The 72089-nt window shown below is 37.7% G+C and overlaps 2 protein-coding genes and 1 long non-coding RNA gene across 5 annotated transcripts; 2 read left to right on the top strand and 1 right to left on the bottom strand.

The window, feature by feature from the left end:
• Positions 1-9721: 9721 nt before the first annotated feature.
• CCNJ (cyclin J) lies at positions 9722-19940 on the top strand. Its single transcript, XM_075107722.1, has 6 exons — positions 9722-9834; positions 10128-10227; positions 12026-12236; positions 14656-14955; positions 15047-15206; positions 16817-19940. The coding sequence occupies exons 2-6, from the start codon at positions 10159-10161 to the stop codon at positions 17226-17228; spliced, it is 1152 nt and encodes a 383-aa protein (XP_074963823.1). The 5' UTR covers positions 9722-9834; positions 10128-10158; the 3' UTR covers positions 17229-19940.
• A 24338-nt stretch (positions 19941-44278) lies between these two features.
• On the bottom strand, positions 44279-45590 carry LOC142063703 (uncharacterized). The gene is made up of 2 exons (XR_012662836.1): positions 45004-45590; positions 44279-44358 (listed from the first exon to the last, which is right to left on the bottom strand). It is a non-coding gene; the product is annotated as an uncharacterized LOC142063703 (long non-coding RNA).
• Positions 45591-45748: 158 nt separating this feature from the next.
• On the top strand, positions 45749-71217 carry LOC142063702 (uncharacterized). 3 transcript variants are annotated; one of them, XM_075107721.1, is made up of 14 exons: positions 45820-45899; positions 46366-46559; positions 46767-46843; positions 56295-56370; positions 59173-59357; positions 60016-60147; positions 61009-61132; positions 63673-63733; positions 63837-63883; positions 64329-64404; positions 65292-65393; positions 65922-66845; positions 67633-67743; positions 68890-71217. In XM_075107721.1, exons 6-14 carry the CDS (start codon positions 60076-60078, stop codon positions 69200-69202), a joined length of 1830 nt encoding a protein of 609 aa, XP_074963822.1. In that variant the 5' UTR covers positions 45820-45899; positions 46366-46559; positions 46767-46843; positions 56295-56370; positions 59173-59357; positions 60016-60075; the 3' UTR covers positions 69203-71217. The 3 variants fall into 3 exon arrangements, with proteins under 3 accessions (XP_074963819.1, XP_074963822.1, XP_074963821.1); XM_075107720.1 differs by lacking the exon at positions 59173-59357 and having other exon boundaries at positions 45834-45899; XM_075107718.1 differs by lacking the exons at positions 46366-46559; positions 59173-59357 and having other exon boundaries at positions 45749-45899.
• Positions 71218-72089: the final 872 nt, after the last annotated feature.

Here is a 72089-nt window from a genome sequence, read left to right as displayed (position 1 = left end):
CTTGGCGATTATATGCTTATGACATGTTTCAATTATGTTAATACAGCCTTTGAATGTTTTATTAATTCCACTGAGCAACCTGGCTGTTTCCCAGCCAGTTGAATGCAGGTCAACGTTAGGCAATGCTTCCAGGGCGGGCCCCTGACACATATGAGTAATTACCCTGGAACTTTACTCCTGAGAACTCTTTCTAAATGACTTGAAAGATAATCCACTTTACACTGAGTTTTCCTCTCCATATCAGGCTCTTAGATAAATAAGTAGTCTAGGTGTTCATGAGAAAATCCTGATTGAAATTATGCCATTTATTCCTCTATTTAAGGAAGAAGCTAAAAATAGGATGGCAGGACAAACGAGCTCTGAATTCAGTCAATCTGTATTACAGTTTCACAAAGTTAAGCAAGAGAGATGCCATTCTACCTTTTTAAAATAATTTCAGCTTTCAATCTCTTCCACTGATGGTAAAAAAAAAAAATCAAAGCCTTCATTATCTCTTTGTTTCCAGTAACTACATTAATAGTTCCTCCATCTTACATACTCTTTAAGACAAAGCCTGCCACCTCATCTCGTTACCCATTTGATTTCAATGGAAGCATTTAGATGACTTAGATTTGCAGGATTATTTGCATCCAGTGATTATATAGCATGACCGTCACTCAAGTTACTTGGGCCACAGCTAACTTCTTTACAGAACGAGGAAGCGAAACACAGAACTGGAGAGGATGCAAATGTTCTTATCCAGAGGTAAAAACCAGGATTCCACAGGAACTATTACCAGATCTATGTGCTGTTGGATGAGCCAGCAGTAGAAATTTTATCTATATCTGGATGCATACAGATCACATTTTGATGTGATTAAAATCATAATAGTATAAACTACAGAGCTTATACTGGCTTTACAATTTTATGTGAGCTTTATATTGGCTTCAAAGGACGGGTGATTCCTGTTCTTGAATAAAGTAACTGTAGCACTGAGACAACTGTTGATATAAACAGTGCAAGCATAATCCAATAAGTGTTTTAAACAAAGCTGAACTATCAGAGAAACTCTATGCAAGATCAAAGCTTTGGGTCATGCAGCAACACGTTTTTAAACCACTTGTAGGAGTCCGAAAGTTGAACTTAATATTTTGTTAAACCACAATCCAAATTGGTTCCAGCATCAGTGGCTCTGTGTGTGCAGCATTATGCCTCTGATTTTCATACCAAAATTAATAATTTAAATCTGAGTAAAATGTGGGTTGGTTTTTTCTTTGTTTTTTCGGTTTGGGTTTTTTTTTCTTTTTTTTTCATTGCACTTCTAGATTATCAGTGTGGGAATGCTTATCTGAAATCTTTAATAAGCACAGCCAGGCAGTAAAAACCTAACCATTGGAAAAGTCAGTCTAATATGACATGATTTTTTTCCATATTTAGCCCCTGTGATCTGTGAATACATGTTGATCTAGCAGTGAACATCTGATGTTGTCTGAAGAGCCAACTTTTCCATGGTGACCCCAACCAAGCATAGCACTGTTTGAGCATTGCTCTGAACATCAGCCTCTAAGGACTTACCAGTTTGATAGAGTTTATAGGCATCAAATTCATGGTCACTCCTATTGATCACCTGCTTCTGCTCTTCTCCAACTCCATCCCACCATATGCTCCCCTCTCTGATCAATCACCTGCAGCTACCTATTCACCCCAACATTACTGACAGGCATTTCCCTTCACCTTCTGCAGTCCAGAGCTCCTGCTCCCCTACAGCACTGTGCAGACACAGAACGCCAGTTTTGAGCATATAAACACGCTGACACATACAATGGGATAACTTCAAATGGCACTGTTTATGTTAGTAAAACTTTTAAAAGAGGTTCAGAACTCAGTTCAAATCAATTCTGGTGATTATTTACAAAAAACAACCAGGAACCAACAAAAATACCACTTGACTTTTATAGCTAAGTAACAAAGTAAATTGCAGACTGCAGATGATAAACTCAAAAGAATTCTACAAGCATTTTCAAGCAAAGAGTAATTTACAAAATGTGACAAACTTCCACAAAACAAACACCCAGCAGTATCTATCAAATTATTTCTTACAAGGAATACCTACTCTAGTCACAGTCACATACTAAGCAAAGCAGTGGCTCAAACACAAAGATTGACTTTTGCCATCTGTTTTGAAATTGTTAGACCACCACATAAAGAAAAGAAAACAGTCTGGCATTTCTTAAGACTGAGGCCATTAGCGAGAGGAGAAACATGAAGTGATAGTTTGTTTTCTTGCCAAAAAGAATCTTGTACAAATTTAAAGTATGGTAATATATCAGCGTTTCACAGATACTGTTTATTTACCATATTGCTATCTCTTAATTTCAGTCTAAGATTTATATCTTTTTTCACATGCAGTGTTTCTCACTCAACATGCTAAGCAAATATGACTCCATTTTGCCAACAGTGCAAAGATCTGGTTTTTACACATTGTCCTCAAAGTAATTCTGAATGGGACAGAAAAAACAACATATGACTTTATTAGAAATGGTGCACACGATCACAGCAATGCAATGTGCAAAGCAACTAAATAGAGCCCAGTCACAGATGCACACTGACTCTTGACAGCACTTTTCCTCCAAGTCTGAGGTTGGTTAAGGTGCAGAATGAGCAACATCTCACCAATTCCTGTCATTTCTTACACAGTGGTGGTGGTAGGGATTGCCTTTTTCTTCCTGGAGCAGAACTTATCTTAATACTGTCTGTTTCCTCATTGTTAGAGAAACAGTCATTACTGATTAACTTAAACATAAAAAGACTTACCTCTGAGCCCTTTGTCCCACGAGGTGTTAACTACCTGTTCCAGGCAGAGCCTGTATACCAATCTGCATAGATGTTCATCAAACAGTCCCACATGGAGACCCTGACAGTTTCAGATGGGAGTACCACTGGCAATAAGCTGTGAAACCAAACAGTTTGAGTTCATTTTACCCTTCCATCCATATATTCTTTCAACTGGATTGTTCATTTAACACACTTCTTAAACCAGCTATCACAGTGCTTTTAACGATATCCAAATGGATGTATGTTTCTGCATTTGTAATAATGTAGAGGGTATAATGAGTCATAATGCAGTGAGTGAAAATAAAGAGTACTGACTCATGTCTTAACACGTCTCAACTAGATGTGTTGTGACTAGATAATTATGCACTGAATAGCATAAGATTAATTTAGGAAGCAGAAGTGAAGGGTCTATTTGTCCATAAACCTTGAGAAAGGTACATCCACACACTAACCAAATATGATATAGTTAATCAGCTCCTTCAGTAAAATGTGTCCCAAACATAAAAAACTCCAATCTTTCAGCACAGTGAGACACAAAGGTTACATTACGTTACAGAGCCCCTGGACTCTGACTATCGGATGCAGAATTGGCCACATCCATCAGACACTGTTGCAGAACCAGGACACAGATCTCATTGTGATCTATGATCAGATTAGGGCACATTATTCCTATATACTGCAACACCAAACCACAAGTTCATCACTACCAACACAAGCAAATAAGGTGCAGCACTTCTAAATAACAGATCAAGGAGCACAGTGCTTGAAACACACATAAAGCCTGTGGGGTGTGGCAGGATTTACCCCAGGCCCAAGTTCGCTGAAATTTATCATTCTTCATGTTTGCTTTTTTGCCTCGTGGACACAGAGTAAACTATGCTATGACTTTGGCAAACATTCTGGAAGAGAGTGCAACATAGACCAGTCAGCGCTACAGGGAAGCTGAAGACTCCCGCAGTAGCAAGGTGAACATGGGCCAACAGTATGCTCTAGCATGGAAGAAGGCAAACAGCATCTGGCCTGCATTAACAGGGCCATAGCAAGTAAATAAAAAGTGATTATTACTCTCTACTTAGCAGTCATTGGACCACACCCAGAATACTGCATCCAGCTTTGGGACCCCCTCTTCCCCCCAGTACAGCAAATACATTGACTAACTGGAGCAAATTCATCAATGGCCACCAAGATGGTTGGGGACTGGAGCACTTATCCTTTGAAAAAAGGCTGAGTGATCTGGGTTTCTTCAGCCCAAAGACAGCTCCTGAAGGACCTAATAGCAGCCTTCCCTTACCTAAAAGGAAGTACAGTGCTCTACATATCCCTGCCGTACCCCTGTGCCTGTCAATCAGGACAGGCTCAAAACACGCTCAGTAAGACCTCTGAATAAACAGGATATTGATGGTTACTTTCAGTACGAGCAGTTGGGTTTTCATTAGCCAGAACCTGGAATTGTGAAGTTTTCTCCTTGTGCCTGGCTACAGAGCTGAAAACCTACTAGTCAAGTACTTCAATAAGAAGCACTGCAAAGACCAAATGCCCTGTGGATGTCAGCCCACATCTAAATGCAGCTCTCCTCCATGGCAACCACTAGCAGACAAAAGCATTAACTTTGTGGTACTCTGCCTGGGCCGGCTCCTAATTTGGCAGCCCTGAATATTATATATAAAAAAAGTCCTCTTTATTGGAACTTAAGTTTGAAATTAAAAGGAACAGGTCACTTTGCCCACTTAAATTCTTTGGATGTAACTAAAAATCAAAATATGTTTGACAGGAACAATACCATATCACTAACTGCTCTACCCCTCCATTCCTGGGCTAACTGCACAAGTAACCTTCCTTAACTTCCAGTCAAATAAGCTGAAGCCTTCCAAGCAGGAAGTACATCTGCTTTAGATGCAACATTCCTCTGATCCTTTTAGTTACTGACAAAGTTATTTCCTAAACGGAGAGTATGACTTACAGAAAAGAACCACCCCTTGGTACAAATTACATCCACCAATACTCTTCCACTTATATGAACACTTCCTTCATCCAGCAAGAAAAAACAAGTCAAAAACATATCCAGGTATCCAAATGCCAAATAAAACATTCATGGGCACACATTTTTATAACAGCTTCCCAGAGGATGGGGAAACACTTAAAGCCAAACTGTTTATTAAAATGCTTAGTGAGAACCACGTATCATACAGGCCAGAGCATTCTCAGATGCTTTCTCTCTTCATAGCCATATTAACAACTACAGTCAACAGTTCCAAAGGATATTTACCAGCTAAGTTCAAATCTAATAATCACATTTTAGCAGCTATTCTGGGAATCCAAATCCCCAGACACCTTTGAAAATCTTACCCACAGGATATCTTTAACATCCAGTACAGGCATTTATAAATAAAACCCTGGAGTACTTTCAGTAGGAGACCGCCCTCACTAATGCTTCTGAAGTGTTATAACTCTTTCTACCAACATGCCACATTTCATCTACCACCATGCTGCAAAAGAGCTGCGAGCAGTTATGGTCCCGTCTTTAGAGTGATTCATTCCCTTTAATTAAATGCCCTTGAAATATTACTGCTGTGAGTGTCATCAGATGCAGCCTTTGTCTGAAAATAAGATCAACAAGCACAGTAAAAAAAAAGCAGAGCTAGCTTTCCCAGCCCTGAGAAACACAGAAACTAAGTTCAAATGATTTTTTTAAAATAATGTTCAGTTCTACAAAACTGAGATTCTCTTACATTCCAACTCCAAAAGTGCCGTTCTTCAAAAATACCTTTTACAGAATTATCATCTCTTTAATCAGATGAGAACAACCAAGGAGCATCAACACAAAAGCAATACCAATAAACAAAACAACAATTAACACAGTGATTGAGCCATTATTTAAATATTTGTCTCAGTGCTATGTCTCCCCAGAATTCAGTTTCTGTCCTGGACTCTGCTTATGTCGCTGAAGTGACTGATTCATCTAATTCTGCCAGTCAAGACAAATCCAAACTTCAAAGACTTATTTTATGACAACAGGCACACAAGTAAAACAATGCGTCAGCATTCAGGAACTGTTGTACTCTGTGGTCAATGCACCATTAACACTAAAACAATATACCAAAGATGGTGGCTCTCAAGATCAGAGTATTTGCTGTACTTGGCAGTTACCTGCAAGTTCTTCATTGCTATTTTAAAAGCCACATTTCTTCTTCCACAGGCCAAGAAGAACCACCAAAAAATTAGGAGAGGAAAAAGCAGCTTAAACACATAAACACATGCATCAACACCTGAGATACAGATCTGGCCACCCAGGCACTACAAAGAGAAATCAGCTCACCCGCTATGTCTGAAATTGTGTTAGGACTATAACCTGTGAGTTACAGGTCCATAAATTTTAAGATTTCAGCAGCATTCTCTTTAGAAGATTCCACAAAAAAATGTTACAAACGTTTTAGTCCAGATTTCACAGGTTACCTTCTAGCCTGTTTTGGATGTAGTTCAGGGTCATAATTTTTCTTGGGGAATTCCAAGAATAACGGTGCTTCTTGCTATCTGACACCTTTTCAAAGCACAGCCAGCAGCTCTCACAGCCAATCTCATTTCCCCCTTAAGCAAATATGTGTGTCTTAGGTGATTCACGGCCATTCACAGAAAGAGGATACCCATTTCAAAATGGTTTCATAACATCTAGCTCTGTTTCCTATTCTCCCAGGTTCCATATACCACACATACGTAAAAAACTCCACACTGCCAGTTTCTTACTAATGAAAACCTAACTACTGCCACTGAAAGTAATCTTTAATATCCTGCATTTATTCCAAGGACTGACTATGTTTTGATTCTACCCTGACTTACACACAGGGGACGAAGGTGGAAATACTTAAGAGTACCGTGCACAGCCTTGACTACCAAAAGTAGATAAAATCTGCACCATTTTAAAAAAATACCACTGGTTATTACTTTTGGGACTGATTACAAGACATGCAAAGCAGCTGTATTAACCTATTCTTATTACAGCTTCACTACTCACACTCCCATTTAAACCCCTAAACTCTGATCTTGGAAACTCCAGGCTCTGAAAGCAAACAGCCTCAGTTTGTAGGCTCAAAGACTGTTCTCAATTTTTCCAGTTGGGGCTGTGGCGTAAGCAGAGATGTATGCTTCCTGCAGATAACAACATGGCTGTACAGAAGTGCTTTGGCTTTTTTAATAGGATGATTTTCTGGATGTCTCCAAGATCATAAAGTGTACATTAGAAGCAATCCTGGCCTTAAGCAGGATGACGAGGCTCTTTCCAAACCTATCTTTTGATTGCATGAAAAGCAGACATACACATTACTGTTCACAAGATTAATAACTAAATTAAAATAGGTGGTAACAGGCACGTAGCAACTTGGAAAGAGGCAATGTGGAAGCATTACAAGGATCTGAAATAGGTAGTTCCACAGCTCGGTCATCTTTGTTGCGTTGCAAGTAACTATGGCGTAGTTGTTTCATCTGATTACTATATATAAATAAAATAGTTCTCAGAATACATAGCTTTGTCAGGATTATGTTTCCTATCCATGTCAGACAAGCGCATATGAGAAATAAACCAGCAAGTATGTGCTCTTCCCCCCCCCCCCCCCACTCAACAGTTCAGCAACAGACTAATCCTCATGGTGGTTAAAAAGCTCTAAGGGGAGGTAGCAGTACTAATAGTGAATTCTCCCAATACATAGGAGTAGAAACATCTCTTCCCTGTTTGGGCCCATTGTAACAGGTTTTTGACACATTGGTATTTATTAGCTTCCTCCTCTTCAAGCAGGCAACATATGTTTGAAGGCCATAAAGGTGTTGTGAATGACTGTGTCTCCATCAGGAATCCATTTTTGAGATTTATCATGCCCTTGAAAAATAATATTTGGTGTTACCTTTCTTCAGGAAAAATAATTTTAAAACAGTGTACCTGCAAATATCAAAATTAGCTTGAGCATGCACTTGTCTATCAACATATAGAAATGAGACTAAAAGACACTAGAACAGGAAAATGCTGCATTGTCAATAGCCCACAGATCTCAGATAGCTAATCTAAATAGTATTTTGAAGCATTTTCTCAATTATGTATGCATGCACAAAAATTAGAAGCATTTTTCCTCTCATTTTCTTCAGAAAACTACATTAATTACATAATGAAATCTGTCATAAATGGAAACTGCCCAAGAACCGTGGCCTCAAAAACAAGGGCTTCCACATATGAGCACACTTCCTCAGATAAAATGGATCACTGAAGTCCATAGGACTACCTATTAGACATGCATGTTGACAGGTACATGCTTTTACAGTCATTAAACTGGTTATGTCAAAAAGTTGGTTTCCATTTTCTTAATTTAAAAAAAAAATGTCTGACCATGGGTACAAAAAAAATTAAATATACTCCCTCGATACTTCTTCTCCATCACTTTGCATTGTTCACTGCACTAAGTTTTACATTCTCATTAGCTGGTTGGTTGGATATTTAGGAATTCAAATATGTAAACTCCTATAAAGCACCAAGCATTATTTCATAAGATCTCCATAGCGGGGGTTTACCAACAAGTGGAAAGCATCTAGAAAAAGGTCTTCTGAATACAGAACAGGTGCACAGCACCTACTGCTAAACCAGAAGCACAAGTGGGAGCTCCTTTTAGTAATCACCCACCAGAACACAGAGGCCTCTTCACTCAGGTGAAGGGCACAGACTGTTTAAAAGGAGGAAGCACACTAATTACAAACCTCCCTGGCATTTAGCTAGCAGTGAACAGGAGCACATCCACAAGATAAAGCTAATACTTGAGCCTCACAGCTTTTGCAGCCCAAGAGGTGCACATCCTTCACTGCTAAAGGGAAAATGTGTCAGAAGCGTAAGAGAATCGTAGAATCGTTAAGGTTGGAAAAGACCTCTAAGATCATCAAGTCCAACCAACAACCCAATACCACCATGCCTCCTAAACCATACCCTAAAGTGCCACATCTACACATCTTTTGAATACCCCCATGGACAGTGACTCCACCACCTCTCTGGGCAGCCTGTTCCAATGCCTGACCACTCTTTCAGTGAAGAAAATGTTCCTAATATCCAATCTAAACCTCCCCTGATGCAGCTTGAAGCCATTTCCTCTCATACTGTCACTAGTAACTTGGGAGAAGGGACCAACACCCACCTCACTACAACCTCCTTTCAGGTAGTTGCAGAGCGATAAGGTCTCCTCTCAGCCTCCTCCAGACTGAACACCCCCAGCTCCCTCAGCCACTCCTCATCAGACCTGCTCTCCAGACCCTTCCTCAGCTCTGTTGCCCTTCTCTGGACACGCTCCAGCACCTCGATGTTCTTCTTGTAGTGAGGGGCCCCAAACTGAACACAGTATTTGAGGTGCGGCCTCACCAGTGCCAAGTACAGGGCCACAATCACTGCCCTAAATGAGATACAGCTCCTGACACAATCACCCCACGTGTTAAAAACCTCACAGTTTAATTAAGAGGGAAAGAGCATCAGAAGGAAAGGAGAGGGGTGCTGTCAGGTGCTCGGGGGGGTGAGCACCTGTATGCTCCAGCCAGGGAAAGACCTGCTAACCCGGCTCTCCCGAGACACCTGGCGGGAAGTCCTCGCAGCCCCCGGTACGGGTTACACCGTGCCTGGGGTCCCCGTGGAAGGGCGAAAGCGAGGCCCCGGAGGACCGCTCCCAGCGGCGCGCCCACCCCCTTCTACTTTCTCCTCATCCTCCTCCCCGGGCCTTTACCGGGGCGGCTACGGCAGCCGCGCGGGCCCGTCGCGCCCCATGAGCGTCGCGTCCTGATTGGCGCCTGGCGGGCGGGCCGTGCTGTAAGGCGCCAGGCGATTGGCGGCCGGCCCGGCCGCGTGCGGGCGCTGCCTGCCTTTGTACACAGGCCGCCCCGCTCGTCCCTTTAACAATGGGCGCGGCGGGCGGCGCCGCCTGATGGCGGCGGGGGAGGCCTCGGGACGCCGCACCGCGCTCAGGTGCCCCGGGCCAGGCCCCGCCGCCGCCCGCGCCGCTGCGTAGGGTGAGTGGCGGCTTCGGGGAGGGGGGAAGCGCCGCCGGCCTTTGTCGGGGCGCCATCGCCCTCTCCTGGGGCTGTCCGCTCCTCCGCCCCCCCGTCTCACCCCAGCTGTGCCCTTACGGCGGGAGGGGGTGGCCTAACGAGCCTCACTTGTGCCCGGCATGGCGGGCGGGGGGCGGCGGGCCCGCGGCGCGGGCGGCAGCTGATCGCGTTTAACGGGTGGGCGAGTGAGGAGGGGGCGAGGGTGGTGTTGCCCGCCCGCCCTCAGCCAGCGCCGCTTTTCCCCTCTGCCCCAGGCCCCGGCGGCCGTGCCGCGCCGCCCCGCCGATGGAGCTGGAGGCGCAGTGGTGGACAGGACAGCTGGCTACCGACATCCACCAAGCCCTTCGCTATAAGGTAGCCCGGCGCGGGGGAGCGGAGGGTCGGCGGCCCCGGTGCCTTTGTGGGGGCTGCGATCGGGGCCGGCCCTCCGGAGGGAGCGGGCGGGGAGCGCTGGGGGGCGGCCGGCGGGGCTGCGGCGGAGTTGGCTCCTCCAAACCGTGAACAGGGTGCCTCGTCCCCTCAGTCCGTGCTGGGGCTGTCCGTCCTCAGCCCTGACAGGTTATCTGTCTGACGAGGCTGTTCTCTCTCTCTCTACGCGGTTTTAAAAAAAAAAAAGCAAAGGGGTGGCGGTGCGCTGGGTTCGCCTGTTGGGATGTGTAGGTGGGTCCGAGTTTAGACTCTGCAGAAAGCGTTGTGATCCAGCCTTCACAACCCTCCCCCCCGCCCCAAACAAACCAAGGCACCAAACACTAGGTGCAGTGAGAACAGAGGAGGGTTTAGGCGATACTGCTTTGAAGTTGCTTGGACTGACCCAAAGCCGCTCTTTGGGGCTGCTTTCATAATAGAGCACATCTTGCGCACAGAGCTGAAAATCCGTTTACAATGACTGAACCTACTAAAAATGTCCTTTTACTGCCCGATAGTTCCTGATGAGTGGATTATCTTTCTTGAAGGTGTGACTGCTAAAGCGACTTTTTTTTTTTGTTTGCAGGGGCAGGGGGGGAAACACAAAAGAAGGAAAGGATAATTTATTTGTTACCAGAATTACCACTGTTAAAGCTAAGTTAGTGTTGTGAGAGGTGAATTTTAAAGCTTAGTAGGTATGGGTGAGGGTTTTGTTGGTTTGTGTGGTTTTGTTTTTTTCCCCACTTCAACAGCATGTTTCAGAACTTTGAATTGACCTTAAGACTTTGAAAATTTTGGGTGATTCCATTCCAGCTTGATGTCATCAGACTGTCCCACTGGAAATTTAAGTGTACTCAAAATCCTACTTAATCTGGGTTGCACAATCTAACTCATAAATTTATTCATGATAACAGAAGACGGCACTGCTGTTCTGCTGTATACAAGAGGAGATACTAACTACTAGGCAGGAGCCTGGGAGTGTTCTTTCTACCAGTCCAAATTTTATATTCGAAAGAGATCATGTTTTTCTCATCTGTGGTTTTGACAGGGCTTTTGTTTTGTGGGGTGTCCCCCTCAAATCTGAGGCTGTGTGAGGTTTATGTACGCTTAACTAAATGCCTGAGAGCACCCTGTAATCAGTGTCAGTGCAACATCAATCAGATCAGATTAAGTCAGGGTTTAAACATATGCATGTATTAAAGGTTTACACATGCACACCCTATTCCTCTTCCTAACGTTGTTGCTACCTCCAGCTAGCTCTTAGTGCCCTTGTCCTCCTGGAGGCACCTGCAGGAGAACTGGCAGCATTGGAACATGTTAGACGCTTCAGTGCAAATTCTAATTGCTCAGATTGAGCTGTAGCAAGAGGGGGTTGAGTTAAGCTGCTGAGAAGTACTCATGTACCCTTGCTATTTCCCTGCTGGGAGATGCACCCTTTGCAGTAGAGGTAATGCATAGAATCGGTAAAAGCTAAAGACAGTTTAGCTAATTGCCCAATGAAGAGATGTTAAACTTTAAATTATGATGTTAATGTTATGCAGAACTAAATTATTTCTTGGGTCTTCTGTAATAGAACAAATAGATTTTGTTCTGCAAAAAGGGACACTGAAATGATGGGAGCAGGAGGAAGAGGGGAGAAATCCTTTGAAAATTCCATGATAAATTTGAGAATATCAGCTATATTAATCTGATACCAATTCAAACAAGATGGTGGTTTTAATAAAGTTACATACTGCTGTCCATCTAGGAGCTGAAGCTGCCCTCCTACAAAGGCCAATCTCCCCAGTTACATCTGAGAAGATACTTTGCAGATCTGATTGCCATTGTGAGCAATCGGTTCAGACTCTGTCCTGCTGCACGACATCTAGCTGTGTATCTGTTGGACCTCTTTATGGATCGTTATGACATATCTATCCAGCAGCTGCATGTGGTCGCTCTTTCCTGTTTACTTTTAGCAAGTAAGTATGTAGCTCCAAATAGAGCAATTTAAGTAGAGCAATACAGGTTCTACTGCGAAATACAAGCTGTGTCTTGATGGGATATAACAGATGGGGAAAAAAGTGGTTATAAAGGACAGGTAGATCACTGTATATCAGTTTGGCCTAATTGGTAGAGCCTTTCTTTAGACTCTTGTTTTGACTTCTCTTGGCACTTGGTGAAACTGAGGGGAGAAAAAACAAACTGCAATTAAAAATCAGTGTTTATGTTTGGAGGCAAATTATTCTAAGGTGAACTTTTTCAGAGCTGTATCGTAGGAACAGAAAGATTGTGTTTCTGAGGACATCTCAAAATAGGCAGATCCAGTGCTGGAAATGAGAAATTTGCATACTTGTGATAAAGGAAGAAATTAAATAAACCATGTGTATACTGTACTGCACCCTGCTGATGGTGCTGTGTGGTTCTGGAATACTTTAGATTTCATAAATGGCAACATTCTTTAAGCAAGCTAAGGCTAACATACATCCTGCATGGTCACCTATGAAATGTAATGTTGGTGAATGCACAGTACTCTGGAGACAAAATTAATTACAAACACTCATTATGAACAGTGCTGCTTATATTGCCGTTGGCTAGATTCTTGTGGTGTGTGTGTATCTTTTGACGTTTGTGGACCCCTTTCAGATGTCCCCAAAGAGATACGGGTGTAGTTTGCTGGGATACCTGCTGGCACTTGTTCTTAAACCAGTAGGTGCTGAGAAACATGTCCTGGCAGCAGAACTAACTGATGGTTCAGTTTCTGCTGATCTCTGAATCTATTTTTATTTTCTCAAATAAGATATATAATGTAGCTCAAGGCCTTCTTCGCTAGAAAACCAGAGCGCTGAGGTGTTGGCTATTTTTGGTATACTGCTTCCTTTTGTTGCATCCCGTCTCCACCAACACAGCTATTCAGCAGAACAGTTAAATAAGAAGGGTTATTTTAGATTCTTCAGGAGGTAAACTGACTGGATGCCACCAGCCAGCAATCTTGTCCTGGCAAAGAGGTGCTGAATATGAAAACCATACTTGCCTCAGAAACCAGTGTAATCCATTTAGGAAGATGGATTGGCTCTGAACTAATGCCAGATTTTCAAATTAAATTCATGTTCTGAAAAGCATTACACTTCTTTAAAAAAAAAGAATAAATCACCTCTGCCGTCTTTCATAACAAGCTGCAAATAGAGCTCCAAGAGTGTGGAGTACTTGCTCTTTGGAGAAGCAGTGTCTGAATTGGTTCAGAAAGCACCTACCAGAATGCTATTTTAAACTATTGCCCTGTGTGGCTTAAACAAGCAGTTAAATTAGTGGTGCAATAAGTTGGACAAATTACACTGTGATATATCTGATAAGGTCATAGAAGTGATAAGAGAAATTGTTATGTGACTCCTGGAGATTTTATTTCTGTAATTACTAGAGTATGGGAAACAAAAACCAACAGACTGGGACTGGTGTTGGATTAAGTTCTGTATAAGTACCTCCACTGTTGAAAAATAGCAAACATTCAGTATGTTCAGTCCTGCAAAACTCTCTAAAAATGTGCATTTACAACATACCGTGTAGTACTGAATAGAGAGTGTAAGATGGAAAGAATTTGCAATGAAATTGAAATAGCACAACCATATGGCAAACTGTATGGAAATGTGACACTTGTTTCTCTTAATGGGTTTTCTACATATACAATTTCGCTTCAGGCTCAAAACATACAGGCCTGACAAGTTGAAGTCCAAGGAAAGCTGAAGCCACTAGCAGTGTTAAAGTTGAAACAGTATATATGGCAGTGTGGGTTTTCAGGTGTACATTGCTGAAATCCGCTTGTTTGAAATGCTGGAGCAGCGTATCAGCTATCAAATGTAAAAACATACCTACCATAACAGGCTTTAAAAGCAGCCACGTTGGCTAGAGCTGTAGCTATACTCTAATTAGAGTTTTAGAAACAAAAAGGGTGTGTGGGGGCGGGAGGGTGATTAAAGCCAAATGCTGTAGTGTTGTGCGTGCCGAGTCACATCACGGTGGTGTTTCACTGATGATGGGGGTGCAGTATACAATAATTTGGTGGCAAAAACTTGTGTGCGCAGTGCCAGTGATGTCCTAATACAGCTTCTGTTCCTGGCAACCAGCTTCTGTGTGCTAGGGCGGGAAACCCAACAGGAAACATGGCACTGCACAATATCCTACACAGTGCCTGACGTTATCTGCTAAAATTCAGCCCTTTATAGTACATACCCCTTTTTGTCTCTGATGGCATCTTCCATTTGAGCTTTGCATCTGCAGGAAAGCGTCTGGCTTGTTTGACATAGTAAAATTGAAAAATGACCAACACTGACATTAGATACAATCTGTTTTATAGTTCACTTGTGCTGAACCTTTTTTTTCCCTCCTCTTTCTGTTCACCTGAAGGTAAATTTGAAGAAAAGGAAGACAGTGTTCCCAAACTTGAACAGTTGAACAGCTTGGGTTGTATGACTAACATGAATTTGGTACTAACAAAACAGAATTTACTTCATATGGAGTTGTTGTTGTTAGAAACATTTCAGTGGAATTTGTGCCTCCCAACTGCTGCTCATTTCATCGACTATTATCTTTCTATTGCTGTCCATGAGACTGATCTTCATGATGGCTGGCCAATGGTTTGCTTAGAGAAGACTAAGTTATATATGGCAAAATATGCTGATTACTTTCTGGAAGTATCGCTGCAAGGTGAGTTACGTATTTCAGGTAATGACTTCTTTGTTGTCTTGACATACAATGTCCGATTTAAATGAATCTTTTTCTTATTCCCTCTTTCTAGATCATGCATTTTTAAATTATGCCCCTTCTTTAGTTGCTACTGCGTGTGTAGCTTCTTCAAGGATTATCTTGCGTCTCTCACCAACATGGCCTACCCGGCTGCATCATCTTACCGCCTACTCCTGGGATTTCCTAGTGCCATGTATTGAACGACTATTAATGTAAGTTAACAACAGCAGGGATTTTTTTAAGCCCATTTGCACATCTGTTGGTATGTTTAATTGCTGTTAGCACTGAAAGTAAATTGCTTTTTGAATTTCAGTTTTTCTATTCTAAAAATATTTGAGTTAGGTAATATTATTAGGTAATGAATGTTTTTTTCTTTCCAAAAAAGAAAAACTTACCAGATCTAACCTTTTTCTTGTTCTTTCAACAAATCAGCCTCAGCCTTCCAGTTCCACTGAACATCTTTTGGCATGCTTTGAGAATCTGTTAAATAACTGATTCCTGATCTCTGTAGTCTGCTCAGAGAGGAAAAGAGATAGTGAAGAGTATCGAAGGCATAGGAGCTCCTACTTACTCTGAAGACTCAATGCCTTGGAAGTTCAAGGGATGCTCCAAACAGATTATGAATCAAACACACAGACTGTTTGAGTGTCCAACTCTGTGGGGAGAAAAGGGCCAGGGGGTTGTATCCGTTTTTGCACTGCAGTGGAGAGATGCAGCTGACATGAGATAACAATGCCAATGAATACCAAGGGAACCTTACTGGGAAGGGATGTTACACAATCAGTTCTTTTATTCTAAACCTTAAGATCAACACCTATAACATAACTGCTTTCCTCCTACAGAAGTCTGCTCTTGCACAGATCTCAATACAGTTGTGCTCAGTAGATGCACAGAACAGCTGTATCTGGAACAATCGCATCTTCCTCATAAGCATGACATTATCAGCCCTGAAGGCCTCTTTTGGCTTCACTGAGATGTGTGCTTTACGTACTACCCCTTTCATGACACAAGTGCTGTGGCAGAACTGTTTTCAGTATTGCTCTGGAACGGTTGCGGGGGGTGAAGTCTTTCAGTCATCTTTGCAGTGCACCATAAAAAGTTAGCAGTTTTTTAGGAAAAACTGGTGAGGGGTTGATCCCCAGCTGTCTTTGAGAGATCTACCCCATATAGGCAGTACCAAAACACTAAGATATTTAGGCTTGACTGAAGTGCATAGGGGTGGCACCTGCTTAACCTCAGCATAAGAGCAAGAGAAGGAGTGTGTCTAAATATATTTGAGATGGGTGTAAATCAGAGGGAATTCAGATGAGCTAAACTGTCTAGCTTAAACTACTGGGTGGGCTCAAAGAAAGGGGCGGGGGAGTATTTCCACTCCCCAAAGCGGTTTCCAATATAAATATACATATGATCTTTAAGTACTGAAATGCAGATCTTTAAAAACCCTCTACTCTGTTACCCAATTTAAATGAGGTAGAAGCAGCAATTAAGTTTCAATTCCAGGTTCTAGTAATCTGGCACTTTATTGTAGTACACTAACTGACTTTATTGCACTGGTAATTTTAGATATCGCTCTATTATTTATTGTACTTGGCTTTTATCAGCATTTTGTATTGCTGTGAAGTGAAATGCTGAAAAGAAACTTTATCCTAAGGAAAGAAATTTTATAACCTTAGATTATTTTATCTTTTTTAAAAAAAAAAAGCTTTGGAAGCATTCAGATAATTGTACCATTTGTTAGAGAGCTCTTAAAAGTTTACCCAAAAGAATTTAAATTATTTTAATATCTATTTTCATGTATTCTGTCTTTTTCAATTTGTTTTAGCGCACATGATAATGATGTGAAGGAAGCAAACAAGCAAAAAGGACAACATGCTCAGTCTGCCCAACAGAGTGTGTTTCAGACCCCAGCTCCAACTCCGCAGCAGGCTAACTCTCAACAGCATATACCACAGTACCTCCAAGCTCATCAGTCTTCATTACTGTATCACCATCAGACATCACAGCAGCAAAACTGTCAACAGATATTATCATCTAATCATACAGCTTCTTATGCACTTCAGACTTGCCCTGCTGCCTTACAGTCTAGTGTTCAGGCTCGAGGCCACGTACAGACTGGTGCTGCAATGTCACTAGCTGTTCCGCTAGAAGTGAAGCCATGTATAAGTGTCTCCTACAACCGGAGTTATCAAGTGAATGGACGATATTCCTGTATTACTCCCTGCTTTGAGAGGTGATAAGTACAAAATGGTTTTGTGCTTGTTTGTTTGGGGTGGGAATTTGTGTTGAGGAGAATTTTTGTTTTTTATTTTACCTCAAGTAAGTTTGAGGGCAACAAATAGAATTAAAAAACTGTCTTTCCAGAAAAAAAGCAACTGGATTGGCAACCAGTACCGTAGCTGAAATACAGACTGCAAAAAAAAGCACACAGAACACTCTATAAAAAGAATGTGTATACCTGGGGTAATAATTTCTTACTCTGGCACCTGGAATACTCTGTGCTTCTAACGCACACCTTTGAAATACTAGTCAAAAGGTAGCTGTGGACTAACTACAGACTTACCTTTTAATGAAGGAGATGTGCAGTATTATTTTGAAGGCATTTGTGTAATACCACCATACAGTATTAACACTTACTTTCAATTTACTGAAACTTAAGAATCCATTGAATGCCAGACTTCTCCAGATACATGGGGACCACGGGAAGAAATGAATCTCATCTGGCTAACTCCCTCTTTCAGCACTTGTGTTGGATATTTGCTTTAGGCCGAGGCATTTGAGTTATCTGGTATTTTGGCTAGTTTTTGTTTTGTACCTCACAGGATAGACACTATGTTTTTTGCTTCTTTTCTCCTCCCTATACTTTTTTATGTTTAAAGTAACTCTTTCGTACTAACTCAGGGAATTTTCTACTCATTACTCTGTGCTGCTGGCTTGTACATTTAATTGGGTATAACTTGAGGGAGGAAGGTAGAGAAGGGAGGGACTAGAGCAAGTGGCTGTTCTTCAGGGCATCTATATGCGGAGTACCAAAGGGATATGTTAGAGTTCACAGAATGTAGATGTGAACTACTGTGCAGCAGTGGGGTATTGAGTAATTGAAGAAAAGAGCAAGTTTCAGCTGAACTTGTGCTGTACCAGAACTACTACAGCGGCTGTGATTTCTCTGTGTACACACACACACAGAGGTATTATTAACCAACAGAAAGCATCCTCCAATTGTACTGACAGTATCACTCATACAAAAAAAGTACGGTTAAATGCTTATAGAAACCCAGTTCTGTGAGCTTTATAATGGAGGGACATTCTCAGGTAATAGTGGGGCGACTTTTTCTTCTACTATTTGGGAGTTCCAGAAGAAAATGCAGAGATTTGCTCTTTTAAACGGGTGGATCAAAAATATATTGCAGAGTAAACTGCTTTATCACAACTAAGGTGCCATTAAATAACTTTATGGAATTACAATGTCTCCTGTGGAGTGGATAGTCTGAGGGTAGAAAGCTTCACTTATCCAACTCTTGGATGAAAATGGTGGTAGAGATATCTCTTAATGGAGGATTTTTTTTTTTCTTAAATACAAGAAGATACCTGACTTTCTCCTGTGGTAGAATATGGGAGGAAGAGATACGGATGACAGGATTCTTAGTACTTTAAAATATCTTTATAGTATGTGGGCTTAAGGTTTTTTTGTTTGTTCTTTTACCACCTTCTCCCCTGTCTTAGTGGCAGCACTTAAAAGGTGTACCACTTAGACACTGAAGTATTGTGAACCTTACATAGACTGTTTTGAAAGTAGGGGCAATTAAGATGCATTATCAATATTAAGATGAAGGCTTTATCACAGGAGAAAGGGGCCTTAGCATAACGCTCAGGAGGGCAGCTGTGTTCATTCTTTCTGGGGCTGAATGATAACATGCTACAAAAACCTGTTTATTGTTGAGGAGAAGAAATCCTGTTTCTGTTGGTTTGGTTTTTTGCATAAATCCCAATTCTTTTTTTCTGTGGGCTTTTGTAGCATATATGTGCAAGTCAAGGGGGGATAGGAGGGTGAATGAAACAGAGAGACCCTCTCTGTTTTATGCTAAATAATCTATTTCCAAATAGGCATAGTGTGGTCAATTCATGGTTAAGTGCAAGTTGGTCTGATTTTGGTTTTTTTTCCCCCTCCTCTCTCCATCTCTCAATGAATATTTCCCCCATGTCTGAGAGTAGTGTTAAGTAGAGACTTTCGACCTCATAAGACGCCATGGTTTTTATTCAGCATTGTTACCCATTTAAGAGGGAAACAGACTTCCATCTGCCGGTTTCATTTTGTTGCAATGCTATATCCAAGTACTCGGTGCTCTAACTACCTCTGATGCTATGAATGTACAGTCTTCAAATAGACCGTGACTTGAAATAACAGCAGATGCCTGTAGCAATTTTTTCTGTAAAATCTTTAAATCAGCAAACTTGTCATCTTTATTTGTGACACATCACTATAGGCTCTTCTTTTTTGGGGTATTAGTAAATTTATCCCATAGGCATTTGATATAAAAAATGTAACTAATACTTAACACTGGAATTATAATGGGTGGGGGCTTATTCAGCTAGTTAATACTGCAAATTTACATTTAATAGGGTATTTTTTTATTTGATTATGACACTAGGTCAACTGTAAAAAGATCCACTACATGCTGTTTGTTTTTAATTTATTACCTAGTCTGTTTTCTGACACTACAGCTGCATAATGACTACAGAAAATGTACACTGAACAGTTTCAATATATTATTTAAAAGGGCTTTACTAGTGTACATTAAAAATACACTGTACTTACTATTAGAACCAAAATGTGTTTTTTATGGCATAAATAAGAATGGTGCTCCTAAATGCAAAATGTCCAAAACAATGGAATGTGTGTGAGTGCTATGCATTCAACTTATTTTTAAAAATAAAAACTAGTTTTGAGTAAGAAGGCTCCACTGTGTATTCTGCTTTTGTGTGTGTGGCTTTTTCAAAATATGTAAACTCACCCTAATCTGTCTTTGCATCATCCTTGGGTATGGGCTGAAGATGTAGGGACTTTATTCTTTCTCCCCCACCCCTTTCTGTGACACTATAATAAGCTTCAGGAACACTCTGACTTTACAATTAAAAAAAAAAAGGAAGGAAATCACGCAGGAAGAGGCTTTAAAACTAATTGCACCCACAGCACATGTTAAACATTGTACACTTAACAGCAGGTCTAGTGTGCAACTGTAACAAAGAAATCAAGAACAAAAGAACTGGAGTAGTTCAAGACCAGGGGGGTGAATTCATTTTGTTCTCATGTTAAAAAAAAAAAAAAAATCAGTGATACCGGCAATATTGTACTTCTAGTACTAGAAATCATTTAGGAAAAGATGTGAGAATAACCTTTTGGCATGAGTGACACGAGCTTACGTTATTTACAATAGCTATGAAGGCCCAATTGGGCCAAAGGCAGCATAAAATCATGTGATGCATCCTAGCAGAAATATTTTTGGATGCTTATAGTTTCTGATAACTGGTCCTTACTAAAAGAAATTCTAGTTCTTCCTAATAATGTGCATGTTTTACTTTTGTAAGAAGGCACTGCGATTATGGCTAGAGCTCCAAAATTAAGTAGGTTACATAGAATTTAATTATTCTAAAGTTAGAAAAGGAAATTGTGAGGTCTCTGTTAGCTTGCATGCATCCGTTTAGGAATAAACTCTGATTGTGCAAACCCTTCTAGAGGGCCTAGAGACAGAGAAGGAGCAGGCTCTGCTCTGTCCTGCTAAGGAACAAGGGCAATGTTCCAGTATGGTGGGGGCATGTCTATTACATGGAAAGTTTTGTCCTCACCCTTAGGGCAGCAAAAGTCAAGCCTGTCTAGACTGTCTCCTTGAACCTCCAATTTTTATATTTTTTTACTGTAATTACAAAATAGGAACTACCCATGAACCTTTGTCTCTAACAACTTAAAAGGACTGCCAGCTACTTTCCAGTTCAATATTTCAGTAGAAGCCTCAACTTCAGATTTAAATTGCAAGCCTGAGACTTTCTGTGTTTATACATAACAAAAAAGCTTTATCTCTTCTTCCCATGACCCAGGTTCATTATCTACATTAAATATGAGGATATTTATATTCTTCCAGCATTCCAAATTCAGTTTACAAGATGAAATTTAAAGTTAACATTTTAGTGTTTGGCACATCACCAGAAATAAAGTGGTTTTTTTGTTACTATAATACTGCTAAGAATATATAAGCCAGAAAGTAATGTAGCATCCTCCTTTAATAATTTATTAGCTCTAGATTCTGCATGTTGACAGGAACAAAAGTCTCTTGTGTAGATAAGGCCTTATCTGACTGAAAACAAGTGTCCAGTTAGTCTTACTTTGTTACAAGGTTATCAACAGCAATTTTTTAAAATGCAGAGTAAAGCCGCAATGACAAAATAGTTATTTTTAGTCCCCATTACAATGATATTTTAGAAGTTATGGCATGAGCACATTACACATTTTGCTCTTTCCCTGTAATTAAATGTTACATAATAAGTGTCTGTAATTTCAATAAACAAGACATGCATTCTGACAAAGGAAAGCATTTGCTACTGACCATTCAAAAAAAAGCACCAATAACTTATAACTGAATAATTAAAGAGTCACTGTACAGAAAGTAGCTCCAGGTTTTAAAAATTCTCAGTGCAACCAAGGATGAGGGCTTCTGCTGCCAGTGCTACCAAGAAAAGGGAGAGGTAAGGAGGACTTACAGATGTTAAAACTATATAGTGAATCTCAGGTTTGCAGTGTTAATATTCCCCAGTGCAAGTCAGTTAAATTGTTATCACACCTATTAGCTCGTATATGCATTCTAACACTGTTCAGAAATACTACTTGCTTTTCTTTAAACATCTGAATTTACTCCCCTGGAACAGGAAGATAAAAGAACACTTCCACAGAACCCATTAAATCTCTTAAAAAAATAAAAAGTATGCATTCTCCATATTCTATGAATCATTTAAAAGACCACTCTAAGGCTATGTATTCTGTAGGATTCTTTAAATGCTAATCAGTCATTAATTACTGGGAGATTTGCAGCCATTAGAATGCCAGTTTATAGTTTATTCCACAGATAACCTACAGTTAAGAGAAAAGGCATGTTACGGTCTTGCTACATCTTGCAACCAAAAACCTTCATTTCCTAGTTCTAATTTCTTGTGTAGATGATTGTTGTAGTCTCTTCCAACTGAAGTATTCTAATATATTGTCTTATTCCATGAGAGGTAAGCAACAGGAACTTTGTTTTCAAACATTATCATTTAACTAAAGGATACTTATTCATGATTGATTCCAGAAACTAAGTAGACCCACAAAACCAAAATATTATTTGGATGTGGATGAAAACACACATCAAAAGAAAATTATTTGCTGGGAATTTCTGATAAATGAATGCCAGTTTGATATACAGCTTCAATTACTAACTGCAAATGCACTTATGGCATCGGGATATGGTATCTGATAACTGGGGAAAAAATATTACAGCTGTAACTGCAACTTGGAAGGATTATTTAAGAAAAAAATTGTTAGATGTCTTTGTCAATAACAGCTCTCTAGTTAAAACTTTTTGATATAAAAAAGCTGCTCTGCTATATGTGCAATGCTTGTAGTTTAAATGAAGCGTTTTACAATTACCTTTTATGGATTCAATCAGTTTATCTGGTAACCAAGATCTTACTTGCCAAGAATTATTTCCTCCTTAAACACCTTTTTCTAGGCATCTTCAGGTATCTAGGTATCTTTATCATATTTAAGAAAACAAAGGAAGATATGTAAAGATATGTAAAAAAACTTCAGAAAATTAAACTAGACAATTGAGTAGAAGTAACTGAAAATTATTCTACGTGTATTGACACATTGGATGTTCCAATACTCAAGCCCCTCAGACTGAGTACTTCTAAGCCTTACCCTCCTTTCAGTTTGACCTACAGATTTATTAATGGGACTCCACAGGAGAAGAGAGAGCAGACTGTGAATCTACTGATTGTCAGCACTACGTTGTGAAAGATTTTGCCAAACGGTGTTCTGCCTTACCTTTTTCTACAGAGGTCAACTATAAGCACGTTTGCATTCCAGCCACCTATCGACTATGTTACTTAGAGTTTTCTAGTTGTTCTGTTTGTTTTGAAAACACTGACAACAGTAATGTTTTGCTAAGCGTTGCAATATGTTTAGATGTATAGATTTTGCAGGAGGGTACGTGGCACTCCAGATGGCATTGCTGCAAGTCTCCAGAGATGGAGAAAGTCTTCAGGAATGCCACAGAGGCTCAGCTTCCAGGCAAAGTGCCTGTATTTTGGAGAGCTGTTCTATGCTTCTGGCCCTACATCGTACCTCAGTGCTTGTATCTTATCTTAGTGCGTGTTCACTGTGGCGCGAAGAGGACAATCTCCAAGGACCTGGACATTCCGTACCCTTCTAGCAGAGATTATGAATACCTAGAAGACTATCTTCATTGACAGATGGAGGAGTGGGTGCGTGCCCATGCATCCAAAAGACTCTTGAATGACAGATGTGAAAATAGGATAAGATCCTGCTGGGAAACAGGTTCTCTACTAGTGGAAAAGTCCCTATCAGGCTTCTGTACCTGGGTTCAGATTTTGTGCTCTAAGGGGAGCCTCCCTCAACGTGGAGACAGTTTTAAGTCTGTTTTGAGAATTTCTTGTAAAATCTCCTGAGATGCAGGAGAACTAGTTGTTAAAAAGGCAGCAAGCATGCAACACTACCCCTAGGAGAGACCACAACGGCTAAGATACCCCAAGAATTTTTTCGACTTCCTCGATCAACTAGATTGTGAGAACACAGAAGTAACTTGGAAGCACTTCCATCACCACTTTCCCCTTGAGAATGCTGCCTGGTTTGTTTGTTTCCATAAGCCATTCCTTGTTTATAGATTTCTGTTTATACTTATGTTAGTTACATGCATTGGTTTATATTTAACAGGAAACCATTCTATCTCCCTGCTGATTTAACTGCACATTCTTACATTGTCCCTGTTGACAAAGCAGTCAACATTCTGGAGGGGATAAAAATGTATCAACTGCTTGTAATGTTTCCCCCTGCAATACAGCCCCACGAAGGTATTCCAAAAGCATTTCCTCAGAGTTAGTACAAATGCCATTTTCCCCCTAGATCAACACAAAATAGGTATCAGCACTCATGTACACTTCCAGTGGAAAAGAAAGTAAAAAGGCTATTAGGCTTTCTTACATACTTGCAGTAAGGCTATAAAACATAAATTTAAGGCAGCGCTTTCTTCTACAACCTTTTACAAATTGTTCTCTTTCCTTTGAAAAAGGTGCAAGACAACTCGGAATAGATCAAAGTCTTTATTATGTCAAAAGAATAATTACAGCACAAATTACAGCTGCCTCAAATACTACTGTATGTTGAAAAAACAGGATGAAAGGCACCAACTTCCGTAAGTATTTCATTTTACCCCACATAACAATTGCAGTGACTGCACTGACAAACTGAAAAAATTTGGTATTGCTTAAAGAAGAATCTAGTAAGAGCAAAGAGCAGAGAGGTGCAAAATAATAAGACAGATGGGGTAAAATTGGTGGTCTTATTCAGCTCTCATTTAAGAAAAGAAAAGCAAGGAATATTTAGTGGAACTGAAAGGCAATGTATTTAAATATAAAATTAATGAGCAAATTATGACAGCTTTCAATGAGTGCAGGAGCTTAGCAGGATTTTCAAGAGATTAAGCATTTATATAGCTAATGAAATCATTCAGGATTTAAGCCAAATACTAATGGAGGTAAGGAAGAAATATCTCTTAATCCAAAGTAGTCAATAAGTGTCGATGACAGGATTTCTTGCACCTTCCACTTAGCGGATCTGACTAAATGCAGAAAGCAGAGGACTTTCCTAGACTTGTTACAGTAAAGCAGTTACTTTTCAATAATTTTTTGTGGTATAATAAATGTATATTTGATTCTGTTAAGCACTTCATATGCTGTATGCTTTTCTCAGGCACAAAAGCAAAAATGTGCAAGCATTTATTGAATTAAAGACTTTTCCCCCAAAAAAATACAGACAATATTTAAACAAGAGTACTGCATGTTGTTCTGATTTCCCACAGCCAAACTGATACAATACTACATGCAAACATTTAAGGAATAAACTGTTTACCAGAAATTCTGTCCCCTCTCTGTAACAGTTTCTCTCCTAGATAAAAACACAAATTTTTTGTAAGAGAATCCCTTTCCTTCCTCTGCCCCACAGACTTCCTCTAGAGCTCTTTGAAGAAAGAGGTGCCAGACTTTGCATAATTCAGCTTGAAAACTCTCCTGGAACTGTATTATTATAGGGTTATTTCCATACACAGGTTTGACTGTCAGAGCAAGTCAAATAGGCTGTGTTTAGCTAGCAATTAAAGATTTTACTTTTTTTCCGTCTCTGTAAAGCATATTATTCTGCATGCAAGAATTTAAGTGAACTTAAAACAGATTGTTTTGGTAATCTCCCACCTCATTTACATTTATTATGCAATTTTTGCTTCTGATGTCCTCTAAATACCAACATCATTTTCATCCAGTGTGTTTGATCCATAAGGTATTAAAGATACAAGTCAAGAAAAAAGGAACTACAGGAATTAATATATGTAAAGAGGGTATGCACATAATAACTAGTAGTGAACAAACCACAATCCACATTATTTAAAAATCATCTATACTAATTATAAAAATTACACACCACCGGATTAGCTTCCATAGCCACTAGCAGCAAGTTATCAATTACAGTATTAAACTGAGTCAAAAACTAACTTAACAAGTTCTGTTTTTTTACGGGATGCTAAAAAATAAGCTTACTCTTAAGCTAGGATGAACATCCAATAGCTCTTGTGGCAGATTCAGCACCTTTAATACAGTTCATTACTAAAACTCTTCTTACTTCATTGTTAAAACCACAAGTTATTATTTCTTCTGTTTGGAAATTGTGCTTCACATTGCTTTTAAAAATACATGCTCTTTGAAGAACTGTTTCTTTTTAGTGTCCTATAAACTAGAACATAGAAATTACTTTGATTTGTAACTTCAAAGCCTGACTACAGAGGAAAATCACGTAGGTAAATATCATCATGTGCTGCAAGGCATTAATCCATCCTATTTTGCAATTCTTTGTGAATAAACTCACCTACTAAATTGATATTAGATTTAAATTATTTTGAATGGTTTTCAGTGGGTGATAGTTGAGGTTTGATTGTTGCAACAATGGTTAAAAATTATGTTATATTTAAAATCCTGTCCATCACACACTCCTGGAGGAAATAAATGTCTATTCAAGGTGTATCCAGGTAAAACTTGTTGTATAGTCACGTGAAATGCACTACAACCATATATTTTTGCTCACAGGTCTGCATTACATAAAATCACTTTAATACAGCATAAGACAGTATTTAATGCATTCAATCCATTTGATTCAAATTGTATCATATTAAATAAAAGGATATAGTAATTGTTTACATCTTCCTCAAAGGATTCTACTCACTACATTCTGGAAAAGGACACTGACACTTGAAGAGAACAGCAGTGGACTTCTCCTAGGAAGACACATCCTGCGACAAATTCTCTTGGGAAACAGTCTTTTGAGAGTCTGCAAGTCTTCTAGCCTCAGAGAAGTAGAAAAGAAATCTTGGAATGATTAACTTAAACAAGGAACTTGTAATACGGGATTTACTTAGCAGTGTTAGATTTACAGTTGAAGTCGATCTTAAATGATTCTATGATTCTATTCTATGACATTAAGAACTTCAGTATTCTGCAATTCACTTTCCATGATCCTATTCAAATTGACAAAGGTAATTTAAATAAAAGGAATCTGTAAAATAGCCAATTTTATTGCAAGCACAGCTATATTCTAAATACCCTTTAATTCACTCTTTTCTCCCAAAATCCCTACTGCGCGTGTTCTCACGACAGCCATCAGCTATGGCTGAATGCAGAGCCTGGAGCTTGAATAGAATAATCCAAATATTGTGACTGAACTTTCTATTCTTCTCTGAATTCTTTGTGTTACTCAAACTTCGTTTCAGTTCCTCCTCCAGGCAGGCCTTCATGCTCTCTTCATCATGAGGGAAATATGCCCCCACCTTTCACTGTAGTCAGAAATCGGACAAAAGGGGCAATTCCTTAAAAGGTTTTGGGAAAAGGCTATTTTGAAATCATGGTAGCGAAGTGAGCGGCTGTCTTCACATCAGTTGTAAGATGTAGAGAGACACAAAGAGTACTCACAAACAATAATACCCACTCCAGTTGTCATTATAATATGTACTACTGGACATTGTAGAATATAATCACTCTGAAAATTTTAAAAAACTTGTCACCTAGGAATATTTTATATTTAATTTTATACTATTTTCAATTGCTCCAGAGGAGCTGAGAACAGAACTGTAACTGAATAAAGCCCGTTCTTTCTCATATGAGTGGCCATTGCAAAACTTATGACACATCCTATCAAAATGCAAAGATGACATAATTGAGAACACAAAGCTGAGACTTTGGCAGATTAAACAAGTAACAACCAACAGTGCTGCAGCGATAGATACCAGAACTGGTTCCTTGTATGCTAGCTTGGATCTAGTCGGTTTTCATAGCTCAACATGCAGCATAGTGTTGATGCAGTCATGTAATTTCCAAAGGCCATGGAAGTCAGATACATCATTTTCATACAGCACTGTGCTTTGGACTAATAAGCACTGCTGGATGCAAAACGATGTTGTGTAGATCAAAGACTCAAGAGTCCCATGCTCAGAGTTCACGTTTTCAAACTGATACAAACATGACCTCTAGCAAAAATCCCCACAGAACAGCAAAATAGCTATTCCAAATTATAGGTGCAGTATCCTAGAGGAACTCCTGTACCAGATGAAGGGCTCTCACAGTGTTGTGAAGACGCTCTCATTTCACCAGCTCTCAATCTTTCCTGAGCATCATGGAAAGAGAAGCAGTCTACTTTGCATCAAAGCATCTGAAGTTGCCTCTGATGGCAGACTTTAAACAGGAGAACAGTAATATGGCAGTATAGGAAAAGGTTGTTGTCAAGGCAGAAAACATCAAGACCGAAGTCTTGACAAGGGCTCTAAAGCTCAAAGAAAAGAAGATTAAAACTTTATAATATTATAAAGGCAAACATGTCAGGTTCTGGTTACACAGGTAAAACAACACTTTTTTTCATTATGATACTAGCATTTTTCTGCCACTTACTCATATCTTTCAGCTCCTCCTTTTACCTGGCAGTTTACTCATAAGATATTCAATAGATGAGTAGGCAACTCAGCTAGCTGCTGCTGCTTCTGGCATCTGCACATGTAGTTATACATTTTTTTGAAATGACTAGAACAGTAAAAATCAACGGCTCTTCAAGTAAATATCCAACAAACAGCCCTGTGCACAGCTGTCACTGATAGCACCACACATATGTTGATACATATGCTTACAAGAAAGGTCTAAAATAATTTCATAATGCTAATAATGATAATAACTGGGAGTAGTTACTCAGGAAATGATTTTTCAAAAGGTCACCGTGCTATTCAAGGTTTTGAGAACTGGGATAGGAGATACCTCATGTTATGAATATATTTTATGTCAGTTGTTTATAACTCATTATCAATATTTGTGTCAGTTGATTATACCAATTGTTATCACATGCTTTATTTCCATATACGTTCACTGTATGACTCAGGAGTCCACACAATTTTTTTCTGACCCTAAGGGCAACAATAAAGAAAAACAAACACTGACAGGAAACGCTACAGAAAATCTCCATTAAAATGGACCTCAAAAGCTAATAACTCCCAGAATATACCCATTCTTTGAATGAAAGAGTTTAAGAACCAAGAACTTCATTGCTAATCTTGGCATAAAGACAGAGTGCTATGAAAATATTTATTACAAAATATAAATCCCTAATTTATTAATTTAATGAATGGGAAAGCTTCAGAAAGAATTGTAAGAATAATTTACAAGAAAACTTGCATTCTAGAGACAAACTGAACTCAATTTAACATTACAAGTACAGAGAGAGTTACCAACAGCTTATCAGTGTCTGCACAACAGGAACATATCTAGTATGGGGTCCTAAACTAGCAGATACGGGAATCCCAAAAAATGATTCCAGGAAGTTGAATCTTGATAAATTTAAACTGGATGTACATGGCAGAAATAAAACATTGTGACTAACTAATTATTAGGACAACTCTTCTAGGGGTGTGACAGATAGTCCATCATGATATCCAGTTCTTAAAATGACTAACTGAAAGAGGAGCCCTAAGACTTTTTAACAAAGGAAGAAGACAAATGTTCGCATCAGTTGGCTTGTTGAAGAAAGTCAACCCAGAATTTCAACAGCAAAAGCATTTAAGAGAATGTCAGGTTTCTTATGAAATTTCTAATTGTAGCTGAAAAGTCAAACACTTTAAAGAACCCAGAATTTTTCCCAAACCAGAAACATTTTAATGGAATAATGCCTGTAAGTCGTTAGTACCCTTGCCTTTGCTGACTCTGTCTTCCTCAGAACTTCATCTCATGATAAATTGTGGCAGCTCAGTGTGAGGGCTCACAATGTCTCATGGGATAAACAGTTCCAATCATAACAAATGTGTAAGAAGTCTTCCAGTCGACAAAAATGAGCATGCTAGATGTAGTATTTAATAAAAATGTTAAGTTTTCAACTAAATTTTGAAGTTTTTCCCCAAAGCTTCACTTTGAGGACATTTAAGTTGAGGGAAAAATCTTTTTTTTTTTTTTTTTTTTTTAAAAAAAAAGCATCAAAATCTCTAGCCCTTATAGCTCTAAGTTAAATTTTGAATTGATAATAAATTTCTTACTGGATTTGGATCACATAGTTTGTACTGTTAACTAATTTCTAATATGCTTCTAATTACAGTTAATCCAGGTGTTGAAAGTAGGAGATAAAGGAGCTAACATACATAGAAATGAAGCAGCACCTAAGCTGATAAACTAAATTCTCTGTTACATAAACATATGAAGGAACAGGAAAGCTGAATTCAGATAATATTAAAAAAAGTCAGAGATTAAAGTTAATAAAATTCGTTACATACAAGTTAAAACAAAGGCTGTATCTGAAATACTAAATTCCTGAAATATTTTATGTGGTATAACCCTACACACCGAGGTACTTGTTGAAAATAGCAGTTTAAGTAGTTAAAAGTTATAAATTGCAACAGCTGGAAGCATTTACACTTTTTAATCTCTCCTTCAGTAACAAAGTTAAATTTTTCTTGCAGCTGTTCAAGACAAAAGTAATTTGGAATGGTTTGTTCCTTCGATGCTGCACACTATGAGAAAATGCAAGGGCAAGGATAGAGGATTTTACATGTCATCCTGATTTCAAAATTACTTTTTTTTTAATTAACCTGTATAGCCTTTACACAAATTTCCTCAAGATTTCTGATAGCATACCTTTCTGGCTGGCACGAATAGCATAAGCATGTGCAAGTTTGTGGCTTATCTGAGCAGAAATTACTTGACAGGCCAAATTGCAACAGCTTTTAGTTGTGAACAAATCCCTACTTTTTTGACTGGAGTGAATTTTTAAAAGTAAAGGGATACATTAATGCTTGTTCTACTTCCTTTGTCGTTGTAGTTTTACTTTTAGAAGTACATATTTTTTCTGCATCACAAAAATCATCCAAGAAGTGACCAGCTGCCCTCTTCTAATCACTGTACTGTAAATTAAAGATGTTTCTTGCAAAATAATATCACTTATTTTTTGCCTTTTCCATGGATTATCAGACACCTGCTATCCCCATTAGAGTTACTAGATGCATCAGACGTACGAAGCACAATTATATGACCAAACAGGATATGCAGTGTAGATCCAACACAATGCTCGCACACCAGAATTACAGCCTGTATTATCTGGAGTTAATCTGCGTATTCGCAATAAATCCAATGCGTCCAGAACATCCCAGAGTTACTGAGCATGCACAAGACATCTGTGCATCCCGGAAAGGACAGAACCTTTATCCCAGTCATAGAAGCGACCTTTATGTAACTGCCGCAAAAAATACAGCTTTCTCAATTTGGTTTTATTATTATGGTACAAAACCTAATCTCATGCAACAGTTCTGCGCTGCGGTTTTAAATAACTATGATAACTACTTACGTTTGTTCCCATGCTTTGCTCTTATCTATTAAACTTCTTAAAAACATAATTAGCCTTAACTCAGTCCCTGTTATTTGTAATCTTGAAACCAAAGAACTTGCATGAAAAATATTAATAGTATCTACAAGTAACCTGTCTCCTAACACAATACAGACAATATGTATTTTCTTCTAAAAACGTGTAAAAATGTGCTATTAAAATCTGCTGAACATTACCATAATCGATTCCATCATACATGAATTCTCAGGATATTTGGGATCAAGCTCAACTGTTTTGGCCCATTCAGAAGTTTGTGTATTATCGAGCCATCAAATTCCAGTACCTATTTCTGCATTTATATTTCATGGCACATTAACATAAAACCATCTAACATTAATTGCAGAACATTTAAAGGAGCAAATGTTTATTGCATCAGAAATACAATGTGTACAATTTTTAGAACACATATCCAATTATGACAGATTAATTGGGTTATCTAATTTAATGTTATAGCTATTTAAAAAACAGCTAGGAAGCACTAAGAAACTGTAAACCATCATACAAACACTTCCCACAGTTCTGACCCTGAAATCCTAACAGATGAGAATCCTGATAAATCTTTAAAATATACAATTCGTTATCACTTACATCAAGCAGAGTTTATCAGCTGAAAAACAGGTGCTACAGGAAAGCACTTTCTTTATCAGCTGTCCATGATAAAGCATACATGAGTTTGCCTGACATCAAAGGATGTAGTTTCTCTTTTTCATCTAGAAAGGTACATCTAAGTCAAGACAGAAGAAAAAAAGCCATTCAATAAAACTGTGCGTGTATATGTATTTTTATAAATATATTTGAAAGGTCACCCTCCCCCAAATGAAGGGAGACTTCCACTTAATTTTAATTGAGCATAGCAACTATATTGCTCTCAAACAAAATTTACACTTCACTACCTCACAGGCATAGCACCTCACCTGTCTTTTAACATTTGAATAGCTAATAAGCACATGCTTAAGTATTTTTCTGAAGGAGGATACTTTCTTGAATTTAGAGTTAATGGAGGGGAAAAACTCAATTCTCTAAAACCTCCAGAAAACATATAATTCACAAAAAACTACTTAACAAGTAGAGGTCAGTATTGGCAGCCTGCGGGCATCAGAGTTCAGAGAGGATTTTTTTTTTTGTAGGAAAAAGACATACCCTTGGTGTCTCCTTTCAGGATAAAGAGAGTGGTGTTCAGAACCCAGCGCAGACTTCATCTGCTTCTTTTAAGCTATCACCTACTACCATGTAACAAAACTTACTACAGGAATGGTACTGTCATGGCCTTAGACACTTCTACTACAAAGCATGTTTCCTTCGCTTCAAATAATTTTCTTTAAAACTTGAAGAAAATCAGCAATCTCCACAATCCTTACAGTTATCTGTAAGAATCCCTAGGGGGAAAAGCAGTCTTAACAACCACAGACTACTACAGGACTCTGCGAGCCAAGGGAAATGACTTGGACTGAAATCTGCTATAAAAATCTTGAAACAACTTCTCATAGATGAAAGCTTTCATAAAAACATTGTGCTGGAGGAGATCCCCAGGCCATTAAATCCAATTCCTTATTATCATAAGCAAATATGTCATATAAACCCTTTCATCAAATTGCTGTGAAACCTTGGTCTGACAAGGTTTAAAGCTCACAAGTCATGTCTATGAGTTTAAACATATTAACGAACACTCGTTCTTACACCAATGCTGTCTTTTATTTCAAATCACTCTTTCCTTTTCTGCGTTTCTCTTCCTGCTCCACTTAAATAAAGCAACTACAGAAGAGTTGCATAGCTGTTCCCCCCATTGCATCTCTAGGAGCTAGGAGCATGTGCTTCAATAAGCAATGCTACAGATGGAAGAGGAATTTGCAGCCACCTCAACCTCCTCAGTAAATCCTTTTCTGATCACAACTGCTCCCAGATCTTAGTTCCTGCTCAGAAGAGCTGTCTGTTCTCACAATCAGCAACTCCCAGAGTTCTGGTGCACCATTTCTGCTCTGTGCTCATCTTTAACACAGGCAACTGGAATTGTACACATTATTCCAGAGGGGTTATCAAATGGTGTCACTCTCTCATAACGGAGACAAAAGGGGGGGGGGGGGGGGGGGGGAAGCCTTAGCTCACCCTGTTACAATATAAGAAACTCAGAGAAAAATCTATGGGCTGAACAAAGAAGTCTGCAATTCTGATAGACTGAGCTAAAGAAAAGGAGTTTCAAAGCAAATGAGAGATTAGTGGTCTAACAATCTAACCGTTCCTAACACAGGGCTGGATAACGTTTAATATTCCCTTGGATTTGATTCAGATATTTATAAATAGTAAATCAAAGAAGGTTACACACACATTAGAAATTAGTCCATCGAGTCTTTCCAGGCTACAAAGCAACCCAAAGCTGTGAAGTAATTTGTAGGAATACAGGTAAGCTAATGTAACATTATTCCATTGGATACTTACAAAAGCCTAGCCATATTAATTTAGGCTTCAGCATGATCTCTAAAAGGATAGTCACCTACTAAATACTAAAGTAGATAACATCCATGGAATTCTATACTGCAAAGGGTCTTGCTTTCAAATCTGGGACTATGAAGTTCAAAATTAGTTTAATAGGCCTAACTAAGCTGCAGATCTTACCTTTAAATTACAACATAAGCAAACACAATTAATTTACACAGCATGCTTATTAGTAACTTAATACTTCCTCTGTCTCAATTTGTAGGTTTAACTTACAGATAAACTCTTGCCTGTTTCAATACGTCTTGGCTTTTAACATTATTATTGGTAAGGGCTAAGAATTTTGGCCCACCTTGCTATGAAAATTGTCACCACACATCTGGGCACTTCACAACTTTACATATGATTATTCCAGTAATCCCTTGTAAATTAATAAAGTACTACTGAGCCATTTCAGTACAAAAGAGCAGAAAGACATACCCATAACAGCATTAGCCACTTTTACTCTGGCACCGCAGTTATTTGACCTCTAAATTCTTTTCAAAGCTGCTGTCCAGAACACAGTTATCTTCTGTAGATATAGCCCCATTCTTTAAGCATTAATGACTTTTTAATGGCTGCAAATGCACGTTTTCATAACTGAGTCATGGAAAGGTCTGCACCATTATGTACAAGTGCCATTATCCAGCTGCAGATTTTTCTCACCAATGACTTCAGATCACTTCCAGATGACTAAGGAAAAAAAAAACCCTGAAATTTCAGATTACTGAAAAATATTCAGGTTTATTATTGATTTCACTAGGAGAAATTGTGCAACAAAGTACAGGAATGCCTTGCCATGATATTTCTTTTTGCCCACGAATCTCTGAATCACACAAGCCACACACTTTAGGATTGTTCTGGAATGGATCCAAACATTCCTTTTGCTATTCATTCATAATTTGATGGATAAATTAACCCCTTCTATAACAAAAGTTATAGCTGAAACTAACTTACTCAGGGATTTACTTCCTTTACACTAAACAATGACATGATACTGTACACTGACTGGAAGGAGTACCTAAAATGGCATTTTCCTAAACTACTTGTTAAGTTAATCTCTATGATTTATAAAGATGCAGTCTGTTACATGTTATAACAACAAAATATACATTTCCTCAAGAATAATTTCTGCTCTGAAGGATCTTGCACTACCCAAGAACCATTATATTAGATGATTATTTTGTATACTACCACAACTTAATCCCAGAGGAAGTAAAGATGCAGAAAAATGGACAAGAAGGTAAATTGTACAGTTCTCTTTACCAATACAGAAAGGACAAGGCATAAATCCTAAGGTGTGGAGCTCACTTCCAGTTATTCTGTGCTCAGGCATGTGGTTTGTAACCCACAGGAGCTAGAGAGGAAGTGAGAGGAAGAGATTTAGTCAGGAAACAGAAACAAATAGCTGCAGGACGGATGAAGAGTGAGCAGCAGGGAAGAAAGCTAGAAATTGCTGAAGACTGAATTTATAAGTAGGCCTACCTAGAATCCCAGAAGAAATCAGAACTAAGTCTTTAAAAGCTTTTCTGAACTACTGTTTATTACTGATCTCAGCTTTCAGGTAGGATAGTTGGCAAGTATCTGTACCTACCCTGACCCAGTTGAAAAAAGCACAGCTGGCACAGGGGGCACAGTAATCATTGATTTGCTCCAAGAGTAGAGGAATTGTGAAGGCAGAGATTGTGTGTGAACATGCACTTAGAGAAACTAAAATGGGATCACAGTGCTCCTACAGCAGGACCAGGACATCTAATTGTCCTAGTAACTTCCACAAACTTACTTCAACTACTGACAGAGTACAAGTGAGTAACCATTCCTTTTTTTTTTTTTTTTTAAATTATGTATTTGATAATACACCTAAATACATATACAAGTTTCCTTACTGATCTCAGTAAAATAGACATTCATATATCCTAAGGAAATCTTTTTCTTCCAGTTGTTATGGTCAGAGTGGTATCAATAAGTGTACAGTGATGTATAGAAATATCACTCTAAATGCACATCATGTATGCTAGATCAGATTTTTCAGTTAATAGCAGTGCCATTTGGTGTCTTATGGCACAGCATAAGGGGCAAAATAGCTGCCAAAAAAAAAAAAAATAAAAACTATAACGGGTCAGACCACAGGTCTATCTAGGCAATACTCCCTCTCCAATAAAGACAATAAAATATATTTGCAGAGCAAGTAAGTACTCTTTCAGCATTAGGTAGCTTGTATTTCACATACATGTTAAAATTTAGTACCTTTATGTGCAACAGTTCATAACTGATTTTTTCCATTACTGTATCCAGTCCCCTTCTGAACCTGCATAAATTTTTAGCCCTAACAATTGAGCAATAAATTAAAACAAATAATCCACTACACTGTGAGGTACAATATCCAAGCAAAATGGTCAGACAACTGTGCGAGTTCTTATGCCCCCTTCCCCTCTTCCTTTACTGGGGAAAAAAGTTATACTGTACATACAGTAAATGCTTGCAAAATGAAAGGAGCGATGCATGGTGAATGTCACACACAGTTTAGCAATTTCACAAAGGATTATTTTTTATTTCAAATTAAGCAAAGAAAATCTGCAGTCTTTTATAACCTTTCAGTTTTTAGCCATAAGTATTTATAAAAAACAGGCTGAAAACATACATACCGTCTTAAAAGAAAAACTGAAGCTGAAAGTAGTATATTGTAGATCTGGTAAGCTTGATTATTTTCTAATTTATACTATCTTATAGTATAGTATATTTGTTGTCAGCTAGACTTTTTTCTACTTACTCCGCTTGTTTCCAAATTTTCTTTTATTTTTGTAGCACTCCGTGTTTTAACCTGGAATGAAAATACTGTGAAGTAACTGACAAGAAGAACTGACAAGAAGTTCTAGAGAACTCAGATAAACTTAAGGTACATTACACAATCGAAGTAAAGCCTCATTTTTTTTAACTGCATTTTTAACTTTTTTCTTAAGGTTTAGTATACATTGGGACAGGTTTTGTTAGACCATTCACCTTAAAAAATTACTTTCATTCAAGACAGTTGTAAGAGAACTGAGCACATCTGCCATATAGAATTATCATTTTAAAAATCTAAAAGTATGTTTAAATGCCATCATAGTAGGGGCTAGATAGTAGCATAAATGCATCTTTGTTAGTTTCAAGCTGCCAAAAGAGAGAAGTCTAACTATGACAGCACAGAACTCAGTGCAGTGGAAGATGTTCTCTATTCCTCCTGCTGAGACTTCAGTTTGGCAGACCTTGTCTAATAACTAAGTACAAGGGAAGGAGCAACTCCTCACCACATTCACACAAAATTCAACGCAACATCGGAAAGCATTAGAAAAATTACCTCAGCCAGGTTTGGACTTATAAAGTCGAACTATTTAAAGCTTCCTTTACAAAACAGGAAGTCCTCTGTCTAATAACATAAAAACCACCCTGTCCCACATGACATCAATTATTCTCTTATTATTGTACTACTACTTACAAAATACTGTCTCAGGGAGAAACAGGCAACTGCAGGGATGATCAGCTGGTTTCAAGCCAAACTTGCCACAGAGGCACGTTGCCCTTCTTTCATTATAATTGGCTATAATCTAAACAAGAAGATACTATTTAAAGTGGCTAAATTAACAAATGATTTTCATGCATCTGAAAGAACCAGTCACTTAAGGCAGGACTGATATCACTAAAGCACCTCTCCAGTTTAGATTCTATAGTGTGAACATCAGATTTGAATGATAAATTCACAATTAACAACTTTCAAATGTCTAACAACCATTGCCTGTTAACCAGCAAGGACAACATAAATATTTAGTATCTCCATCATAGTTTTGAAATTCAGGTTAGACAAGACAAATGCTTTTTATACAAGCTAGTCTTGAAGAACCACAGATATTGAGATTACACTTTTCAAATTTCATACTGAAGCAAGCCTAAAGAAGTAGAACAAATACGCATCCACAAACCTATTATATTCACAGAACTGATGCTAGGTGAACTGAGATGAGAAAACATTTATCTCAATTTTTAAAATTTAAATCAGTATTTTGTTCTGTGCTTTGACACTAAAGATATTTGCAGTGTATATAAATACTTCCCTTTTCCCCAGCTCCCCCCAAGTTTTTTCCAGTCCCCTCTGGACAACGTTATATCTCAAGAATTCTTGAAACACAAAAGTACACTCAGAAATGCCAAATTATTAGCCCTTTTAAAACAATTATAATGTATACTAAATCAACGCATCCTGAAAGCAGTACTTGGTTTTACATTCTCTCCAGGCAAGCGCTACTGGCCTCTGCACACACATACTCAGGCCTGCTGGAAACAGGGTAGAGAAATAAATAATTTTTAGCCTGTCTGAAAGAGTTGCACAAGTGACATACAGACAACTTCTAAGTGGCATGCCCATGCAGCCTGCTTGTATGAAGATGCAAACTTAACCCAAAGAGTATCTCCACATGGGCCACTTCTGTTCATAGAGTATCTCAAGTTGGAAAGGATCCATAAGGATCATTGAGTCCAAATCCCTGCTCCTCACAGACTACCTAAAATTAAACCATATGACTAAGAGCATCATGTTCATCATGCTTCATGGCAGCTTCCTTCTGTACATGTTAATAGACCTTGTGTCCACCCTCTATTTTCCAGCCACTGTACTGGTCAGGGAGGTGCAAAGTCAGGGCTGAGGTGATGGGGATGGGAAAGACAGCAGCATGGGTTTCTCATTTAAGGGAGAGAAAGTATTTACAAAGGTTTGGGGGTATCCCTCCTCAGAAATAAGGCCTCGTACACCATGTGCAGCTAGTATTACTGCTGATGAATGAATATGAGGCAATTAAATTCAGAAACCTCTACCTTAAACCATGGGAACTGCCACCGCGTTCAATGGGACTATTCAATGTAAGCATGTAAAGATAAAAATTAACAGACTTCTAGTTGACTGGTTAGGTTTTTCTGCACAATAGCAGGAAATATGTAAATAGTATTTTTATTGTACTACCTTCCTGTAGGTTCTGATCTACAAGTTCTTCTATTTGTTGATAACCGACATATTCAATGTCTTCAGTAAACTATGAAAAACAAATCAGGAAAAGCTTTCAATGTTTTAAATAAAGTGTAAATCTCTTTTTCCTACATGTTAATTGTTTCACCAACTGCTGTCACTTTTTGTTAGTGAATATTAATAAAATGCCCAATGTTTCTGATATCTGAGATTTAACATTTTTTGTTAATTTTCAAATGGATTATTTTCTGATGCAAAAATCAGGCGTGTGAATTAGTCATGGCTTGGTTCCTAGCCTACAATTTTGACAACCAAAGAAATCTTTAGTGAAAATGTCCCGACCATACAAGTTGCTCCCTCTGGTGGTTACAGCTCAAATCCAGGTTTCAGAGCACATTGCAAAGCCTATTTCTTGGGAGAGGGTAGGGTAGGGCGTTTCCAAATTGAGACTAGGACTTTATACAACGAAAATAAAAATAATTACTGTCTTTGATCTGCATTGTTTCTGATTTATTATTATTTTCTTTTAAAAAATCAGACTAAAGTGCAGGCTTCTTGGTTCACAATACAGGAAAGGAAGAAAGAGAGGTTAATAACCAGTAAACTGGTATGAAGAGCCTGTAACATTGAAACCAGCATTTTACATTAACCAGGAATATTAGGTAGTATCACACTGTAACATTAAAAAGAGAACATGGCTATTGTTCAGAGGGGCTGTTTTTAAATTTTTTTTTTTCCAAATGACAAAGCTACCTTTTGAAGACATTTGGGTTACAGCCCAGCCCAGCTGTGAGCATTTGATCTTCCTTCAATCTAACATAACCTAATCGAATTACATCCCTCAAAAATGCACAAGTATTTATTTGAAAAAAAATCCAAGCCAAATCACTGGGTCCCTTTTCAAAAGGGACTGTGCTCTTGCCAGCTACACTGATGCAAATCCACGCTACTTAAGTTCAAACACAAAAAAGGGCTGTTACAGATTTATACCAGCATTGCTATTAACAGAATTTTGTATTTTATACAACTTTCATTTACATTCCAAAGACTCTTCTTTGATTAAAAAGAATAAAGACTCCACAACTTCAAAGAATGATTCAATTAAAAAAATTCTAAAGTGCCCATCTGATGTTTAGTAACTATACAGGAGATCAAAAAAGTGCAGTTATACTAAAAGAAATACACAAATAAAATGAACAGGTATGAATTATTAGTTTGTATTGAAAGTGAAGAGGAATAATTCAACACAAAAAGCATCAGAAACAGTATATGAAAAGTATATTTCTAAATTTCATAAACGAGGCATCTCAAAACTGCTGTACAAAAGCAATTACTCTAGGACAAGAGTGAAGAAAGCCTTTGAGGAAATAAGATACAACAGAGCAAAGAACAACAAACTCAAAACATTTGTTTAAAATCTTTAATGTACATGTTTGTTCCATGACCCGTGTTCAATGATACAGTATCAAGTAGATGTCAAATCACATTAATAAACAAATTATGAGGACCAACATTATGACAGCTGTTTCACTGTAAATCGTGGTTTAAATTTTTAAAACATGCTTCTAGAACTGACAACCCTTCTGGCTGTCATCCACTGATGACAACTCAGAGTAGAGTGCGGGAGTACATGGAAATAAGTAAGCAAATCAAACAGCACCCCAAATCAAGCTTCGAGGACACTAAAAACAAAAATAAATTGGCTTAAGCAAGGAAGATAAGCTGCTTTTTAAATCTGCATTACTCGCACATCCTTGACTAAGGAGATGGTCTATTTTGAAACGTAGTTAGAAAAGAGTTTGGCTTTAGCACTAGTTGTGAAGGAGATACTCTGTTTAATCCATGCTGCTATCGTATCTGACACTACACTCAAGTGACAACAAAGAAAAGCACAAGCTTTGGGAATGTGTCATCATTTCAAAGTACATTCAGTGCTACTACCAGAAAATTACGTCTAAATAAGGTTGAGTGATAATGAAAACTTGACTTGAAACTAGAGAGCCCCATGTGACCTACCAATGAAAAGGCTGACTGCACAGCCCAGCATCTTTTGCTTTTTTTTTTTTAAATCAAATAAAGAAAATACAACATCTCAAAGAAAACCATACAGGTGACAGAACAAAACCAATGAAAGAACAGTAAATTCTGACAGAACTAAAGCAACGCAAATTCTTCAAGCCACCTACACTCATATAAGATACTTTTTAATAACAAAGCTGCAATATGCAAGAAATGTACATCACAACTACAAAAGATAACCTGAAAAGAAGCAGTTGCTGTAAAAAATTAACTAGAAGTTAGCAAAAAAAAAAAAAAATCAAACTTCAAAAAAAATTCCAGGTAAACGTAAAGCAAAGGAATAACCTTTGGTTGTAGAAACAGTAACAATGTAAGAGTACAGAGGAATTGCACAGCTATATAGTACTGACCTAGCCAACACTAACACAACTTAGGGGTCCATATTTTAAAACACGACAGGCAAACCCAAGAAACAATACAGTAAAAAGCTGCAAAATAAGTATTAGAAGGCTGGAAAAGTTTCTTATAGAGGAATCTGAGAACTGTGATAACTTATATAGTACTCAAATCATATTTCCATCTTCTTAAGCACACTGAAAGAAGAACTTACCATGTCCACAATGAGTACTCTTCTGGAGAAAGGGAAATAATAGCCAAGAACTTGAATACAAACTATAAGCAAAATATGTTAGAGACTAAATAAGATGAGGAAGTGGATTCTTCATCTCCAGAGAGCTACAAATAGAGCAGGATGCTTGCTTGTATTGTAACTTTTAATATATATGTAAATTAATTCAGTTGAGCAACCTGAGATAAAGAGGGACTCATGCTGTTTCCCCCATCCTCACTGCATCTATGAAACAAACCTAGAAATAATTCAACACAACAGAAATTAGCAACAATTTCTCCAGGTTCAGACAGTAATCAAAGCTGTTCAAAGTTCAGACTAAAAATATTCTTCTTGTTGTCTAAAATAATGCCATTTTATACATTTCCAAACAAAAAAATTACTATAATCTAAATATGGATCAGATTCAGAAGAAATAGAAAACTTAGTAGTAACAATTAAACAAAGCTAAAACAAGAATCCAATGACCTTCACTCTGAAGAAAAAGTTATTTTAAAAGGATCAAAAAGTATTTTCTTACAAAATACAATTTTTAAAACTTCAGTTCCTTAGAGGGCAGTTCTGCTAACAGTAATAAATACACTTTGTTGAGATAAAAGCAATATTATTAATTGTTTTAGTACTTAAAGTCAATTTTAAATAAGACCACTAATAATTTTTTTTTTCTCCAGATGTGTTAAAACTGCATAACTAGAGAACAGCATCACTGGTTATTTGTACTGTTGATCTTACTGCAGTCAGTCATGCTGACACAATAAGGCTTTCCAAAACTAGCTACAGGAATCACAGCACCTTAACTACCTGAGATATTACAATGATGAAGTATTTTTGCCTTTCCACACAGTGCCATTTGGTTATACTATAGTAAAATGTAACATTAACACAGCAATTTTTTTTTTTAATCTGTACTTAAAAGATACCCCCACCCAAGATTCTTCACTCTTTCTGGCTAATGAAAAACAGTATTGTAGAGGAGGATTATATGCTTGCTGTTTATAGAATACACATCGCTAGTAGAAGACTACAATGAAGTTGATAATAAATTGCTGTAACACACAAAGTAACAGCTCAGAAGTCCCTGAAATCAGTGTCTTGACATCCTACTTAAAATGTGGAGCTGAGGAGATTACCATCTGCTTTTCCTTGTTTGCACTACCTGGCTGAATGACTGCTAATCACCTCTTTGCCTGCTGTACTCTCTCTAACTTGATGTGGCAACCTCTGGAAGTATCCTATGCAAAATAGTCAGAAGACACAGAAACCAGGAAACAGGCACATTCTTTATTAAAAATTGCATACCAGACCAAATATATCAGCCTTCTTCCTCTAGGGCTATGAAGATTATTTTACTTAGATCTTGCTATACGTTCTAAAACTTTTTCCTCTGATGTTGACTTTGTAAGTTATTAGGCAATGAAGTGATTGCATTCACTGTGTCACACCTTGCTTAGAAGGACCTTACTTATGAGCTGATGTTTTCTAGCAAAATAAAGAGGACACTAAACAACTTATATATGTTATCATTTAAAGAATTAAGTATAAAGTATTCCTCCTGAAACCTAAGTGTAAGAAAGTAAAATTTAACTCTTCTTGAAAGATGAAGCGTTATGAGAGTTTCAAGAATTTATGGCCCTCGCTTAACAAGAGAACCTTATGATTCCACAAGATTCTTCTAAACAATTACAAGTTACATTGTGGTCTCTGGCTTTCCCTCAGACTAAAATATTTTAGATTACAGGTTTTCTGTTTTCTTTCTTGAAGGCACAGGAATTTTGGTTTTTTGTCCATTTCTGGAAGTGAAAAAGATATCATAGCCCTACCCTTGCATAAACTCTTGAAATTACTGCTATGAAACATTGATGGCTATGTTATACTTGGTGGTTAAAATATGAGTAGCTTTCACAAACCTCACAAACCTGAAGAAAACCCAAGATGTAGTATGCATTTTACTATTCTTGGACTGTAAATAAGTTTTGTACTCAAAAATATAAACAGAAAACTTATGAAGAAAACGTCTTGTACTCCAACTGATTAGATTTCACAATAGACTTTTCCACAATTGTGTTGTCATAAGCACACAAATCATCACTTATCTCTGAAACAAATGCTTCGTACAACCAAACAACTGTCCAACTAATTAAAAGATATGATGCCAATTTAATATTCTGAAAAATGCTATTTTACTCTCAGCAGATACAAATTCAATAACCCCTTCAGTTCACTTCTTTTCTGCAGTGCAGTTACAACACAAACGTCTTCCCAGAAGCGGTTCACTCCATTTTCCTACATCACACTTTTCTCTAAAAGCAGAGGAGGCACCCTGTGGCCCACCCCACTCTACACCAAATGCTTCAGCGTGCTTGTGAGCCCACTGCTACGATATTAGGAAAAAAAAAAATGTGCAAAAGGCCAAGTGATGAAACACAGCCAAACAACTGTCCCCACTTTCTCAGAATAAGCTGCACAGGCATGTTCAGACAGCATTTCAGCAGAGAGAATGAATACGACCACTCTCACAGAAAACTTACTGTATGCATAGTTGCTCGGTTAAGCTAATAATGCCTCACTGAATACATGATCAGATACCGAGAAACTATTTTCCTGCACAGATCGAATGGATTTAGTTAATATTGGCCTTTCTACATGGAACTACATCACGATATCTCGGGTGCTGCTTTTTGTTTTAAATAACATCAAGCTGTTTCTATTCTTATGTGTATCAAAAAGTTAAACACCCTCTTTCTGACCTGAGCTCTTAGCTCTAAAGCATTAAGTAGAGGCTTTCTGCTCTCATTCCACTGATTTACTGAAATCAGTTGTGAAATATTTCTTGCACAGATGTGGAAAAAAGCCAGAAAGTGAAGATTTCTGGCAAAACAGAACACTTACGGAACTCAAATATTTGCTATGTTATTTTTCTAGTTCTTACTTTGCAGTTATGTGAACAAAAATACGAAATCTGGCATTTAAGAATTATTTCCCTTTATTTTTTCATCTGATAACTTTTAATTTTGTTTCTGATCAGGATCCATTTGTTCGAAGTGTCTGCATTAAAAAACAAAGAAGTTTTAACGTGTATACTGGAAAAACGAGCACTGCTTCACAGTACATTCGATTCAGCAGAGTGAACAAAAAGTTATATAAACATTGCTTTGAAGTGTGCAATACAGGATTGAAAGTGAAAAAAGCAATAAGACACTAATGTATATTCTGGAGTTACAGTTGTTCTTCTCTCCACTACATTAAGTTAAAAAAACCAGAACAACCACACAACTGCTAAAATCTGTAATGCTCTACTCTTAGAAATGTTAAGTTTACTGCCTTGACAAAAAGAAATAAAGTTGTTCTGTTTCTGTAATACCAGCACAATAATTTCAGTCTAAATTGCAGCTCTGTAATTAATAAGCAGGCTTATCAATTCTGTGATAAAGAACTACTCTGAAATTTAACACTTCATGTAAAGAAATTAATAGGAAGTGCAGTAACACTTATAATTTCACAGTGTTTGTACACTAATGTACTGTAAGTTATCAGCTGCTTAAGCTTTTTGAAATTACAAACCCTTGGAGAGGTTTCAGAAACGACTTAAAGGCCGGCCTGAAAATGAATATTAAAGCTAGTACCGCAGACCGCACAGTAAAAGAAGCGATCCAGCCACTGGCTCACCGATTACCTCTCCTTCACACCCACCTGTCTTCCATTCTAAAAAGAGGAGGGCATGCCCTCATCTATCCACCTTCTCAGCAGAAAGACGTGGACAGGATACTGCTGCACGCAAGAGACAGCTGGCACGGCCCGGGACAGCGATGTGCGGACAGACAGAGTCAAAAAATAAAAAAAAGGAAAGAAAATACAGTGAGAAAGAGTCCAGTGCGGCCCCGAGTACAGGAGCTAGCTTCTCTTCCCAGAGGAAAGGTGTGGGCGGGGATATAACGAATCTCTCAACGTAAGACGAGGCTAGTATATCCTTCCCGACCCTCCCACTCCATGCGTTTCTCCCTCACAGACTCCTTCAAGCCTCTACAGCTCCGCCGAGCTCCCGGCCACGGCTCCCTCAGCGGCTCGGCCAAGCCGGCAGCCCGCGGCTGCACCTGACACAAAACCCCCATCCGAGAAAAAACATGCCCGCCTCTTTCCACCAAACCGAGAGTCCGGAGGGAACCGCGCAGCCTCACCAGCCGCCGCCGCCACCATCACCAACACCCCCCCGAATCGCCCCACTGTAAACGGCGATCCCCACCCCACCCAACGCCGCGTTCCAAACCACTTCCCGCCACGCGCCGCAGCGCATGCGCCCCAGCCCCACCCTGCGCCCTGCTGAGTGCGCATGCGCCTCGAGGCCCGCCCCCTTTACCCACGGGCATACCGCGCATGCGCAGAGTCCGCCGCCATTGGCCGGTAGCTCGCGGCGCGCTTCAGTACGGCTCCAGCTGCCGCCGCGCATGTGCTCTCGGCGGCCCGGCTCCAGGGGAGCAGGCGCAGTCCCCCGCCCTCCCCGAGCCGGCCGTCGCGCAGGCGCAGTGCAGATCCGTTCGGGAACGTTCTGTCTTGCAACAACCTTCCTCCGCAAGGGAAATCCTGTCAGGGTACGGGCCGTTCGCAGCCCCGCTCCTCTCCGCCCCGCCGGCGCCTTTCCCCGTCACCGGCCTCTGCTGCAGCCCACCCCCTCTCCGACAGCCCGTCCCCCCCGCAGTTGGGCCGCGACACCCCCCCCCCACCCCGCCCCTGTCTCTTTTTTTTCCTCCCCCGAGCTCAGCCGCTGAGAGAGCGCCCCGAGCCGGCCTCGGAGGCGGTCGAGCCCGGGGTTCCCTGCCTCCCCGGAGACATGCGGCTGCAGCCTCACGCTAGCCTCAAGCGTCTCCTCCGGAGCGGCGGACATGGGCCCTCCGCGGAGGGGGGCAGCTCCCCTCGCCCCTCTCCTCCCCGCCCCGGTCCCGCTGAGGTGGGCGGGCGCTGACTGTGCCCAGCATCTAGTGGGATCAGACCCGTCTGGGTTAGAGTGGGGCCGGTGATGGTCCTTCCCTGCTGAGGTGCCGGCCTCGCCTCTTGCAGCTGCCTGGAGTTTATTCTCGTTGAGACGAGCTCTAGCTGAGGGAGCGTAAGGGCAGGACGGACCGCTCCGAGCCGCGGGAGAGGGACGGAAGGGACTGCCAGGAAGATCTTCATCCCTGCAGCGCTGCTGCTAGAGTTAGAGAGAAACCTGCTGCCTCTCCTCTCTGTTTCTTTTGATCTCCTGGAGAGGAGAGGTGAGTTGTTGCCTTTCCCTCTTGTCATACTGTAGTAGTGGAGAAAATAGGCTAGCTTGCAAGCTGCAGAACTTGTTCAGGATGGCTTCAAGCCCCAGCTGACTGCTTGGTTTATTTTACTTGAGAATCAGCCCTGTGAAAAGGCCCACTGATGGAGAAAGAGACTAGCACCGTGTTAACTGCGCGGTTCTCTCTCCTTTGCTGCAGTGCCCACTTTCACCGCTGTCTCCTGCTCTGCCTGCTCCTGCTTTCAGCATGGTAAAGAAGAATACTATCCCCGATGGGTAAGTATCCCTCACACTAAGAAAAAGGCAGGAGCAGGCACAGTCCTGCCCCCAGAGAAGGGGCGCTGACTGCCCCAGGCGCTTTCTTGCCACAAGCATCTTCACCACCTACAGCCAGGTAAGGTAGGTATCTTCTCCAAGACAGGAACAATCCAGCCCTTCACCCCCCAGGTGAGTATAATGCTCCAGCCTGTCTGTGAACACTTCTCCTTCATCAGCCAAACACAGCCCCTTCTCCCTACCCTTCTTAGCCCCAGCTGTATACTTACTGGGGAAATGGGAGAGTAGTCCCTCCTTCTGACTACTCAGATATTTGCTACCAGGAGTGGGGGAAGAGCTGATAAGATGGGAGCAGGTGGTTGCATGTATGTGATCAAGGAATATTTTCACAGCTTTAGGTCCAGAAACATCCTGCATTTTTGTTTTTAACAAGAGGACAACAAAAATTATTAATTGGCAAAAATAATAATAATGAAAAAACCAAATGCACTGTATAGGCTTTTTAATTACTTGATTGGGAGTGCATATGAAGACCACAGAGTGATCTTATTTAAAATAGATATAGTTCTATTCTCCAGATCAACTGGGGGGTGGAATGAAAAGGAAGTGCCAGTTTAGGAGTTTAGCTGATCTGTTGCTGCTGCTGACATCTGTACAAACTTCTTGGATAGGAGGGTGTGCTGAGATACACAGGCATGCTGTAATGGGACAATAACTTGCAGTTTGTACATTATTTGAGGAAAGGTTGACATTATCCTGGTTTCAGGGGAAGTGTTAAGTTTATTAATAAAATTTTTAGGAGGAGCAATAAAATACAAAAAACATTATTTCTTGCAAAATATGTTGGCCTAAAAGCAATATAGAAAGAAAAGATAAACACAATTTTAAAAATAACTTAAAGAAACTTTGAATTTTTTTCATAGCCGACAAACTCAGCAATTAAAATTAGGATAAAATTTAAGGTACTTAAGCATGTCTGAAAGTTGTTATGAAATTTCAGTTAAAAGTTGGGCAAAACTGAGCTAAAGTGAGTTAGGTTTGCAAGTAGTAATGCAGAAGGCCTGAAAGAATAACTGTCCTCCTCCTCCACTACTTAAACTTTGAAAATTGGGTGCTCATTTCTCACTTCTTTTTGCCCCTTGCATTTGAGCTGGAGCAGCTTTCAGGCTACATGCATTTCTTCTCTTAAGTATGGAAGAAGCAGTGGAACATACTTTTGGCTTCTATGACTGGAAAGTAATACCTGTCTCCTTCAAGGAGAGAAACATCTACTGTGAAGTAACTGGTTACAAAGTTAGCGTTACCATCTGAGGCTGTTCTTGATTCTGAAGTACTTCCAGCTTTTCTAGATACTTCTTGATACTATTAACAAATCAGGGTAGATATCCACAGTACTGGCCTTTTGGCAGTAAAGGAGTTCAAGGAATTGTCAGTCTCCAAGTCTTGTGCAGCAGTATATTGATGTCATCCTTGTGCTAACACAGCACGTTCTAGTTCTTTGCTATGAATTAGTTTAGTACACCAGGAAAAAAAAAAGGCAGTGAACCCTGGAAGAGGACTTAAGGAAATCTAATTTTTGCCTAGGTGATCCTGCACATGCAATTTACAGGCCCCAGAAATGCTTATTGCCAGAAGTGAGGCTGTGGAATACTGTAGCATAAGGATCAGTCCAGATGGTAGTGTACTACGGAAGTACAACCTCAATCCTATCACAGCATTGTAATAGCAATAAATCTAACAGTAACTGTTTTGTTTTTAATTATGCTACAAGAGAAGCACTGTAGTAGATAAAAGAAAGTCACACTACATACAGATATTTAAGATTGTCTTTCCATTACTGTCTCAACTCTTTATACCGTTCTTAACAGTTTTAATCCAAATTCCATTTTGCTGATTAAAGCAACACAATAAACTTGAGGTTTCAGTTCAGTTGTAAGTAGCTACAAGTAGTGCAACTAAACAACAAATGGTGAATTTTTTTAAACTGGTCAGCTAATTGCTATCACCTTCTGCAATACCGTGTCTGCAGTATAACTGAAGTTGCCTTTATATAAGGATTGTGACATAGCACTGTGCAGCCTTGCTAGATATCAGCACTTTGAGTGTACTCAGCACCTAAAGTAATGTTAAAGTGGTATTAATTGCCAGTGTTGCCACTGAATCTGCACTGCTGGTCTTGTACCTTGTTCTTCTTGGCTCACTCTTGTTCTTGTGTCCCTGTCACTCAGACCCTGAATGTTTGATCTGATGCTATTTGCAGTCTTTGCTCCAACAGTGGGAGGAGGAGGTGGACTGGAACTAAGACAAGACTTCCTGTATTCCTTCACAGCAAAAAGCGTTTCTCCCTTTTCACAGTAATGTCATGGAGCAGAGCTAAGGTGTACAGTGTCCATTGCAGTCTCAATCCTAGAAAGTAGTGCTGGAGAAGTGATTTTGTAATGAAGCAAGACCTTAGTGTAAGAGAGGGATTCAGGTGACCTCTTGCACCGCAGTTTCCACCGTGTAGTCAAGTTCTGCTTCTTCACAGTGTCTGAAATGCTGTCGTCCTTCAGTAGTTGTATACTGCAATACGTTAGTGGAGAACCAGCTAGTAAAAGGACTTCAAGTTACATAACAAACAGCCATAAAATACTATGATATTTCTACATATTTATACATGTTTGTGCATCATCATCCAAGATCCTACTGTGGGTATAATTTCATAAACTCAGGCTCAGTTCCAAAAACCGTCTGCAGAAATGTCACCTTCTTGTATGTTTCCCTTAAATGGTATGAAAATATACCACGAGCATGATCTTTTTATTATAAAGACAAAGCCGAATTGTTTCTGCTTATGTACCATAAACATACTTGTTTAACTGAATTGATTCTGTGCAGACTTAAAAACATCAGCATTTTCATTTAGACAGGAATATTGAAGTCTATGGCATAACTGATTGTGCATGTTTAAGGGTGGATGGGAGAGAAGGGTTGCCTTAAGGTGGGAGTTTATTTGTAAAGTAAAAGTGTGTCATATCATCAGGCATAGAACGTTTGCATTTTAAAATGTGGAACAGAGAGAAATTACTTCTTATAATACCTGAGTAATGATACGATTGCTATAAGACTTGAAGGCCCATATTTTGTGTTACAGTACACCACAGCAACTACAAAGCTATGCGATTACTTAATGACATGATAAGGAAACTTTTCTCCCATGCTTTACATCCACACTACTTTTTTTACAAGCTATGACTTATTTGTATCCCACTTGTAGGGGTTGAAGAAAAGCAAAGTGAGAAATCTGTCCAGTAACAGTCGGTTAAGGGCTATATTCCCTCCCTTCCACTTTGGGCCTGTTCAGTATGTGTTCTGTCTTGACAGTCTGTCGTGGTCTTTGTAGGGCTATCTTTTCTTCAACAGAATAGTATTGAATCTGGTGTCCATAGAGGTACGTAAGCCACTTGGAAAATAAAGGTGTGTGTATATCATGTAGTACCAGTAGCCAAAAAAAGGGAGAAGTTGTTACAGGTAGTATATTCTAAATGATCTTGCTACAGCTGACAGTATTTCAGACTTGAGTTTCTCTATAGTTACAATAATTATCCTTTCTGAGTGTTTTGGAATTCCCAGGTAAGTTCTATACTTACAACTGCTTCATAATCATAGATGTTCATGAGGGGCTCCAGAATTATAGAAACCCTTGAATTGCTAATCATAGCTTCAGGTACTGCTCTCTGAGCATAGTTCTCCATCCACTGTACCTTTTGAGTAATGTATACCTATTTACACTGCTTTACTAGCGCTGATTTTTAACTGTTAGATGAAAATCATTCTGAATTGATGCCTTAAATTCAATACTAGTTTCTCTTACTCTGGAATACTGGAACACATTATTGCTAAACTGAATGTTGCACATAGAAACGTAAGATAAGAGAGTTTACTTCCTCTTATACTTTAGGGTTTTTCAATGTCAAAAATACCATAATTACTCTGTAGAGGCATTACCATATAGATTTTTTTTTTAACATATGCTAATGTAAACATCAGTTTCATAGGCGATCTAAAGTGGGTTTAGGCTTCAGAAAAGACCAGTGAGTTCTATTTTGCCGTAAAGAACTTGTAGGGTATCTGTTGACAGTTTGCTGTGCTCTATATTTTGATATAACTCTGTCACTGAGATGTAACAAACTAAAGAGATGAAACTTAAAATAATTTCCAATTCAGTGTTTCCATCGTATTGTACCTGAAAATTTAGTAGCTTTCTTGTCTAGCTTGCCATTAAAAACATATAGAGTATCTTTATATGAAACATAATATTTTTCTTTTAAAAAAATCACAGAAGGAAAAAAGTAGTAAGGTATCCATCTGTTTAAATGATTGAGTATGAATTACCTACAGCTGCATATTTTAGCTGCTTCAGTTAAAATTTTAGTAGAGCCAGGTGTGAAGCATACAGTTTTGTCATATTTTAGTTTAACATTTCTGTTAAGGGGATTTAGTAGTTATAATTTCCAGTATAACTTGTTAAGTTTTAGAAATGATGCACAGTAAGATTTACTTTAACAGCTACAAATTACATTCATCAAATTAATAAGGTTTTCTTAATTAGATTTCAAAATTGTGTTGAATAATTTCAGATTTTACTGATACTAACAATGTGCTGTGTTTTGCAGTTAATTGATATGTAGTTTTGTATGTTTAAAAGCTTAGATAAACATCTTTGCTATCACATTTTTTGTTTTCTAATAGCAAGACTTATGCAAAATATAGTTGTTATAGTGTTCTTTGCTTGGATTGTTATCTTGGTATTCCACATTCCTTTGAGCTTAACTAAAGAGGCTTCGGGATGAATACTAAATTTTGCCTTACTCAAACTTACTCTAAGCTTGTCTTTGTCATGGGCATTTTTATAATGTCTACTCTTACCTTGCTTGAAGCTGGAGGCTGCTATGCAGGCCCTGTTGATGGTCCCCTGTTGATAGGTCTTGGAGCTGATTGTTTTTTAAAAGTGTTTTTTTAAGTTTGTTGCTGCTTGGGTTTCTTTCTTTTGTCATCGAACAGAGGCCATTTCACTGGTTGGGGCTGTTACAAAGCATATTGCTGTTAGATTCTTAGGTTAATCTAGATCACATATCTTGTAAATTTTTACTAGAATGCATGAAGATAGTTTGTTTTCTATTGATTTACTGAATATCTCTGAAATTTTTAGATTAAAGAAAAAGACAATAAAACATGCTTGCTTTTAATGTAAATTAAAATGGATAAGCAGAGTAAAATATTTTCATGTAAACCAGACATAAAAACCTCTAACAGGTTAGCTGACTGGAGTCTGTAGTATCAATAATATTTGTATCTATTTATTTAACTGGACGCCATTCAAACATCACAGAAACTTCAGAACGAAAGAAGAAAGATTTTTTTTTAGTTTGACTTTAACATTTCTTCTCAACCAAGAAGTGATTCTTTTGTTTAGAATGGCAGGCAAAACTCTGCCTTTGTTTTACGGTAATTGGTGGTAGTTGGGGAGTGATGAAGACAAAACATGATAGGAAAGTGGGAGCTGCAAAAACTAAATAGTTAAATAATTGGTTAATTTATATGTTTTGTTCACTTTCAGTCTTGATTCTGCCTGTAGTCCATGGATTGTTCACCTGTTTGAAAACTTAGAAAAATAAAGCTGTAACTGAAAATGTATTGTGTGTGCAATATGTCACTTTTTATTTAAGGACTGTTCTCTCTTAAGTGCTTCATTTCAATCTGCTGTTCTTAATTTGAGATAATTTTTAGTTCTGCAGCAGTATGCTGAAATATGTCTTTAAAATTCTGTCTAAAAAGGTACATGGAACAAATACCCTTTATATTTTCTGATGAAGAGTGCCTTCTGCTCATTTCCTACTGTAGAACTGTCAGCAGCTTTTGAGTTTCTTGCTGATTTTGCAGATTATTTTTTTCTGGGGGGATTTAAACAGCTTTAAAAACAGGAGAATAAAACCCCAAGTTTATTAAGGTCTGAAAACAAACTGTGTAATCTTGGTGCATTGTTCTGTCAATCCCTTAATCTGAAAAAAGTAGTTCCGAATTTTTACAGAGTCTTTGTTACATTGCGCATTAAAGAAAATAAGATTTTTAAGTATTTTTTTTACCATTTCTTACTGGCTCATAATTGCTCATATTTTTGATAATCATGGTAGATTTCCACTCACAGTTTTCCAAGAGAAGGCATGTTAAAAAAGATTTGCATTTCTAATTTACCGCAAGGTAATTGGTATTTTGTAGTTGGGATTTTTTTACTTCTGCCCTCCTTCAAGATGTTTCTAAACATGTCTATGTGAATGTGGCTGGCTCTCAGAATAAATCCTACTTGTTGTAAGGCATTTTGTACATTTTGTTGGTAGAGGTAACACCAAAGAGTAATTAAACTAGGTTGAGGAAAAAATATGGTATTCTTGATTGTTTTATTTCTATGACAGCATTTGTGGCACTAGTTTCTGTATCTCCAGGTACAGCCCATTTTCTAATTCTGTTTGGAAGTTTAAGAGCAAAAGCAGGAAGAGTATTTCCTTGTTTTAAAGAAAGATGTGTAATTTCCAGAGTTATTAAAATTAGCAAGAAGCAGGAGCTGGTATTAAACCGAACTTTATCATTAATTTTAACGTTTTTTTCAGATTAAATATACATCTAAATATGGTTCACAGCATTTAGTACCTTTCTAAGATGAAGTGAATGAGATAAAATTAAACTATGCACAGAGCAGATGTCACAGTTTTTCTGTATATTTTGTTTCATTTTTTTAACAGCGCTTCTTGCAACTGAGGTACTTCATTATGTTGTGAGTTTTGTTAGCTTCAGTAATATTTTCAGTCCATTTACACTGTTTATGATCTTAACTGATTCATATACAATTTACCTATCTTAAACTAGGATAAATGGAACGTAGTGTCAGGTTTTTGTTTCTGTATTTTACAACTGGTGCAGGACTACCAGAGTTCAATGTTCACAAGCTTGAAAATTTACTTCTCAAGTCAGAACACATTTCTTCTATAATACACAATATGTAATTTTTTGAGCAGTGCTTTCAAACTATGGTGATTGTGTGCTCTTTTTTTCCCTGTATGCCACTGTCCTAAGCTAAGGGAATATATGAAGTAGGAGACCTTTTGTTGCATCATTGCAATTATGAGGTACAGAGTTCCTACAATAATTTAGAATTTAGTGAAAGGTTTTACTGCAAACATCTCTCAGTGATTTAATGTCTAGCTTGCCCTTATACCTTCTCACCTTGTGTCTGTCTTCTACGTGACAGCTGTTTGCAACAGCCTTTCTAATGATGAGTTATTACTACTCTTGTTACTTAATTTGTTTTCTATTAAACTAAGTATCAGTATGTCTACATTGTGACCCTTAATCTGTTCTTTAGCTCATGATGAAGATAAAAAAGATAAGTTAGCACTGAAGACATTGATGTAGGAGATTGTTACGTGATTTGTTAGTATTAATTATGTTTCTGGTCACCATGCTATAAGTGTTTCCTTTGTTACTTCCAAACACCTATGAATGGTAATGTTATTATTTATATACTATAGCAAGTATGATTATGGCATCTCATTGAGAGTTTTGCCAGCCAACATCTAGGGTTATTTATGGCCCTATATGGGAATTGTGAGCAGAGCAAAATACTCAGTGGTTAGAATATTTTAAAATAGAGTATTCAGTTTATTTTATAAATGATGTGGTTTTATGGAAGTCAGAAAAGAATCTAGAAGCTGTTGGATGCTCCCTTTAAAGGGAGAGATTAATTTAACCATCAATTCAGAAAATTGCTAAGTGCATGGGCACCAGTATTAAAGAATCTTATTAAAATGTTTTGTATTTTAATAGCTGAGGTACAAGCTGAAAATGCAAAAGGGCCATGTAGCTTTAAGTCATCCAGCTGTATCTTCTGAGGTCATAGAGATAATCTGTCCTCACATAGGGAGAAGAAATAAAAGTTCTAAATATACTAAGTTGCCTCTTTGAAGGTAAAATTGATCTGCTCTAACTAGTTTTTAGATAAAGCTTTTCATACTTTTTAAAAAACCTGAAATCTCTGAAATGTGACACATCAAGTGTTTTTTTCAGGATGACGCAGAATTTGTGAATGCCAGTTCTTTGTGGTTGTGGAACTACTGGTATTTTGAGTGTTGTAACAAATCTCCATATTAGTAAGTGGTTTTTGCTAAGTTTTGGTGTGATTGAATATTTTCTGTATTTTCCAAAGTACCAAGAGAAAGTGAAGTCATGAATGTTTCTTTGAAAAAGCAGCGTAGCACAAAGTAAACATGTTTGCAAAATCTAGAAGCTTTATATTTTTAATAAAAGTAACCTTTGCGTTTCAGTCTCAATTAAATGATTGCTGCAAGCATATGACGACTTTTCTCAACTTAGCTGAATCAAACACGTTTAAAATTTCCACCAGCTATAATATAAAAATACTTCTTTACCTGTTGAACCTTACCTGTCTACTTTGCTTTTATTGGTGCTACTTGTTTTTAATGCTGTCCGACTGTTTTGAGGGGAGAAATTTTTTGGAAGTTGGAGAAGGAGGAAGGAAAATTACTGTTTTCAAATGTCCTGACAATACCTTGAAACCACTTCATAGAATAATTGCAGATTTGGGGACGTAGTTCTACTGTATGATAAGAGCAATCATACACATTATGTCTAGGATGTATTTTCTTTGTGTTAGTGCTCTACAGAGAATAAAGATTCATTTTATGATGGCTTCTGACTTCAGATTTGCAAACAATAAAAATGTCTTTATTTAAGCTGTGTAGTGTGCTAAATAAGCTTCTACTCTGTACAATGCTCTAGCAATACTGTGTTAATATACTTCCAGCATATTTTAGGCAACTTCCTGTTTCTTTTATCCCAAAATATTGCTAATCTATTAATTTTATTCAAATATATAATAACAAATTTTTATTGTTATTCTAAAAAAATCTTAGTTTCTTGGTGAAACAGGCAGGTTACTCATGGAAGATGGATTTTTCAAAAAAAATCCTTATATATCAGGATTTAATTGGTCATTTTTTCAAACTTGTGCACAACAGTTATGATTTCTTGCTTATGTGGTCAAGGTATTTTAGGATCCTGCTGTTTGGGAATCTAAATCTTAATATATTATGTTAGTAGCTTCATGGCCCATATAGGAAAAAAGATAATATCGTATCGTTCTGCTTGGAAAAGTTTGAAAGACCTGCTGTATTCAAATTGTGTGAAATATGGCACCAGATTTGCCTGATATTTGTTGGATACTCGCATAATTTGAAATAACTGCTATTATAATTTTTGTGTGCTTTGTTTTACCAAAGTTTTAACCCTGGGAGGAAATATCTTTTTTTATTATTTTTATTTAAGAAGTTTCAGATGAAGCTGCGGGTATTTTCTATTGAATGATGTCATTTGAAAATAAATATTTGTTTCATTACAGATGGCGGAGCTTGACACCAGTTGGACAGCCTATACCAGGAACTAGATTTATTGCATTCAAAGTACCTTTAAAAGGGGTATGTATATAAAGTAGCTATAGATTGGCCCTATTAGGTACAATGCAAAAGTAATGAAGAATAGCATTAATATTCATGCAAACTTCAGGGAAGTTTTATAGAAAGATAATTTATTCAGATCTAGCCCTTCCAGTCATCTACTAGTTGCTTTTAAAAATAATATTCTATATTTTTTTCTTTCTTTTAAAATTTTTATTTGATGTTACTCTTTTTATTTATCTTTTAAAAATCATAAAATCTCTAACCAATCAGCATGATTCATTTGATCAGTATTAAGTGGCCTGAATTAATTATCTTATTTAACATCATTTCATGACTGTTGTAAGAAAATCAAATGGAAGGGTTTATGATATGCATAACAACCTACGCAATGTAAGCAAAACATAATTTTACAGAAATCAAGCACTCATTAAAGGATACCAGCCACTGCAGTACGTTTAAAATTATTGATTGAGATTACCAATTTCGTAAGGAAATAGTTTCAGTGATCTGGAGAAATGCAGTAGATTTAAAAAATAAGCCTTCATAGATTGCTCTTATTATTGTGTTAGTACTTCCTCTAGACCCTTACTAACATGCAGTGCCATCTTAATCTATTAAATAGACTGAGTCAGATCTTTTAATTTTTTGTGACAATCCAAAATATGGAGGCTGTCTTTTTTAGACTCTTCAGTACCTTGGTGGATTGAGGCGTAGGGCAAATAGGGCAAATTTGCCCTTCTGCATAAATTAACACAAGTGCTGTATAAATAAACTCTTACAAGTCCTTGCTTCAGATACCCAGGAAATAAGTTTCTAAGCTCTCTTAAAGTTCAGTGGCTAGACATGACTTTAGCAGTTAAGAGTAAATATTCTGTCTAAGCTGTAGTCTACAGATTGCACTCTAGTACTCATCTAAAAAAAATTGCTTCTTTGGGTATATTAGTGCCCATTATGTTTTTAGTCAACATTCAGTTCACTTCTATCAGCAATGATTGAAGTGGAATGTTTGCATGGTTTGCTTCCTGTGGCTGCTTTTACAGCTTTAGTATGATGGTTTGGTTCCTTTGACACCAAGGATCTCATACTTGACGTTGGTCATGTTCTCCTTGGTAATGATGGACAGTACAATAGCCATGTGACTTTCTACCAAAGATAGCCAGTGGACAGATCTAGCCACGAATATAAAATTTAGGTGATTTATAATTAGCTTCTTTGTTACTGAGATATTTGAGAGAGGATTTTTTGCATCATCAGCTCCTGTAATTCCACTTGATGCAGCACCAATTATTTGCATAGATGCACTATTCTAGGCAGCATTCGTTCAGTGTGTGTATTTCCACTTCCCTGTCCCTGTCACTGCAGATTTCAGAGGAAGATACTTCATTGCTAACTTTACTCTTCCCCTGTAGCTTCTGTGATAGTCTGGAAGGAGCTCCACCAGAGATCATAAAAAGGGCAGGCATTCTCAGGGTGATATATCACAAGAAGGCACTCGACTTCAGTGTGTTGCTCACTTTGAGTCCTGCTGATCTCACTGGGGCACAGATCTCTGTTCTGTGAAGCTGTCTTTGAACTTGGCCAGATATAAAGTCTGGTACCCCAGAAAGCAAAATCTGTAACCTTTCTGTCCCTTCAGTTTGTTCAGTCTCAGCTATATGAGATACAGAAATGACAAGTCTGCCAGAGACTGTGTGCTTGAAGCTCTTGGAGTTTGTGGCAGAATACACATCAGATGCATAACTGGCTAAACAGTGATGTCTTTGCAAAGAAGGTGGAGATTCGGTAAATCTGTATGGAAATGCTGAAGACCTCATTGGTCATAGTCTTGTCAGAAATCCTATTACATTGGTAGAACAGACGGCAACAGTTTCCTTTGTTGCTACCTATTAGGAGATTGATGATTGGTGGTTTCGACCAAAGGGAGAAAGCATATTTTCAGTATTTCAAGACTCAAGGGTTATCGTTTTAGCAGATGAGGTACTGCTAGTAAAGGCTTTAAGGTCATGGGATTACTTGGAAGGATTTTCTGTCCTTCCTTTCAGATCATTGTAATGCTAACAGTAACACTGTAGTATAGTAAGGACTGGGCAAGTTCTTTCCCGTGCCATAGAAGGATTGTGGGAATTGGTACAGATTTTTCACATTCTCAGAGCCCATTTAAACACCTAAACTACTGAATAGTCAGCAGGACTTTTTCAGAAAATTCCAGATAGTCTTTTAAAACATAGTTTTTCATAACATGCTTAACTGTTTACTCAATCAAGCAATATGTTTAGAAATATCTTATTTTTGTAAATTGTATTCCACCTCAGTTTGTGCGACTTCACATAGTAAAACAAAAAATTCTCTAATATTCTACCATAGACCTTTTGCAGATTCCCTGTTGTCACCTCAAAGTTAGTAAGTTCGGTTTCAGATTTTACTAAAAGTCACTGCTGAATAGCAGTAAGATAACTGACTTTTCTTCATTTTGCTTGAACCTCAACAACTGCACTGGTTTTTCAGCAGTCCACCCGTATTTGAAATACATAGGACTGTATACTTCTATGTGCTCTCTACCCTACTCTTTTTAGCTCAAGCTTCCTAATCACATACCAGCTTCGATAAGACTGTCCTGCTGTTTATTCTTTATTTGGTTTCCTGTCTCTGTTTCCAGACTCGAGATAAGTGCTTGCTAGCATCTTAGATTATAACCCATACAGTCAAAAGAAGGAATGGTTAGTTACCCTATAGCTGTGGTTCTAAGAGGTATGTGGTCTGTGGCTGCCTTCCTTTCCATTAGTTCTGAGTCCAGTCTGCTTGAATTTCTTGTTGACAAAGGAACGGAAAGGTGTTTGAGGCTGCTGCATCTTTTGCCACTGTCTTTACTGGTTGTGGCTGAGCCTGTGTCAAAAGGCTCTCACAATGGACAAGCGCACTATTCAGAGAAAATCCAGTCTTGCGTATATGAGGGATTTTCATACCTAGAGTGAAGAACACATTTCAAAAAACACAGCTACAATAGGGTGAGTAAACATTTTTCCCACTGTTTCTGTCAAATGAAATTAGTCATTACCTACCAACACACAGCTTTCTTAGTCACCATATTTTAGTCTTACTTAATATTTCCCAGTGCTAAATGACGTGCAAGTGCACTCTGCCAAGAGATGAAGCAGGGATAAAAATGTCTGCACATCATTTGGGGGGAGAAAGTAAAGAACTTCAGAAGAAATGAACTCTTGTATCACAACTTCAAATGTTTTCTGTGAAATACACTGTTAAGTTTGTGTTACTGTGCAGGACAAAGTATGTTTGGGGGAAAGGGGATTGTGGTGTTTTACTTTTTGCTGATGTTTATTACTTAAAATTCAGTATATACATGCTGTATTTTGCAGGATTTTTGTTCCTATCAAATTAGTGCTTATGTTAATGTTTGTTAACATTGTACAAGTGGAAATTCTCACATTTTAATGCATTTTCATCTGAATAGGAATACACAACAAATTCTTGCTTTCAGTTCCTTTTCATTTTTTATCCACATAATACATGGATATGGTTCTGATACTGTTAATATTCATTTTTGAATACTGATGTTTTCGAGTCCTAATTAAAACAGCTGAATATTACAAATGTCATGTTATTAGAACTTAAAACGAAAGCCAATCTTTTCCATTTTCATTGTAGGCAATTAACCAGAGGCTTACCCCAACCCAGAAATTTACACCGAAAGACTTAATTGCTGCAATGAAAGCCCTAAATGTGGAGCTTGGATTAATTATTGATTTAACATATACCACACGATACTATGAAGTTAAGGTAATATAAGCATAATAACAAAAGAAACTAGTTACTGCCAGCTTTGTTTTGAAGTGTTTACACATTTGCTCACCTTGAATTGGAATAGACACGTAAGCCATCTAGACTTTGTGCCTCCAATAGAAACTAAATGCTTTATCCCAGAGGAAATAACTCTTCCCATCTAGTTGCATTTGTGGCTTATTTGTAACTTCTTTGCAACTTATATGTAACATAATAAATTTGTAAATTTATTATGGTAACTCAGAGTAATGGATACAGGCTTCAGTGCCACCACAGAAAAGATACAGAAGACTTACCATCTGTGCCCTGAAGACATTCTCATTTATTCCTAAGGTCTTTTTTACTGATATTTAGTAGTGAAATCCACTGAGAAGTTGTACATTTTAAAAGTACTTCATTAATTTCAATTTTTTTACCAGTATGGTCAATCAACCTCCTATTGAAAAGGAAAATAAATACCAGTGTGATAACTGAATGTTAGTCTCTGAGCATAGATGGGCTATAAGCATTAAGGGGGTGAATATATGATTATATTTATGATTGGGGGTGGGAAGGACCCATAACTGTGAAATGGGTTAGAATGGAATTACAGGAATCTGGTCTCTTTAATTAATGTGCTGGCTTATTAGCAGGGATAAGTAAGTCTGCTGTAGGACCTGTTCTTCTAGATCAGGTCTTTAAAGCGGAAATGTAAATGGCAGGTTCTGAGAGTCTACAGAATTGTGTCAAGATTGTTTTCTGTTTCTATTCAGGATTTGAACTACTGTTTTACACTGGCATTATGTTAGATACTGCTTAAGGTTTTTCATTGATGCAAAACTTCAATAATTTTTACCATTTTTTTCTTCTTTTTGCTAGGATTTACCTAAAAGCGTGCAGTATAAGAAACTTTATACTGTTGGACTTGAAGTCCCTGATAATGCTACTATCCTACAGTTCAAAAAATGGGTCAGAAAATTCCTATGGGAAAATGCAGGAAATGGTAAATATCAGCATCTTATGCTGTAAAAAAAAAAAAAAAACCAAAAAAATTTATTTCAGTGCTAACTGTATCATTTAATAATTTCAACAGATATTTAAGACACCAGGGATCTCAGACTTTCTATAGCAATTTCCATTTAACCTTCACAATAAGATACATTATTGAAGTACTACATATCTTTTTAGCATTCAAATCATGTCTTTTTCAAAGATAACTACTAACTTAAATGCCCTTCCTAACAGTATATTTGCATTTGCATTATGTGTCAAAGCAACTGCAACAGGCTTTCATCTATCTGACCAAAGTTGTCTACCATCAGCTTAGTGTTGTATCTGTCAGCCCTTTATGGATGTTCTAAATAGCACAGGGTTTCTCTGATGGCACTAGGCACTGAAACGTGTGAGCAATTTAAGTCTGTTTAGTCTGACGTAGAAGTTTTTTGATTTATTAGTCCATTATTGCCTTCAAATCCTAGCAATTCTTAAAAATCATATTACAGACACAGTGTTTCCACAGTGTGGATCTGCTGCTGTTCTAGTGTTTATGCAATAGTACAGTTCTTGCTGAGATAGTCTGAGGCGCTTCTTGTGGAAATAAATTTATGTGTATTCTGCCACAGCCTGTTTGCAGCTTTTACCTTCTCACTTGTTTTGCTAGTGGTTCTTTGTAGACAGATTTTAACTGTTTGTCTATCCAATATTGGAGGACCATTTTTTTCAAGCTTTTTCATGCTTTTTGTGGTTACTTTGGCATCTCTGTGAGAATGTAGAGATATTAACTGCCCAGGTGCATACAGTTTTTGCTGTAGAGCATAACCATGGTTTTGCTGTGGACAGTCAACTCTGTGAAAGAGCTCTGACCTAAATCTCAGGTACAAGAGCCTTAATTAGAAGTGCTGAGAAAATTAAAAGGTATAAGAAGTCTTTTTCCTTGCTCAGAAAGTTAGTGTATAAGTTCTTCCTTTATTATTTTTTGGCTTAGGGAAATTACTTGGAAATTACTACTTTTCTTCTGGTTTTGATCTAGTGATTTTTCATGTGAGATGGAATAGTCTGTATTTGAGTCTAATTATTTCAGATTCTCAGAATTGAGAGAATCAGTTCCTAATTTGTTACTGGATAGAGACCTGCAGTTCCAGCTAGTAAGACCATTTTGGCAGGGTTTGTGTAACTTGAGAGTTGGGAGAACTTTCATTTTTTCATTAACTTACTCATTGTAACTTGCCCTCTGTTTTAGATTACCCCTAAAATTTCTCAGGATTGTTCTTAGGTACAATTTTTGAGAAGCTGGGGTTTTTTAGTGTCTGAAGTGTTAGGACACCAACGTATAATAAACTTATATGGCAATATGACTGTCCCATTCTGTGGCAGTTATATTTTTATCTCATTAAAAAATTTGTTAAAAGTCCCATTTCAAAGACATTCTGCCAGTACTTCATCTCTGCCACACTTTGTTCTTCTGATGATTAAATTTTTTTGTCTAAAATCTAGCCTAGAACTCTCAGTCAGTTAATATACATTTTTGCTTATGCCAACTTTGCCCTTAAGCATTGTTGCTCTCCATGCTTGTTATTATATTTAGTATCTCAGATTTGGTTTTACAGACTAAATATAATAACAAGCTTCCAAGGTCCCTTTTCATAAACTTTTTTTTAAAAGTTTCTTTTTTTTTAAAGTTTTTTTAAAAGTTTCATAAACTTTTCGTAAACATCATAGTAGCTGTTTCAATACTTATTTCAACTTGATTTTTTTTTCTCCATTAAATATGGGTAATTCGAATTGTAGGGAATAGTCTGGATGAGGTTTTATCAGTGCCTTGCATGACCATGTTAGTGTTTCCCTATTTCCATTGGAAATAGCCTCACTTGAAACACCCTAATAATAGTAAGTTATTCTGCTTTTTAGCCTTTAGCTGATTGGTATAATCTTTCCAAAACAGACAAGATTTCTTTACAGATTACTGGTTCCCATTAGAGTGCTTCTTTTCTCCATGCATGAGCCTAAATTCCTCATCTCTATGGTTCATCCCCATAATAATCCAGATTTTTAGTCCAGTTAAATTAATTCTTCTAGTAATGTATTTCATACTCCTAGACACTAGGGGTATTATGTTTATTTTCTCCTTTTTGTAAGTTTTACAAGAATCTGTAAGTTAAATTCTTCAATTTTACATTCGCTTATTTAGATTCACTTTCAAAACCATATTTTATTCTTTTTCTCCTGTTACTGTGGTTCTGGCTGAGGCCAGCTGCTTTACCTGTCATCATTCCTCTTTTTTTTTTTTCCTATGTTTTGCAGAGTTAATCTCAGCCTTCACAGGTTTGGAAGTAGTGAGCTAACTTCTGCTAAAGATCCAGCAAGAAGAGGACAAACTCTGGATGTGTTTGTTCTTTTACAAGCGTGACAGTATAATTTTGTAAATAGCAAGCATTATTTATCATTACTTTTCTAGAAAAGTACAGCTTTTTTTTTTTCTTGCAGTAATTTTTTTAGTGATTTCACTTTCTGAACTATTAAAGACTGCATTTTCCTTTTTGACAGAGAAACTCATTGGCGTTCATTGTACTAATGGAATTAATAGAACTGGCTACCTTATATGTAGGTAAGGGTTGTATAAAAACAGAAATCATTGTTCATAAAAGATAATGTCCTTATATAAATCTCTAATCCTTTTGGGACAATAATCTAATCATATTTTACTTCAGATATCTTATAGATGTGGAAGGCTGGGATCCAGAGGCAGCAATCCAAGGTATTTATACAGTTTGACCTAAGGCACGTGTTGAGTTTTAATTCACAATTACTACAGTTGTATTCACAAATACTACAATTCTATATTAGTATTCTTAGAGTCATTTCATATGCTGGCTTCTATAGAAGATTTTCTGATTGTTGATTCTATTCCAGGCAAGGCTTGAGCATTAGCACATTGACAGCATAGTAGGAATATGTTTCAGCTGTCTAAAATCTTTTGTTTTTCCTTTTACTCTGAAGGCTTTTCAGTCATAGGTTACTACCACTGCTAGTTTCAGCTGTTTAAAAAAAGTGCTGCAATATTGCCAGCTTGATGAAGTATTTAATATCAAGTTAGAATTGTTTCAAATTCAGCATCTCATGGTGAACAGAAACTTGCCTTTCACATTTTTGTTGCTCAGTTTAAGCACATTTCATTGGACTTGTATCTTCTTTTCATTTAGCTTTTGGTGATGCTAGAGGTCACCGCATGGATGGTCTTGTGTATCTTACAGATCTCAGAACACAACCAATGAGAAGGTAAACAGAAGCTTTTAGTTGTATGGCTAAGATTTTCCAGTATGTCTACTGGTATTTCGAAAAATTCAATTCAGTCATAAGCCAAAATTAACCCCATCTTAAACCTTTAATATGCAACTACACACATATTGTAAAACTTCTGATATGAATAACATGAAGTGCAGTGTACTTCATTCGTCTTTTGTATTTATATGGTATAAAAGATTTTTTTTTTTAATCTGACAACTACTATTGAACATTGGTGTGGTTTTATCATACTATGACAAGTGTATCGAGTCTGTATTCTCTCATTATAAGCTGAAAGGAGCCATTGCAAAGATTTCTTTATAAGCTTTATTATCTGCCTGCTATTGTTGGCATGGTAGAACCAGATACTTTATTTTTTTTAAAAAAAAAAGTACAACAGTTTTAGAAAGAAAAAAGTATGGGAAAGAGGAAGATCGTTCTCAACTCCTCTGTTCATAGCAGTTGTATCCCTGGTGTGGTAAGAATTTTATGCTTGTCGTATTCACCTAAGAATAGCTAACCTTTACATCTTCCTAAGTTATTTGTGCCAATGATATCTTGTATCAGGAAATTGTTTTTAAAATAATACCTGGCTGATTTGCATCTTTGTAGTTTAATTGAATGCTCTTTGTTTTACTGCTATTATTGTTTTATAGTCTGTGCATGATTGAGTTAGTCCTGTGTCAGAGTTTTGAATAGGTATGGTGCTTGTCTCACACTCTTTACGATGTTGTTCCAAGCTCATGAAATTCAGGTATTCTCTTTGCCTTCCCTGCAGCCCTTCCCCACATAAATTTACAAGATTAAAATTTGCTAAGTTATAAATTTTTAATAAGTTTTAAAAAAGGAAGCTTATGTGAGATGTTTTTGTTTCTTCTTAGTAACCTTGGAATGGATGTATGGGATTCAGATGAAGATATTATTCCCCCACCACATGCAATGGAAGGACCTGTAGAGCGGTTCCCAAATGAGGATTTTCAGGGGTAATAGGCTGGAACATGGAATTAAAAGCCAAGAGAACCACACCGTGGGAAAGATAAATGTTTCTTATTAAAATGCTATAGAGACCCTAATTTAAAAGAGGTTTTATGAGTATAGCCTACTCATGCAAAATACATTTACAGAATTTGACAGAAGAGTGGAAAGATAAGGGAAAGAAAAGGGAATGTGTGGTATTAGAAGTCTGTAAGTAATTAGCTCACTTGGAAAAATGTAGCGTTTTATTTTGCCTGTCCTTATTTTTCTAAAGTAATCTGCAATTATTTTTAATTAATCTGGAATCACTAGTTTTGCCTGTTTAACAAGCATAGAATTACAATTGAATGTTTTGTCATAGCTTCTACTATGACATTGGAAGTTTTATAATACTACAGTTTGGATTCTTAATAGCTTTGATAACTATATATTTGCAATGTCTTTCCTATCAATTCTTAGTTAAAAAAACACTTGTTTTCATTAATGACTTGTCTTCAGTAGAACATACTTCTGAGTTCTACAAAACTTCTTTACAGGTCTGGGAAAAGATTAAGAATTTATGATGACCACTCTCACAATGATTTGCAAGGACAGATACAGTTGAGAGATTTTGATTTCATTAATAAGGGACCTGGACAAAGACGAAGACCATTTCATGACCATCAGACTCAGGATGATTTAAGAGCACCAATGCAGATGAGAAATTGGGACTACAATAGGGGACCAGGACAGAGGCGAAGACCCTTTCCTGATCACCAGTTTTATGATGATTATCAAGAAGACATGCAGCTGAAGGACCTAGACTTCAGTAACAAGGGACCTGGACAAAGGTTGAGACCTTTTCATGGACACCAGTTTCACGATGATTTACAGGCAGACAGACAATCAAGGGACATTGAATTTAACAGAGGCCGTGGACAAAGGCAGAGATCTTTTCCTGACCATCCATCTCACAGTGATTTGCAGGAAGACAGGCCATCAAAGGATTATGATTTTGGTCAGAGGGGCCGTGGCCAGAAACGACGACCATTCCATGACCACCAATCTCATGATGAATTTCAGACTCAGATGCAGTTGAAAGAGTTAGAGTGTGTCAGCAAAGGTCCTGGCCAAAGACCAAGATCTTTCAGTGACTATCAGTCACATGACGACTTACAGCCACAGATGCAACTGGGAGATTTTGAATTTGTTAATAGGGGTCGTGGGCAGAGGTTGAGACCTTTCAATGATCACCAGCCTCACAATGACTTACAAACAGAGATGCAACTAAAAGATTATGATAATAAAGGTCCTGGACAAAAGCGTAGACCTTTTCATGACCACCAGCCTTATGATGACTTACAGGAACGGACTCAGTTAGAAGATTTTGATTATGTTAATAAAGGGCATGGACAAAGGCCAAGACCTTTTCATGATCATCCAGGTCACAATGATTTGCCACGTGACTGGTGTTCAGACAGGTAAAGCATCCTTGAGCTGTAAGACCAGAATTAGAGAATGAAAGTGTAAACCTTGGCACTTTTAAATCAATTAATCATCCTTTTAAAATCATATATAAATGATCAGTTAATTAACTCTTTTTATTTTGACTTATGGAAGGCACTTTGATTGTAAGCTGGAGTGTGGTAGCTTTGAAAGCCGACGTTTCCTAAATTAGAAGGTTGTGCTTCTTTAAATTTAAGCTTCTGTGTTTCCTTTACCTTTTTAGAGTCAGCTTGAAACAAAACTTTGTCCCACTTTGTTTTGTATAGAAACTTACATTTAAAAAGAAATCCTCAAGACAGAAGATTATATGAAATTTTATTTATGCCCTCAGCCAGAGAAAAACAGTAATGCTACAAGGAAGTTTGACTTGCATTTGTTTATTTCAGGAGTTAATAATATGTTAGAAATCCCTTTGTTTCTGAACTTACATCATATTCTCCTAAATACTTATATCACTTACCAGTAAACCTATTGGATTCTGACATAATATTTCAAAATATTTTTAATTTCAGATATTTGTCGGGCTACTAAAGTTCAAGGTAATCTCTCCCATTGTACAGCTGAAACAGAGGATATGATATCATTACAATGAAGCATACCATTTTGAGGTGTTAATAAAATTGAGATAGTTTTTATTAAACTTTAAAGTAAATTTCAATTAAAAGCAAAAAGATTTTTATCTCATTTTATAAATGCACATTTTTCAAAAGCTTACAACCATTTGTACTCTTCCTAACATGCAAATCTTCTGGTTATTTGCAGAAGTCGATCTTTTTCTTCCCATGAAAATGCACCAGAACCTCGTTTCTCCTCATCTCCTTCACTTCACAGAGATTATGAGTCTGATAGTGATGACTTTAATAGAAGTTATAGGTAAATATCAGATTCCATACATTGTTTTCTGTCTTCCTTTATACTGATACTTCCCCAGTTTACCAACTAAAAAAAAAAAGGTTAACTGCACAGTGTAAAAATGGATACTAATATTGTAGTTTAAACCATTGAATCTGAACACTGAGCCAATAATGTGACTAATTTGTGGTCCATCTATGCTGAGTTTGAGTGTGATTATGAAATGGTTTGAGAATCCCTGACATAAGTCATTGACATGACAAGCACAGTTGAAGCTAATGTACTGCACAATATGAAAAGCTATTGTCAGTAAGCAAAGAAGCAAAACACAGATGCTATATTTAACTCTTAACTGCTGTCTACAGCAAGCTAATGAATTTTACTATGGGGGATGGTCAGACACTGAAGCAGGTTGCCCAGAGCAGCTGTGAAATCCCCATCCTTGGAGATATTCGGAACTCAGCTGGACGTGGCCATGCACAAACTCATCTAATTAGACCTACGTTGAGCAGGTGGCCCTAGATACTTTTAGAGATCCTTTCTTGTCTAAATTAATCTATGGTGAGGGAGAAGATTTTAAAATTACAAAGATGTTCTGAGTTGGCTTTATACACCACTTATTTTATAAAGTAAGGTACTTCAGAGTAAAGAAAATCCAAATCAAAAAGTATATCTATCGTATATGCGTTTTTTTATCCTTCCATAAGTATGTTGTAGGAGAGTGATTCTTCTATTGCAGAAGAATTAATAATTAAAATATTTGGAGATATAAATCCAAAGTATGTTATTGTCTGTTGAGACTATGTACTAGAGAGCTACTATTACATATTATTCACAAAAATGAAACCGTGGGCTTAGGAACAAAAATGGCCCCTAGGTAAAGAAACCCTCAGTAAACGGAATTTTAATTAGAAACAGCATTTGAGACAAAACATCTTCTAGTACAATTACTTACTATAAAGAGATGTAATTTTAATCACTAGGATTGAAAAGTTAATATAAATGAGCAGTAGAGAAGTTTTTAATTTTAGGGAGTAAAAACAAGACTGGGGGTCTGAATTGTTCTTTCAAGGTTACACAGCTTTAGTTTCTAATGGTGGCCACCAACAATAAATCAACCCTTTTACTTCTAAGGTTTTCATTGTTCATATTTGTTCTTCTTAACAGTAATCGACCAAATTGTCCTGAAGATAATAGGAGAATGCATCCCTCAGATGAATTTAATAGAGGAAAAAACAGATTTTCACCATATTCATCACGAACAATGCATCCATCTTCATCTGTACACCAAGAAGATAGTTCAATAGACTATGAAAGAAAACCTTTCCAAGGTGAAACTACCAGAGAGATGGAACAAAGTAAAAGATTACCCATTGTAACAGTTGATTACAATTATGGTCTGCCATTAGATTATGGACCTGAAGAGGAAGAGAGAGCACATTATGATTTACCTCCAAGAGACCGCTACAACTGGAACTGAATAAAAAGGACAATGTTTGCTCAGCTTAGACTTACTTTTACCCATTTTACTTTCTATGTGGACCATTTTTTTTTTTTTAACAAATTAGGAAAATGCAAATTTCAGTAGTAGAGAACTGGTCTCTATTGTAAGATTAGCTTCTACTGATGTTTGGGTCTTTAAATTTATTAGGGTGTATTTGTTACGTGTAGTTGGAGACAAGGTCTCAGTACACATGGAATTAAAGTAGCCCTTCCTTTAGTGAAATTGGAACCCTATACCTTAAAACAAACAACCGAATGATTGTAGCTGTGTCTTTTGTTTTACATTTCTTTAAAATGTATGTAATTTCCAGATGCAAAAGTCATAACAAAATACTGCACTATCAGGTAGATTAGCATTGAGATTATAGAAAAAATACTATAAAATGAACGAAGCAAAGTTATGTCCACTTCATCTTTTAATTTGAAAATAGCAGTTTGAATTATCGCTAACAATCTCTGCAGCATTGCAGTTTAATTCCAGATTTTCTGTACCATCAACTGAACTGATCTAGTTGCACTCTTTTTCATAGCAGAATATTTCCAAGATTGCTAAGAACATAGAAGCAAATGGAGTCTGAATACTCCAAATGTCAAACTTGCTTTTCAGTACTCTGAATATCCCATCCTGATTGTATATTTTTTCCTGATCCCACAGGTTATATATGTTTCAGAGTAGCCCAGTGCAGCTAAATGCCACAATTTTCTCAGCAACACATCCAAATGAGGTAGCTCATGTACCATCAGTTTACCTGTCTCAACTGACCAAGATCACCGGTGCCTATATAGTTATGCCTCTCTTTGTCAGCGATATATTTGCTTTTTACAGCACAGCAGAGTAATATAATCAGAACAGAAGATTAGCCACTTTAGGTAAGTTACTTTTGAGAGTCATGCATTGGACAGTCTCCCCTGAACTGCCACTTCCGCGGGTCTCAAGAAGGTAGTGCAATAAATGGTAACTGAATTCATGCCAGCAGATGCACAGTAGCACCAACATCTCCTACTGCAGCTAAACAAATATTAGTTCATAGGATGGAAAACAGTATTAACGTAAGACTTGGGTGAATTCCAAAGATTATGTTTTCCATTAATACATTTTCAGAAATTAACGTTTTTGAAAGGCATCGCAGTGAATAAGGATAAAACCACATCATGATATTAAAATAAACAATTAAAATGAATGCTAGATACTGAAGTCATGCAGTTAAGAAGCTGCCTCAAAAGCAGCATAGCTGTAAAGCATAAAGCAAGAGGGTGTACATACACACTAGAACACTAGAAAAGTGCAAAAAAAAAAAAAAAAAAAAGGCATTCATATCTAGAACCCACAGAGCTTTTTTGCCTTTTAACTAGCAGCGTAAAGCCCAGATTTCTGAATTCGTGGTTCTATTGCTACTAAATAAAGACTAGATTTTAAGTGTGGGACATCTGGCAACTCCTGTTGTTTTGTAAAACATGCAAAAAGTTCCCAAAATCAAAGGATTCTGTGGATATAAATTCAAACTGCAAATGCTTCGTTGCCTTTGCAACTGGTAGAACAGCTTTGGCTGTGTTCATTGTACAAAGTAAATAGCTTTCTCATTTCACAGCAGCTAGTCAATTGTATTTCCCATTAAATTTCTGATTGTGAACCTCATTCATGTGGTCTCCGGAATGACGCGCTTTATATATAAACCGGTTGTGGAACTGAGCACTAAATGTTAAGAAGGCATTTTTTCCTTCAATTGCCTTTTATTTATTTATTTATTTAAATGAGGGTTAAGCTGAGAATCTTTATCTAGGCTTCTTTATTTGGAGGTGAGGAAGAGCTGCAACTTGGGCTACTACATTGCCAGATTCTTTAAAAAAACAACAATAAAAAGCCCCTTCCTGGTATTCTCCAGCAGGGAGCTAAGAATTAGGGACTGGTATTACAAGTATTTGGGTTTGGTTTTTTTTATACTATGTATGCAGTATTCATAAAGCGAATAAAGAACAAACATTTGCCCTTCATATTTTTCTTCTTGGGTTTGAATTATGTTTTTTAGGATTGAAGTGAACCTACAGTTGGTCCTTTGTTACTTCAGACTGGGGGTGCGAGGACTCCCTGGACAGCTGAAAAGCTGGTGCACTGGAAAGCTCGGTGCAAAGAGAAATGTGGCACATAAGGAGATAGGACTAGCACTAGCGGTTACCAGCCCTTGGTCAGTTCCTGCAGGGCCCTTTGAGGGTTTAGATACAGTCAGGTGGTATAATCCCTGTTACCTGACAAAATAAACATCACTTTTGTAACTATGTTGGATTCCTCTTTTCAAGCAAAATTGACAGACACGATGTTTCCACAAATGGCTTTGAGTTGACTATATGAAAATAGCCAAAGTTGGGTTTGTATATATATATTATTTTTTTAGCATTTAGGATAAGGCTTTCCGTTCTGTTATTCCTAATGGAATTAGGCAGAGTTAAGGCCACATAATACATTACAAACTGTTACTGACATTTATCACAAATTCCACAGCTGAGTCATCACTACATATTCACATCCGTAGTATTCAATTACTAATTGATCCACATGGCAGAGAATGAAATTAAATAAAATGCTTCTTGTTTTTTATCTGAATATTGTATTATAGTGGCACTCATTTAAAAAAATCACACAAAAAAAACGCCCAACACTTATTTATTTCACAGTTCTACAAAAATGTTGTAAAGTCTTGCTGGCCTCTCTCATGTATGTTCTCAGCAAACCTAGAAATAGCTGTTGTTCTATCACAGAGCAATAAAAAGCAAAACTTGGATGGACAGTGTTGGTTTCCCACTGCCCTGAGTGTGAAATGTTGAAGGAAAACACAAGGATACAGAAAGTCCAGAGGCAGCACAAAATT

Source organism: Phalacrocorax aristotelis, chromosome 12, assembly GCF_949628215.1.
Source record: "Phalacrocorax aristotelis chromosome 12, bGulAri2.1, whole genome shotgun sequence".
Taxonomy (NCBI): domain Eukaryota; kingdom Metazoa; phylum Chordata; class Aves; order Suliformes; family Phalacrocoracidae; genus Phalacrocorax; species Phalacrocorax aristotelis.
The sequence above is the reverse complement of the archived record's forward strand: the minus strand, read 5'-3'. Positions and strand labels throughout refer to the sequence as shown.

What these genes read in the sequence shown, in the direction of transcription:
- LOC142063702 (XM_075107718.1), top strand. Translation starts at nt 45,756, where the DNA reads ATGTGCTCTCGGCGGCCCGGCTCCAGGGGAGCAGGCGCAGTCCCCCGC. An exon ending in CACGATACTATGAAGTTAAG is followed by an intron (nt 60,148 to 61,008) that starts GTAATATAAGCA and finishes TCTTTTTGCTAG; the next exon opens with GATTTACCTAAAAGCGTGCA. An exon ending in ACTGGCTACCTTATATGTAG is followed by an intron (nt 63,734 to 63,836) that starts GTAAGGGTTGTA and finishes ATTTTACTTCAG; the next exon opens with ATATCTTATAGATGTGGAAG.
- CCNJ (XM_075107722.1), top strand. Translation starts at nt 10,159, where the DNA reads ATGGAGCTGGAGGCGCAGTGGTGGACAGGACAGCTGGCTACCGACATC. An exon ending in ACCAAGCCCTTCGCTATAAG is followed by an intron (nt 10,228 to 12,025) that starts GTAGCCCGGCGC and finishes CTGTCCATCTAG; the next exon opens with GAGCTGAAGCTGCCCTCCTA. An exon ending in TTCCTGTTTACTTTTAGCAA is followed by an intron (nt 12,237 to 14,655) that starts GTAAGTATGTAG and finishes GTTCACCTGAAG; the next exon opens with GTAAATTTGAAGAAAAGGAA.